Source organism: Pseudopodoces humilis, chromosome 15, assembly GCF_049639895.1.
Source record: "Pseudopodoces humilis isolate 2021_Gansu_Grassland_sample_001 chromosome 15, ASM4963989v1, whole genome shotgun sequence".
Classification (NCBI taxonomy): domain Eukaryota; kingdom Metazoa; phylum Chordata; class Aves; order Passeriformes; family Paridae; genus Pseudopodoces; species Pseudopodoces humilis.
In genome coordinates this window covers 16,948,285-17,007,855 of record NC_142214.1, presented here as the reverse complement: position 1 = coordinate 17,007,855, position 59,571 = coordinate 16,948,285, and the positions used below count along the sequence as shown (strand labels likewise).

Here is a 59,571-nt window from a genome sequence, read left to right as displayed (position 1 = left end):
GACTCTGTAGGCATTACAGAGCTAAGGGCAGACCTCATCTACCCCTGGATCCACTGTGATGCTCCCTTGCCCTTTGAACTATTCCAGTACACTTTTATGGGAATTAGGGCTCTGCTCTTTACCTCTGGTTCTTCCCCAGCTGCCACAGAAGCTAGGCACACATCTCACAGAGCACTGGGAGCCTCTGATCCTCCCACGACTGAACACCTCCTCCTCAGCCTTCTGCCCTTCCCAAACACCCTTTATTTTAATGTTTTCAGACTGTGAACTGGCAGGATGTTCCACCCCAGGCCTGGCTGCTGGCCGGGGCAAGGCTGGCTCCATCTCTGTGCTGCCCGGGGAGGCAGCAGGGGAGAGATATCAGGGAGAAAAACAATTAGCTCCTTGTTTTCATGACAAGGAGAGCAGGCTTTGGGTCCAGGGGCATCCTCAGCAAGGGGCAGGACCTCTCTGTTGCAGGACAGAACCTCTGGAAGCAGCTCCCAGAACAAAGTCCCCATAGCCCAGCCCAGGGAGCTGCCAGGATCCTGTTAACACACAATAAATTTCCACCTGTCGGGGCAGAGCTGTCCCTGTAGCTGACACCCAGGGCCTGCTCACAAGCAAGGGTCTTGCTGTGGGTTCTGGCCTCCTTCCCAAAGCTCAGGGAATCCCATCTCCCTGCTGTGCTAGGGTGACCAGAGTCCCACGGGGCTGATTTCTGCCTGGGATTCTGCAGCTGAAAACAGGTACGTTTTACCTCACAGGTCACAGGCAGAGGCAGCTAATCCACCCAGCTTCAGTGCTGAGTAAAATCCTTATGAGGAATAAAAGGGAATAAGCAGCACAAACCACAGTGCAAAGGCAGCCCTGTCCTGTGTGAGGAGACAAGTTTACCCTCAGCTGTCCCTGAGTGCAGCTGCCCTTTCCCATGGAAGATCTTTGCAAAGCAGAGGCTGCCCAGGAAATGCAGGACTAAAGCTCCCAGCTCAGTGATGGGATGAAGAGAGCCACAGTGCCTTCAGCAGTGTGAGCTGAGGGGAAACAACACTGCTCTTCCCTGGCCCCTTGCACCGCTGCCTGCTCCTGCTCACCCCCTGTGCAATGCTGAGACCAAGGGTAGGACAGGCTGGGTCCCCCCCAAGCCTTGCCAGGGCTGCTGGCTGCAGCCCCAGGACTTCATGGGGCACAGCACAGTGCTGGCACAGTGGACACTGAGAGCTCTGGGAGGAGAAGGCTTTGCCAAACAATCCTTATCTCTGAAGATGCCTTTCTGACCACCTCCAGTAAGTGTTTATATCCACTACACAACTTAATCCCTCCAAACTACTCTGGCAGCAACTCCTGGCACAGGCATCCTTGAGAGAGCTTTGAAAGATGCAGAAGAGAAGTGCCAGATTTCAAACCCAGCTACTCTGATACCAGCTTATCTAAGGAAAATTAGTAGCTGCAGTTTGCCAAGCTACATCCATTTAGGAAATGCTCCATCACAGAACTACTTTGTGTGCTATTTCCTCACACTGGGGAAAACAAATCAGCTCAAGAAATGTGAAAAGACCCATGTATTGCTGTAAGGAGCATATATTTTTATCTTGTTGCTGATGTCAGACAGAGGGAGGTGAGAATATGAAGCCTGCTAACTGTTCACAGGCTGTTGAATGCTTCCGTAGGCTCACAGATCTCTGCTGATGGATGCTTGCATCAAAGCTGGCCTTTCCTCACCACCTCCTCGTTCAGCAAAGCCCATTCCTCTCACTAACGCCTGAGTGTCTGTTTTCTGTACATCACCGTGCTGGGCTTGGCTGGGCAGACTTAATTTCCTTGACAGCAGCTGCTGTGGGGCTGGGTTTGGCTCTGTGCAGGAAACAGGGCTGGTAACACAGCGATGTTTGAGTTATCACTGAGCAGGGATTACACACAGCCAGGGCCTTTCCTGCTCCTCACCCTCACCACTGAGGAGCTCGGGGGGCACAAGGAGCTGGGGGACACGGCCAGGACAGCTGGTCCCAGCTGACCACAGGGGTACCCCAGAGCGTGTGGCATCACCCTCAGCACATAAAGCTGGGGGAGAAGGGAAGACATTCTGAGTTTGTCTTCCCAAGTCACTGTTACATGTCATAGAGCCCTGCCTTCCTGGAACTCCTGCTTGCCATGGGTGGCACTGGATTAATTCCTTGCTTAGCTTTGCTTGCATACACGACTTTTGCTTTAGTTATTAAACTGCCTTTATCTAAACCCACAGGTTTTCTCACTTTTACTTTTCCAATTCTCTCCCCCATCCCACTGGTGGGGAGGGAGAGAGCAGCTGCGTGGGGCTGAGTTGCCGGCTGGGGTTAAACCATGATAATCACTCAAACATGTTCTCCTTTCCCTGGATGGCAAGAATAAACCAGGAGACAGCTTTAGCCCAAGGGCTCGACACATGCCATGAAAAGCTCTCGGGATATCTGTGAATAATCTTCTGAAAAATAAGGTCAAGTAAATTAGGGATAAAGTTCAGATCATAGAGCTACTTAAATGGGCGGGAATAAAAAAAGATGCAAAGAGGAGGAGCAGCAGCAGCTAAGATTACACATATGTGCCGTGAAGAACATTGAGATCAAGTCTGAAGGAGGTGTGGACATTTCCTGCTTTAGAAGCAGCTTTGGAGAAGAAAATAAAGGTCTGTGTTTTCACCCGCCCAGGGTAGATGCTTCAAGGGATGATTGGCTTTTGGGACAAAACTTCCTAGAATGGTCAGAAGCATGGATGCTCCCAAGATCATTGGCTATCTTGCTATTTTGTACTTCAGAAACCATATTTCATGCAACCATAAAAACTAGTGCAAGCATCTCAAACACTGGTAAAGTATAACTTTGGCTCATTGCAATATCCTGGTACAGATTCAATGTCCTGAACAACTCTATTGAAAATTGAATGTGATTGGGGTGTAGGCCTGGGGTTTGAGGACCAGCTGGAGACATGTCAGAAGCAAAACACCAAACATGAATGAAGGTAAGAAAAGCTGCTTTCAAACCATGAATGGAGGGAGATAAGGGAGATACCTTCAATCTCAAGTGTTCCCACCTGCAGCACTGACCTGAAAACACAGTAAACGGCACAATCTGAAAATGTCAAGAGAGGTCAAAGAAACAGCTCTGAAATCTTGAAAGATGAGCTGGAAACAAAACAGGATTCAACCAAGCAGGATATCAGGAATGGTATCAGACACAGGTCCTACAGACAGCAAAAAAACCCACAGCTGTACAGACATGTCCTTTCTGCCGCCAATATCAACAGAGAAAGTCCTTTCTGTGGTAAGATGTAAGTGTAGCCCTGGGGGAAATGACGTGGCACAATCCTCACCATGCAGGATGGGGCACTGTCTGTCCACATCGATGTGTTGCTCAACGCTGACTCTCAGGCAACACACGCAGCACATGTTTGGTGATATCACCTGAGCACTGGTTTCTGTCACATGGTGTCATGCCTTTCCAGGTAAAATGAAGTGTTTGAGTCAAAGGAGTGATGCTGTGCTGGCCACCCAGGCACCCTCTCCTCCATACCCTTGGCCTGGGTGAGAGAGTGCACTTCAGGAGGGACAGGGAATATGTGACTGTAAGGGTGGCATCTCCTCAGCTCTTTGGAGCCCATCATTTTATGGTATAAAGGAGGAAATCAGGTTTGATTCAAGATGCTTCTGCACTGGAAATAAGCACAGGCTTGAACAGCGTTGAACTACTTGCACTCATCCTTATTTTCTTCCCATGAGCCGTACACTGCAGGCAGCACAGGGAGTTGCAGCATCTTTTGGGTGCAACTGCTCCCCTTTGTCACATCTGGCTGCTCCCAAACTCCTCATCTTCCTCCAAACTCCCCATCATCCTCGACATTTCCCAGGTTTAAAGCCCAGTCACGCTGCTGGCTAAAGAAGAGTCTAAGAAAACAAGCCTGAACAAGTGAAGCTGCCAGGCAGGACAGCATCAGCTGAAGGAGCTCAGCCAGGCTAACCCGGAGCCTCGCAGCAGATCTGACGGCCCCACCGCCCCGCCGGCTGTTCCCATGGCTACACCCCAGGATAAATTGAGTTCAAGGAACCTCGTGTTGCTACATTATTTAACAAACAGTCACGCTCAAGAGGAAAACACAGGCAGGGACCCAGTTTAGCAGCTGCGTGGGCTGATCAGACCGATGGGTGCCCGAGTGCCTCATGGCATGGAAGGGCCCAAAGCTCAGCACCACAGCCGAGCCAGACAGGGCGTGAGCCACAAGGAGAGTCCAGCATGGCCACAGAAGAGCCATGCTGGTCCTGCAAGGTCCATGCTGTTTGTCCACAAACACAACCAGACCTTGCACCTGACAGAGCCCTGCATACCTGACCCATTTTCCTGACTTCAGGAAAGGAAAGGCCTTCCTACAAGTCTGTGCTCTGGCCCAGGCCTCAAATGCAGCACTGGGCAAAGAGGACAGGAATGTGGGCACAAAGAAAAGCATGGGAGGAAGAAAGAGTTGTGGAGGAGTTACAGAGGTGTTGGGAGAGATGAACAGGGTTAGAGGGCAAAGGTGTGGATGGAGCTTGGAGGTGCTGCAGAGAGCTTATATTTGGAAAAAGTGGTTCAGCATGGCAGCAGTGAGGAGAAGCAAGAGGGGTCTGGGGAGGAGCTGAGGCAGGGAAAACAGGAGCAACAGGAGGTGTTTGGCTGGACTGTTCTCACCACACGGTGTTTTCAGTGCTGGTGTAACCCGGTGCCTTTCCCCTTCCCCAAAATCCTGCAAGGAGGAGCAGAAGGTGACCCAGATCGGTCTGTGATTCACCAACCAGCTGCAGAGGGCCACGATTCTGTGATTCTGTGAGATGCCAAGGTCCACCGGGCTGTTCCCAGGACCCTTCCCTGGGCAGGCACTGGGGACACGTGTGGGACACAGCCAGGCCAGCAGTGCCACCATGTGGGAGCAGGTCACCTCCTTCTGCCAGGACACGGGCAGCAAGGGATCCTGGAGCATCAAAGAGAGCAGTTGGAAACACAAACACACATACATGTATAAATAAACTCAACTCTCACCCTCCCCCCATCCCGAAACTTAAAAAGAATGAGAGACTTATCCTGAGAAATTTACTCAGCCAGAAACCTGCTCCTTGCTGGAAACCAAAAGATTGTGTTTTTTCTCAAGTGTTTTTCAGTAATGCCCAGAAAAATAACTCTCTTTTACTGGGCACTGAAGTGAGACTGACAGGGCTGTAATTACCAGGGTCTTCCTTCTTTCCCGTCTTGAAAACTAGGACTTTGGCCAGCTTCCAGTCTGCAGGGACCTCTCCAGGCTCCCAAGACTTGAAAAATAATGGAGAGAGACGCTGTGATGACAGGCCCAGCATTTTCAGTACCCTGGGACAAACCCCATCATGCCCCATAGATTTATGTGCATCCAGCTGGAGCAGCAAGCCTCAAACAAGTTCAGTTTTGGCTGGAATCTTATCCTGCCCCTAATCACAGTCCTCCAACACAGAGCTCTGGGGGTCCCAGGGCCCATCACTGATGTTAATGACAGAGGTGAAGAAGGCATTAAACATCTCTGCTTTGTCTATGTCCCTATCTGTGAGGTGTCTGACCTCATCAAGTGCAGACCGATGTTATCTCTGATCCTCCTTTTGCTGTTAATATGTTTTAACAAGTCCTTTTTGCTGTGCTTCACAGTGCTGGCAAGCTTGAACACCAATCAAGCTCTGACCACATTAATTTTCTCTCTGCAATGGTAAACAGCAGCTCCCTAATTTTCCTGTGTAACCTGTCCTTGCTTCCAATGTCCATACGCTGGGCCTTGTGTTCCTCCCAAACATGAGTTCCTGCGACAATGACCTGTCTTTTTTTTTTCTCCACAGGAGTGATTTTGATATGGAATGCAGGTCAACTTGACCTTGTTGATACCTCCAGCCTCGATGGAGCATAGTCCTCAGCACTGGTTCTACTTGCAGAGCCTGGTATCTCTGACCCAAGGGCACCTGAGAAGGTGGGGTAGTCCCAGAAGAGTGCACAGAGAAATGCAGTGTAACCCTTGTGTGCAGCACAGACCAGTAGGAACAGCTGATTCCAAGGGAAGGCACCAGCACAGTCAGGAGTTACATGGAAACTGTGTTAGGAGTTCTCTCTAGGCACCACTGTTCATTTGTGTTGGTGTCCTGAAGCACAAGGTAAAAATCCGGTATGTAGGAGTTTAAAACAGAAATGTAACTATCATTTTTCTACTGCACAGGTGTTTTCACTGAACTGCTGAACACATTCCTACGTCTCCATCCTCAGACAATTCTGATAACTTTGACATTGCTTCCTTCTCTGTTGAAAAGAGCCTTTATTATCTAGTTTCTAGGTTATAAAAACTTATTTCTTGGCCTCCACAGCCAGCTGATTTCCTTTCTACTTAGTGATAAAGGCTATCTTATCTGGCTTTATGGAATGCTGAACTTCAACAGCTAACAGCCATTGAGCCATATGAACTGGTTGCACCCTGGAATTTGTTGATCAGAGAAAAGAATTTTCCTTCAGTAATATCCAGATAATTGTCCAAACTCTAGCAGTTCTTTCCACTTAGCATCTGAGCTGAAATTAAGTAAAGAATTAAACCTTCTTGTTCTGCAACACGTCAGGAGCTCTCAACAAGAAATTTATTTTTCTATTAGCAGTGTTACCATTAGAATGTAAGTCAATCAACACATTTAACTAAAACCCACCCAGTTCCCCAGAAATGATCTAATTTAAATGGGCAGATTCCTCTGGAATGAAAGGATGTTGTTTTAAACAGGAAAAAAGAGGTCAGGCAGTGATCAAAGAAAGCAGACATTGAAAAAAGTTCCTAATTTAATATTGCCTGTTTCAATGAGACCTGTATTGACAGGTACGTGTCCCTTGTCCCACACCCTCGGTCTGGTGCCCCGAGTCCCGCACCGTCCCGCTATCCCCTGTCCCGGTGTCCCTGTCCCGGTGTCCCTGTCCCGGTGTCCCCTGTCCCGGTGTCCCTGTCCCGGTGTCCCCTGTCCCGGTGTCCCCTGTCCCGCACCCCTGTCCCGGTGTCCCCTGTCCCGCACCCCTGTCCCGGTGTCCCCTGTCCCGGTGCCCCTGTCCCGGTGTCCCCTGTCCCGGTGTCCCTGTCCCGGTGTCCCTGTCCCGGTGTCCCCTGTCCCGCACCCCTGTCCCGGTGCCCCTGTCCCGGTGCCCCTGTCCCGGTGTCCCTGTCCCGGTGTCCCCTGTCCCGCACCCCTGTCCCGGTGTCCCCTGTCCCGCACCCCTGTCCCGGTGTCCCTGTCCCGGTGTCCCCTGTCCCGCACCCCTGTCCCGGTGTCCCCTGTCCCGGTGCCCCTGTCCCGGTGTCCCCTGTCCCGGTGTCCCCTGTCCCGGTGCCCCTGTCCCGGTGCCCCTGTCCCGGTGTCCCCTGTCCCGGTGTCCCCTGTCCCTCACCCCTGTCCCGGTGTCCCCTGTCCCGGTGTCCCCTGTCCCGCACCCCTGTCCCGGTGCCCCTGTCCCGGTGTCCCCTGTCCCGGTGCCCCTGTGCCGGTGTCCCCTGTCCCGCCCCGCGGCCGCGTCCCCCGTCCCCACAGCAACGCGGGCACGCCCCGCCCCTCGAGCACCAACAGCCAATCGCAGCCGAGAGCCCGCGAGTGGCGGCCGCACTGACCAATGGGTGCCGAGGGCGGGAAGGCGCGGGGCCGGGCGGGGCCCGGTGACGCCATCGCGCCGCGCGCGGTCGCGGGGCCGCCGCCGCGCCTGCCGGAGCTCGGCCCGCGCCGCCGCCGCCGCCGCGCCATGAGCCAGTTCAGCTTCGGGGCGGCCGCGCCCGGCGGCGCCCCCACCCGGGGCGCGCCCAGCCCCCCCGCCACCACCGCGGCCACCAGCGGCTTCTCCTTCTCCGCGCCCGCGCCCGCCGCCGTCTCCACCGCCTTCAGCTTCGGCGGCGCGGCGCCGGCGGCGGGCGGCAGCCAGCCCGCCGGGCTCTTCTCCTCCACCAGGCCGGGCGCGCCCGTGCAGTCCTCCGGCTTCAGCTTCGGCTCGGCCGCCGCGGCCCCCGCGGCCCCGGCAGCCGCCGCCTTCCCGCTGGGGTGAGAGCCGGGCCCGGGCGGGGCGCGGGTAGCGGCGGCGAGCGAGGGAGGGAAGGAGGGAAGGAGCGGGGGCTGTCGGTGCTGGGCCCGGGCTCCGCGGGCCATTCTGCAGGGAACGAGCCTTGGCTCTTGGGCCCGGCACTTCCCAGCGCCCTGCAGCGATCGCCGCGTTGGGCAAGGGCTCAGCGAGCCCTGGGACCTGGCCTGGCTGGTGTTTTCATGGGGCAGCTCCTACACGTGCTGGGAAGCAGATGTTCCACGTTTCCGTCTGCAGCTGGGCTCGAGACGCGTGCACAAAGAAACGCTAAAGCTCCGCCGCCGAATATAAAACGTCTTGTTCTCTCTGACCCGAATCTGGAGTGCTCGGAAGGTTTTCTCGGCACTTTGGCAGGGATTTGTCGTTAAGGAAAGGCTGCGAGTTCTGGAGTGGTTCTGCAGAGCTGCCGCTGTCAAAGCGTGCCAGATGGCAGCTGTGGGAAGGGAGCTCAAATGGGGACGAGCCGGAAAAAAGCAGCCTTGTGTAGAGAGAACAAAAAAGGCTGATTGTGAGCTGAGAGAAGGAGCAGCTTCACGTATGCTGCCATAAAATGTCCTGTGATGCCTGGGTGGCTGGAGGTAATGGAGGGAGAGTCAGTAGAAAGAGGAGGGATGGCAGGTGACAGCAGCTGGATGGAGTCTGTTGTCAGAATTGGGACACAATTCTGGCCTGGCCGGGTGTGCATCTCTTTGAAAGGAGGTTTCTGCTGTCAGCAAATGGTCAGGGAGAAGACAAGCTGTGTGTACGTGAGTGGACGTGTGCCTCAAGCAGATTGGCTTCTTTTCTTTTTTCCCTAGGGCAAACACCCCAAAAGTGAACTTTGGAGCCAGCACTGTCACTTCAGCTCCTGGAATCACGGGGGGCTTTTCTTTTAGTGCCCCTGTTGCAACCAGCACACCCTCGAGTCAGGCAGCAGCCCCGTCCGGCTTTTCCTTTGGCTCTGCTGGCACCAGCAGCACCAGCACGGCTCCGTCTGGGACGACAGGAGGCTTCACCTTCTCCAGTGGCACCACGACTCAGGCGGGAACAGCCGGCTTCAGCATCGGCACCGCGGCTCCGCAGGCAACGTCCGCGGGGCTGACCTTTGGCACGGCCCCTGCGGCTGCTGCCACCACCAGCACGGCCACCCTGGGAGCGGCCACCCCGTCAGCAGCGCCCTTCAGCCTCGGGGGGCAGCCCACAGGTGGGGGAGCAGGCTGGGGGGGCAGCTGGGGGCTGGGAGCCTTTGGCATGGGGATATCTGAGGGTGGAGTGGAGCTCTGCAGCCTCTGCCTTCTGCTGGGGCACAGTGGAGCCAGGGGCTGGAGCCAGAGCTGTTTCTGATAGGCCTGTCCAGGGTCTGCAGTGGCGGGGAGCAATTGCTCTTCAGCCTGGAGGAAGAAAATACATCTTTTCCTTTTGCTCCTGCTTCCAGGTCTAACCTTTGGGGCACTGCCTTCAACAGCAGCCACCAGCACAACCACGGCAACGCTGACCACAAGTACCAGCCAGGTACCCACCCTGTCCTTTGGAACCAAGCTTGGAGGTAGGAAGCTGTTCTGGAAAACAATTCCTCAAGGCTTTGGGAAATCCTCCTGGCAGTATTTGACTATTGGAAGTAGACAAATGCACTGGGGTGTGGGAAGGGGCCAGAAGCATTTGTTCCTGTGCGTTTGCCCTGGCAGGGGTGATCTGTGGCAGCTCCTAGAGCCACTGGACAGTGTGTCCTGTGTTTCTGATTGTGTCCCACATGCCAGATTCTGTTCTGTGCTTGTTTGGGCAGCACAGTGGAAGGGAGGCACAGTCTTGAAGGGCACAATGTGAAAGACAGTGAGTGGAGGGAGAATAGGAGGAAAAAGAGGAATGCTGACATTGCCAAGAACCAGGTGTGGCTGGGCAGTTTGTGTCAGCCTCCCAGCAGGGTTGTTGTGCGGTGGGTGGGAGCTCAGTGTGCTCTGCCTGTGCACATGGAGCTGTTTGTCTCTGCAGTCACATCCACAGCTGCCACCACGGCCTCCACCCCCAGCACCACCACCTCAGTGCTGGGCTCCACGGGGACCTCGTTGTTTGCATCGGTGGCCAGTTCTTCAGCCCCAGCCTCCTCCTCCTCCTCCACCACGGGCCTCTCACGTGAGTCTCTCCGGGCAGGTTTGTCCCTGGGGCACTAAAGGAGCCGGTGGCTGCTGCTCCCTGTGGCTGCTGGAGCTGCTGCTGCTGCAGTGGGAGGGGGGAGCAGGCTGGGCACAACTTGGCCAAGGGGCCCTGCATTTCATGCCTTATGCAACCTGTTACTGGTGTCTTCTCTTTGCAGTTGGTGCCACTTCCACGGGGACAGCCAGCCTGGGGACACTGGGCTTTGGGTTGAAAGTTCCTGGAACAACAGCTGCCACAACAAGCACTGCCACTGGTAGGAAGGAGATGCTGAAAGTGGCTGAAGAGAAGGGAGCCTGAGCAGTAGGAGAGTAGCAGCAGAGCAGTTCTGATTTGTAAAGCCCTCAAGTAACTAAAAATGACACAGTCTGTGATCCTTTTCCATCTCTTTGTGAAAAACCTAGAAGTTCTCTCATCTGCTGCAAAGGTGCAGGGGAGGAACTGGCTGTGCTGGTAGTTCTTGGTTCTACCAGGAGAACTGAGGGGATTGACAAGGGTGTGGGCAAGGGATGTTTTCCTTCCCTCCTTGACAGAGCTGGGATTTGCTGTTGCTCCCTTCAGAGGGATCTACTGCAGCTCCTACAGCCATGGGCAGTGTACCCTGGAGCTGTTCTCTGTTTGTGAGGTACCAGGTGTGTCCTCTCCTGTTGCTTGACTTGAATCTCTTCTTCCAGGGACTACTTCTGCTTCTGGCTTTCCTTTGAATCTGAAGCCATTGACTACGACTGGTGCCATTGGAGCTGTGACCTCCACAGCTGCCATAACCACAACCACCACAACCAGGTGCGTGTTTTGTTACCACTGACCGTTTGCTGCCTGTTCATGCTGGCATCTGGAGGAGGAAGGGGAAATAAATGAGTGTTGTGGTGTTTCTCTTTCCTGACCTTGCTCCCTCTCAGTGCCCCCCCAGTGATGACTTATGCCCAGCTGGAGAGTTTGATAAACAAGTGGAGCCTGGAACTGGAAGACCAAGAGAAGCACTTCCTCCATCAAGCTACACAGGTCAATGCCTGGGACCGGATGCTGATAGAGAATGGGGAGAAGGTGAGGTGACCTCCAGTGGAACCTCGTTCTGCTTGCTCGGGTCCTTAAAGGTCTCTGTTATAGATGCAACAAGCCATCGAGGGGGACTTTCTGCTTGTGAAAGAAATAGGTGTGAGCTCCACCCGAGTGCTGTTCACAGTCTCTCTGTGTGTCTGTTCTGGCCTTTAGGCCTTGGGGCTTGGAAATGTGTTCTGTGACTTTGCTCTGTGATACCGAGTTCTCTCAGGGGGATCATTCCAAGCTGAACCTGCCTTATTCCATCTTTGGCCTGTAAATCTTTATGTAACCGTCTCTTGTTTCCAGTAGAACCTGCATGGTGCTGCTTTCTCCCTCGCACCTCTCTTCTTTGGGAAGCTGACTTCTTGGTGTTCAGGCTGGTAATGAAGTGTCTTCTGTTTCCAGATCACTTCGTTACACAGAGAAGTGGAGAAGGTGAAGGTTGATCAGAAGAGGTAGGAGACTCTGAGCGCTTGAAATGATTGAATTTCTTCTCTGCGCTGTCCTGCCTGCTTGGGTGACAGCTCTGCAATGTGTGCAACATGAAAGGGAAGCAGTTGGCATTTTCTCTTTGCAGACTGGATCAGGAGCTCGACTTCATTCTGTCCCAGCAGAAAGAGCTGGAGGACTTGCTGACCCCTCTGGAGGAGTCTGTGAAGGAGCAGAGCGGCACCATCTACCTGCAGCACGCCGATGAGGAACGGGAGAGGACGTGAGGCACAAATCTGCTGGGGATGGGGGATGAGCTCTGTCCTGTGGTCATAGCAGTCAGCAGGAGATAGAGTTGGGATGGGTGTCAGGATTGAACCATGAGTGCCTGCTGACAGATATTTAATCCTGTTTTACTCATGGCAACATAGATTTTACTCATAGTCTTCCACACTCTTGTTTGTCTGTCCCTATTTGTCAATCAAGGGAGACAGGCCTTGGGAGTCCCTTCCTGTGGGTGATGGAGCTTCTCTGGCTGCTGTTCCCAGGTCTCTGCCAGCCTTGGCTGCAGATGTGGAAGCTCATTCTCATTGCCCATAGTTGGTGTGACTGCAAGCAGGTCTTCAAAGCTCTCTTCAAACATTCTGATCTTGCTTCCTGTGTGCTCTGCAGCTACAAACTGGCTGAAAACATCGATGCTCAGCTGAAGCGCATGGCACAAGATCTGAAGGACATCACAGAGCACTTGAACACAACAAGAGGCCCAGCAGACACGAGTGACCCGGTAATTGCAAGCTTATATTTTTATTTTTTATAATTTTTATTGTATTGATCTTGATGCTCCTTATGGCTGTACTCAGCAGCTTTTTTTTCAGTAAAAAATTCCCTTTGGTATTGGAGATTGAGCTTTTCTGCATTCATTTTTAATTTTGCCACTCCATGCCTAAGGTGATGAATGTTCTGCTGGTTCCTAGGTCTACATTAAAATAAGCCAAAGCCACAGACACATCAGCTGAACTGTGCAGGTTTTTTGCTGGTATGGAGAAGCAAAGTAACAGGGTTGCTGCACACACTTCCCTGGCAAAGTGGCTGCTGCCTTAGGGAAGCTGTGCAAGGAGAAACTTGCCTTTGATTCCTCTTGGTGTTTATGCATTCTCACAACTGACTTGCACCTTCTCTCTCTGCTCAGCTTCAGCAGATCTGTAAAATTTTGAATGCACACATGGATTCCCTGCAGTGGATTGACCAGAACTCAGGTGAGATTTATCCTGCAGCCTTTTGGGAATGTGAATGGAAAGCAGGAGCATGTTTGTGGGTGTTGTTCATCCCTGAATTCCTGAAGGTGCCTGAAGAATCTTCCTCTTCACCTTCAGTGGCACGGTCCCCTCTGGTCTTGAATTCTCCTGATGTGCCTGATTAGACGCCTCTGATGAGAAGTTTCTCCTGGCATCTGCTGGTGTTTTACCAAAAAAGCCCCACTTAAATGCTTTTCTTTCTCCTGCAAGCAAAACTCTGCAGCGTTGTGTTCTGGTCTGTGACATTAATCCCTTGTTTCTCCCACAGCTGTGCTGCAGAGAAAGGTGGAAGAGGTGACAAAAGTCTGTGAGAGTCGCCGCAAGGAGCAGGAGCGCAGCTTTCGGATCGCATTTGATTGAAACGCTCCCAAGTGCAAAGGATGAACATAAAGCCTCCACAGAAAACAACAGAGGTGTTAGAGGTCTGAAATCATGACCTGGTTTTGTTTCTTTTCTTGCAATAAAATGTGTTGTTTGTTCCAAATACAGTCTTTGTTGTGTTGATCTGGAGAATTTAAGACAGTGCCTGAAGTCTCTGGGGAAGTGTGGCCTCTGTGCTTCATCTGCCTGCAGGCTGGTGAGATGCACAAATGCTGCTTTGGAGGGCTCATGGCAGTGTGTGGACACAGTCCTGCAGCAGCAGGGTGCAGCACACTGGACTCTAGAAGACTTGTGGACTATAAGCAACAATAAACACACACTAAGGAAATACCACAATAAGTGCATTTATTTACCTGGCCTCTTCCCTCCCTCCTTGCCACAACAGTGTACAGGCACTGCCTGTCTCTCAAGAAGAGCCCAGGCCCCTGCTCTCTCTTCCCCACTCTGAGATTACTGGACCTGCACATTGGCTCCCACCTGTCCTTCACTGTCCCACGTTCAACCACAGATTTCCTGCAGCTCACTGACATCCACAAGGCTGCTGGTTCTCCATCCCTCAGGTGGCAGGAGCGTTCTCTGCAGCAGAGGAGCTGGGGATGGCAGAGTCAGCCTCCACCAAATGCTTCCTGCTTTTCCCAAAAGCAATCACCAGCGGCTTCCCCTGCAGCTTGTAGCCGTTCAGCAGCTGCAGGGCGCTCTGGGCTGACTCCATGTCTGCAATGAGAGGGCACAGTGGGCACAGGGCACCCAGCAGGTGCTGGCACAGAGTGTTCCTATGGGTGCTCCCATCTGATGGCCACTCAGCCTGCTCTGGTGCAGCGAGGGGATCCTGCAGCCACACTGACATGCTGAATGAACACTGCACGTTGCAGACCACATTGCTTCTGCCCTGGAAGATGCATGCCCGAGATTAAGTTTCCACCAAGCTCTTAGTCTATGTCCCTGAGAACCTTATTTGCTGAAAAGTGGACACCCCAGCTGCTGCTTGGCACCCAAGGAGAGGTTTATGCTGAGGACTAAACCCTGACAAACATCACTGAGCAACCTTTCCAGCCCAGGGAAAGGACCATGGCACGATAGGAAGAGAAGGGAGTGAATTCCCCTGCTTCTCCTTGAAAGGCAGGCTTGCCAGCAGCACAGTGCCCTGCAGGAGGATGTGACACCTTTGGGAGTCAGGGAAGAACTGAGAGGCACGAGGCAGCAACTCACCAGGGAAGGTGATGAAGGCCTGATCCCTCATCCGGCCGCTCAGGAGGCGGAACTGGATCAGTGGGCTGTCCTCTTTCTGGAACCGAGCAAACAAGGCCACCAGGTCCTTCACTGTCACTCGGGGAGCCAGGTTCTTCAAATACAGCACCTGTAACAGAGACAGAGGGTCAGCCAGCCTTTGCCATGCAAAGACACTCCTCAGCCTGGTCCCAAGTCTGTTCTGCTCCACAGTGTGAATTAGTTCAAGCCTCACACCCACATGCTAATGGTGGCATTTAAAGGACAGGTGGGTGTACAGAGAAAGGCAGCTCTGAACTCAAGACATCACCCTGCTTACCTGCATAAAGCACTGACAGGTTCATTTTATTATAAAACAGTTCCGTTTATTCAGTTTATTTATAAACTAAATAATCTCCAGCTACCAGATAGGCACAGTTTGAGTAAGGTGGCAGCAGACCTCAGCCAGAGCACATCTTGACAGGTGACCTGCTGGAGCCAGGGAGGGCTGTGCTCACAAGTACAACTCTTTGCCAGGATGGTGACCTCCCAGCAGAGTCCAAGGTACCTTTTCCCCCCAGAGCAGAGGCTGCTCTCCCCCAGGCCTGGAGGATCAGCCGAGCAACTTCAAAGCAACAGCAAAGACGAGCCTTTGCCTACTGCCACAGCTTCAGGGCATCCTGCTGAGCAAGGATAAACCCTGGTTCGTCTCAGCTTACCTTGCTGGGCTCCCCTGGATGGTAGGATGAGAACCTGGGTATGTTCCGGAGTTCTTCCTCTGAGAGGCGGTTCTTGAGGATCTCCTCTTCTGGGACAAACTTGACTGGCTCTTTAATAACCACAGGCCTTGGAGGGGACTGGTGGGGCTTTGTTGCAGAAACACTGGGACTTGCTGCCTGTTCTGCTTGCTCCTCCTGGTCTGGAAGTGATGACTCCTCAGTTATAGCCCTCTGCAGGGTTGGGGAAGGGGACAAGCAGGGGTCACTTGTAGCAGACTGGACTTTTTCTGGGCACTTCTTGCTCAGCAGCTCTTGGTAAACACTCTCCAGATGAACCATGGGGTCCTTTTCATCTGTTGCCCTCTTCTGAGTGTCATCTAATTCATAACAGAGAAACGTGGTAACTATTACCAATAACCTGGAAAACACACAGACTGCAAGACACAGAAGAGAGAAACCCTGTTTCACCCCAGCCTCTGTGGCCAGGCCCTGCAGGTTGTTTAAAACAAGAGCAACTCCAGCAAGTGCTGGTTCCCCAGCTCAGGATGAACCTGCAGAGAGCAGCAGCTCCACCTGTGCTATATCAGAGCTTTTCTTCAGAGATGCTCTCAATTGCTTATCTGCAACCACATTTCAGCACTTTCTAGGGACTCCTTCACCACATCTTCCTCCTCCTTCATGTACATGCAGGATGGGCCATGCTGCCTGCCTGTACCACTATGGGGTTGCTCTCAAGGACATCAGATTAAGCTCCTGGGTTTAAAGAAGGTCCATGACACGGACTGATCAATGATCTCTTTTAATTCTCTTTAATGGAAAGGAGGACAAATGTGAGAGCAGCATCTCCCAGCCTTCGACTGGATCCAATTCCACTTCAGGGATTAGGCTTTCACAACCCATTCCTCCTCTTACCTGCTCTATGCCTTTGCTTCCTTCACCCCCTGCAGTTTCCTCAGGGAAGGAACAATCTCCAGTGCCACACAGGCACTTTGTGTAACCCAGACCTCGAGGCTCTACCAAAGCATCACCCCAGCTCCTCTCCCACACCCCAAGCTGCTCTGCACCACATGCAACACATCAAGGAGATCCACGCTCTCCAGAAATGGACTTTAAAAGCCTCTATATTAAACCCTTCACAGAACCAACTCTCTGCCTGCTGCTGTAAGAGAGGAAAATATCTCCTCCCACACAGTACCAAAGCAGAACCACATCTTCAGGGACAGAAGGCCAGACAGGAATGTGTTGGGCTCCCACACAGGCTGGCTCTGTGTGCCAGAGCCCAGGCAAGAAGAGCCCTGAGCCCACGAACCTTCGTGGTAGAGGGCCCGGAGGAAGGAGTGTCGGTCTGTTCCCTGGAAAAGGGCGTTCTCGATCTCCATCTCCCGCCGGCTCAGCTGCTTGCTGCCTGCAAACCTCTGCGGCAGCGCCAGGATGCGCTGCCGCTCCTGCAGCTTCTCCTGGATGGCATGGAGCCGCTCCTGCGTGGCCTCCGGGGCTGCCCCCAGCCCACAGCCCTGGAAAACAAGCACGGCTTGGCTCAGCAATGGCACGGGCCTCCTCCTCAGAGGGAGTCACAGCCCCAGCCCTGCAAGTCGGTGCAATTGGGAGCCATCCCCCAGGGCACCAAGTCACTGCAAGGGTACGCAGCAAGCTCGGTTCTTGAGGGAAGTGGAGAAACAGCTCCTTTCTCATCAGCTGTCTGTGCTGCCTTCCTCTCCCTGGCCTGTCTCCCTCTGTCCCTCTGACAGCTACAGCCATTTTCCACAGCCACCTTCAGAGACTGCACAACCATCCTCTGGCAATTCTCTCCCCACACCTACAGCATCCCCGAGCTCAAGTTTCCACCAAGCTCTTAGTCTATCACCCTGAGAACCTTATTTGCTGAAAAGTGGACCCCCCAGCTGCTGCTTGGCACCCGAGGGGAGGTTTATGCTGAGGACTAAACCCTGACAAACACTACTGAGAAACCTTCCAGAAACCACACAGGAACTGCAGCACAGCCCTCACAGCTCAGCTGCCAGGAGGGAGCATCCCTGGGTTAAACAAACCTCACTACACGGGCCACTCCATGCTGCCAAAGCACAGAGGCACACCCCAGCTGCTGAAAGGGCACTTCTGCCCCCCCATCCACCTCGATCAGAAGACAAAGAACACGCTTTTATGGGGCTATGGGTGGATTTTCTGTTCTCAAATTCAGTTTGAGAATTACTGTGGCAGATCCTTCTGCCTTGGGCAAGAAACCAGGCTTTCTCCCTGCACTGAGCACAACCTAACAGTTTCCCATGGTACCTCTGCCCCACATCTGCACAGCTCCTTCATTCACCATTTCACAGCTTCCCTGAGGCACAAAAGGCTGTTTATATGGAAAAGCAATTCCCAGAAATCATTTGTTGTACTTTGTTTTCAAAAAAAGCTGCCACTTAGCAACTGAAAATAACAGAAATCTGCACTCAGTACTTCACCAAGAGCTCCCCAGGCCATCTGAAGTTCTCCCTGTCTCAGCTGACATTATTCATCACCCATGGTGGAATCGTTCACTCAGGCCCTCCACCTCCAAAGCTGCACATCTGACTTAGGCCTTCTCCCTAAATATTCTTCTCTCAGAACCTGTAGAAGATATACCCTGATGTTACCATTTTTTTCTGTCAGAGTAGTGTTTTACATACAAATCATTTTTTCTGAACATCCCAGAATTCATTTCATACTAAATATAACAGCTGGTACTGATGACATTGATTTTCATTCTTAAATTAACACCACCCCTCTCTACACCAAGCTTTAATCAGGCCAAGCAGGGCTGGATTTGCATTTAAACACCAAAGCAAGTAATGATTTCAGCTGAAAAGGAGGCAAACCCCAGATTATCACAGACAATTCTCTCCTGCACACAGCTATCACTCAGGAAGACAAGAGGCAGAGGGAAGCCAAGGATCAGCCCAAGTCCTGTTCTGCATTTTCTAATTTGGCAAATTAAAAAGCAGGACACTCCAGTGCACCTGACATGGCACAACCACAAAAACCTCTTGTCTCTGGAGTGTGAAAAAGAAAGGGTGAAGGTGGGGAAAGGGGAAAAACCTGCTGGAAGAGCACCCAGGGAGGAGCCACCACACACTCTGCCTGACAGCTCTGCACTATTTCCACATGGCTATCCCAGGGCTCCTGAAGAGTACACTCCCTACAAACAGCCGTCTCATATCAGGATACTCAAAAGAGGATGTTGAGGTGCTTTGAAATATTTTCTCCTTTTTCTCTTCTGGCATATAAATCCTTCGTACACAGGTATAAACAGGTGACACGGTTTGTTTGAGATCAAGGCAGATGCAGGAATACACTCATGTCCTGCTGTGTTCCAAAGGACCCACTCCTGTCTCCAGCACATCTTTGAACACTGACCATTCCACCAAAGAAAAGAGGCCAGCAGAAATGTAGGATCATGCTGGGCTAAAGGGATACAAGGAGTGGCCATTCTTTACCAATGGCTTACAAAGGACTGGAATTATCTACCAGAGTGCCACAGGATCAGAGGAACCTGACCTGGTTAGAGAAGCATGCCCACCTTCCTTGCTGAAGCCTGGTTCTTCCAGAGCAGAATCTCCGAGTCGGAGAGCCCCAGTTCCCGGAGAGAGGAGGTTTCTTTGTCACTCTCCTGCAGGGCCTGGAACTGCGACAGGGTCAAAGCCCCCGCAGCCTCTTCCCCAAAAGGTTTGTAAAAAGCTGCAGGGGCAAAGCATCTCCGCTTTGACTTGCACCTGTGAGCCAAAGCAACACAACAGCACAAACAGCTCAGCACTGAGGAACTGGGGGACAGGAAGGGGCTGGTCTCTCTCAAACCACACCTAGGCCAGATCAGGACTTACTGCTCGATGGAGACAGAGGTGTCAAGTTGGTGGTGAAGGAGGCTTTTCAGCTGCCTCTCTCCTTCTGTCTCCAAGTCTTCCAGGAGAAGCTCATCACTGGACAGGCTGCTGTTCACCCTGGGGCACACAACCACAGCACAGGCACGGTCAGTAAGGCAACACTGCTCAAAACACATCCTTGCTACAGCCTCGCCACCTCTTGGGCTGTTTTTACGGGATTTATAAAACAAGAAACCAAAACTGCGTGACCAAAGCTCCCTTTAACGTCACTAGAAAAGTCAACAGATTTGGGGCTACTCTGAAAACAACCCAAGAAGTCTTCGGGTGTTTTTGTATTGGTGGGGGGGTTGTTTATTTACTTTAAAATCACATGCAATCATTTTTTATTGACCGAAATCATCCTGCATCATCATCTAGACAGACACTGCCAGTTTCAAATGAGTCAGGGAAGGAAGAAAGAAATGAAACCGCGACGCTGAAGAGAAACTGCGAATTTCCACAGCGCTCTTCCCTTTCCGGGGTCACCAGCTCCGGAGCAGACAGACCACAAATCCACCCGGACCCGGACCCGGACCCGGACCCGGACCCGGACCCGGACCCGGACCCGGACCCGGTCCCGGACCCGGACCCGGACCCGGACCCGGGCCGTGCCGCACTCCCGCTCCGGGCCCGGAGCCGCTCCGGGCCGCCCGCAAAGGGGGCTGGGGGTGGCACCGGGCCCGGGCCGTGACCGGCGGAGGGGCCGGGCCTGTGAGGGCAGTCTGGGGACCCCAGGGACCCGCGGATCCCCCGCTCACCGGCGCATGGCCCCGTCGCTCCGCACTCCAAGCCCCGGCAGCGCCCGCGGTGCGCCGGGAGCCGCCCCCGGAAGAAGCGGGAGGGGAGCGGCCCGGAGCCGTGGGGAGAGCGGCCCGGAGCCGGGGGGAGAGCGGCCCGGAGCCGGGGGTGGGCGGGCCCGGGGCGGGGGGGAGAGCGGCCCTGACGGGGGGAGAGCGGCCCGGACGGGGGGAGGCGGGCCCGGAGCCGGGGGGAGAGCGGCCCGGAGCCGGGGGGAGAGCGGCCCGGAGCCGGGGAGAGCGGCCCTGACCGGGGAGAGCGGCCCGGAGCCGTGGGGAGAGCGGCCCGGAGCCGGGGGGAGAGCGGCCCTGACCGGGGGAGAGCGGCCCGGAGCCGGAGGGGAGAGCGGCCCTTGAGGTGCTGCACTTAGCGCAGCCTTGGCAAGCAAGCATACCAAGCATCCCCCAAAGACACTCGCTCCCCTCTGCAGCTAAAGAGAGACAAGAAGAGGTCTCTCGTCAAATGACGGGCAAAACAGGCTCAATTTAAGAGATATAAATTTATTACTAACTAAAGCAGAGCAGGATAATGGGAAGTAAAATCACCCCTGAGAAACACCTTCCCACACCCGTCCCTCCTGCCCCAGCAGCGCCGGGAATGGGGTTGTGCTCAGTTGCCGTGCTTTTCCCGATGCTCAGGGACACCGCGGGGTCCCTCCCACGGGGGACAGTTCTCTCTGAACTTCTCTGATCTGAGTCCATCTCACCAGCACCAGCTCTCTGCAAACCGCTGCAGCGTGAGCCCATTGCACAGGCAACAGCCCCCCTCCAAGTGCTGCAGTGTGGGGCACTCTGCCACGCCCTCCTTCAAGGACAGAATGCTCCAGCCTGGGAGCAGGGCACCTCTAGGGCTCACAGCCTCCTCTCAGGCGTGCCCCTGCTCTGGCACGGGCACCTCCATGGGCTGCAGGTGGATCTCTGCATCCCCGTGGTCCTCAGTGGGCCGCAGGGCACACCTGCTTCAGCATGGTTCTCACCACAGGCTGCAGAGGAATTTCAGCCCCAGCACCTGGAACAGCTCTTTGCCCTCCCTCCTTGTCCAATGACCTTGTTTCTCACCAGGTTTTCACCCTGCACTTCTCTGGCCGCAATTACAACTGTGCCATAATTATTTTTTTTTCTTTCTTCTTAAAACTGTTCCACAGAAGCATTGTCACCTTTCCTAATTGGCCCTGCCTTGGGCAGTGATTTGTCCATCTTCTGGTGTCTGCTTCTGCTGGACATGGTGGAAGCTTCTGGCAGCTTCTCACAGAAAGCACACCTCCAGCCACCCCCACTACCCAAACAAGGCCATTCAAAACCATGCAGAGCCCTCTAAGGCAGCACTTCTGTTACCTCACCAGTCTGCAGGCACAGCTAAAGCACAAAGCACACACACTTCCTGCACAAACTTCATCCAGTTTCTTATGGGAGCAGGTAAAACCCAGGCCAACACCACAAAGACTGGCTTTGAACAAACAACACATTTTATTGTAAGAAAAGAAACAAAGCTGGGTTATCATTTCAGTCCTCAGTTCCCAAACACCTCTGTTTTCTGTGGAGGCTTTATGTTCATCCTTTGCACTTGGGAGCGTTTCAATCAAATGCGATCCGAAAGCTGCGCTCCTGCTCCTTGCGGCGACTCTCACAGACTTTTGTCACCTCTTCCACCTTTCTCTGCAGCACAGCTGTGGGAGAAACAAGGGATTAATGTCACAGACCAGAACACAACCCTGCACACTTTTGCCTGTAGAAAGAAAAGTATTTTCTCATTGACAGTCACTCAGATTCAACAGTGGACAAAGCAGGAGAAAAACTCAACCCCAAAGCATTACCAATAAGAGAACTTCTTCATTATTTAATGAACAGGGCGAAAAATGGGTCTCCTTTCTAAAAATTTAAAGGAAACAGATAGCTATTTTCACACACATTCTGTAAAGAATTCAGGTGGCACAGGAGGTGTACAAGATTTCTGGAAAAAGGCATGTTTGGAATGTGGAGCTTAGCGTAAGTGTTCTGAAAGAAAACACCTACTTAGACTCTGACCTAAGCCAATAATTCTATGTGAGCATGGAGAACAGTAGGCCTGCTTTCACACAAGAAGTTGTGAGCATTTCACTGCACTGTAGCCAGGCAGTGCACTCTGGGGCAGCTGAGAGGAGAGCTGCTTTATTCTGCCGTGCCCCCGTGTGGCTGCTTCCAGTTAAAATCCAAATGGCACAAAATTCCAGAACGCTTCACCAGGAGGCACTCCCAGGGAGAAAAGTTCCTTCTTTCTGTCCTGTTTTAGTATGACTCCACTGTCAAGTGTCCACTCCTGAGTGCATCTCCTGCTCTGCACTGGATCTCCAGCTATTAAGGCTGTGAAATTCCCACATTATTCCTCTAGTTCCCCCACCTGCAGATCAATGCAGGCTGCTCCATCTTACCTGATGTGCCTTCCCGTTTCCAGAGTGGGTAGGGTGATACCACTGAACACACACACTTCCCCTCACCAACCTTCCTGTGTAACAGGCAAACCCCACACTCTCTTAGAAGCTGAACTATAATGTCAGTTTGACAGAATGAGTAATAAGGTTTTCAAGCTCTCTGCTATGCACTGATGCATTTAAGGAAGGCTTTTTTTGGTAAAACATATCCGTTGCCAGGAGAAACTTCTCATCAGAGGCCTCCAATCAGGCACATCAGGAGAATTCAAGACCAGAGGGGACCGTGCCACTGAAGGTGAAGAGGAAGATTCTTCAGGCACCTTCAGGAATTCAGGGATGAACAACACCCACAAACATGCTCCTGCTTTCCATTCACATTCCCAAAAGGCTGCAGGATAAATCTCACCTGAGTTCTGGTCAATCCACTGCAGGGAATCCATGTGTGCATTCAAAATTTTACAGATCTGCTGAAGCTGAGCAGAGAGAGAAGGTGCAAGTCAGTTGTGAGAATGCATAAACACCAAGAGGAATCAAAGGCAAGTTTCTCCTTGCACAGCTTCCCTAAGGCAGCAGCCACTTTGCCAGGGAAGTGTGTGCAGCAACCCGGTTACTTTGCTTCTCCATACCAGCAAAAAACCTGCACAGTTCAGCTGATGTGTCTGTGGCTTTGGCTTATTTTAATGTAGACCTAGGAACCAGCAGAACATTCATCACCTTAGGCATGGAGTGGCAAAATTAAAAATGAATGTGGAAAAGCTCAGTCTCCAATACCAAAGGGAATTTTTTACTGAATAAAAGCTTCTCAGTAAAGCCATAAGGAGCATCAAATCAATTTAATAGATATCAGAAGGAGCTGATTATTCAGATCTTGTTTTAGGAGGATATAAAAACAGTATAAAGTATGAGTGGAGTACATGGGGACAAATGAAAAGTTACAATTATTTCAATATCCTTTGCCTCTTCAGCAATATAAAATAGCTTGCATTTACCGGGTCACTCGTGTCTGCTGGGCCTCCTGATGTGTTCAAGTGATCAATGATGTCCTTCAGATCTTGTGCCATGCGCTTCAGCTGAGCATCGATGTTTTCAGCCAGTTTGTAGCTGCAGAGCACACAGGAAGCAAGATCAGAATGTTTGAAGAGAGCTTTGAAGACCTGCTTGCAGTCACACCAACTATGGGCAATGAGAATGAGCTTCCACATCTGCAGCCAAGGCTGGCAGAGACCTGGGAACAGCAGCCAGAGAAGCTCCATCACCCACAGGAAGGGACTCCCAAGGCCTGTCTCCCTTGATTGACAAATAGGGACAGACAAACAAGAGTGTGGAAGACTATGAGTAAAATCTATGTTGCCATGAGTAAAACAGGATTAAATATCTGTCAGCAGGCACTCATGGTTCAATCCTGACACCCATCCCAACTCTATCTCCTGCTGACTGCTATGACCACAGGACAGAGCTCATCCCCCATCCCCAGCAGATTTGTGCCTCACGTCCTCTCCCGTTCCTCATCGGCGTGCTGCAGGTAGATGGTGCCGCTCTGCTCCTTCACAGACTCCTCCAGAGGGGTCAGCAAGTCCTCCAGCTCTTTCTGCTGGGACAGAATGAAGTCGAGCTCCTGATCCAGTCTGCAAAGAGAAAATGCCAACTGCTTCCCTTTCATGTTGCACACATTGCAGAGCTGTCACCCAAGCAGGCAGGACAGCGCAGAGAAGAAATTCAATCATTTCAAGCGCTCAGAGTCTCCTACCTCTTCTGATCAACCTTCACCTTCTCCACTTCTCTGTGTAACGAAGTGATCTGGAAACAGAAGACACTTCATTACCAGCCTGAACACCAAGAAGTCAGCTTCCCAAAGAAGAGAGGTGCGAGGGAGAAAGCAGCACCATGCAAGTTCTACTGGAAACAAGAGACGGTTACATAAAGATTTACAGGCCAAAGATGGAATAAGGCAGGTTCAGCTTGGAATGATCCCCCTGAGAGAACTCGGTATCACAGAGCAAAGTCACAGAACACATTTCCAAGCCCCAAGGCCTAAAGGCCAGAACAGACACACAGAGAGACTGTGAACAGCACTCGGGTGGAGCTCACACCTATTTCTTTCACAAGCAGAAAGTCCCCCTCGATGGCTTGTTGCATCTATAACAGAGACCTTTAAGGACCCGAGCAAGCAGAACGAGGTTCCACTGGAGGTCACCTCACCTTCTCCCCATTCTCTATCAGCATCCGGTCCCAGGCATTGACCTGTGTAGCTTGATGGAGGAAGTGCTTCTCTTGGTCTTCCAGTTCCAGGCTCCACTTGTTTATCAAACTCTCCAGCTGGGCATAAGTCATCACTGGGGGGGCACTGAGAGGGAGCAAGGTCAGGAAAGAGAAACACCACAACACTCATTTATTTCCCCTTCCTCCTCCAGATGCCAGCATGAACAGGCAGCAAACGGTCAGTGGTAACAAAACACGCACCTGGTTGTGGTGGTTGTGGTTATGGCAGCTGTGGAGGTCACAGCTCCAATGGCACCAGTCGTAGTCAATGGCTTCAGATTCAAAGGAAAGCCAGAAGCAGAAGTAGTCCCTGGAAGAAGAGATTCAAGTCAAGCAACAGGAGAGGACACACCTGGTACCTCACAAACAGAGAACAGCTCCAGGGTACACTGCCCATGGCTGTAGGAGCTGCAGTAGATCCCTCTGAAGGGAGCAACAGCAAATCCCAGCTCTGTCAAGGAGGGAATGAAAACATCCCTTGCCCACACCCTTGTCAATCCCCTCAGTTCTCCTGCTAGAACCAAGAACTACCAGCACAGCCAGTTCCTCCCCTGCGCCTTTGCAGCAGATGAGAGAACTTCTAGGTTTTTCACAAAGAGATGGAAAAGGATCACAGACTGTGTCATTTTTAGTTACTTGAGGGCTTTACAAATCAGAACTGCTCTGCTGCTACTCTCCTACTGCTCAGGCTCCCTTCTCTTCAGCCACTTTCAGCATCTCCTTCCTACCAGTGGCAGTGCTTGTTGTGGCAGCTGTTGTTCCAGGAACTTTCAACCCAAAGCCCAGTGTCCCCAGGCTGGCTGTCCCCGTGGAAGTGGCACCAACTGTAAAGAGAAGACACCAGTAACAGGTTGCATAAGGCATGAAATGCAGGGCCCCTTGGCCAAGTTGCGCCCAGCCTGCTCCCCCCTCCCACTGCAGCAGCAGCAGCTCCAGCAGCCACAGGGAGCAGCAGCCACCGGCTCCTTTAGTGCCCCAGGGACAAACCTGCCCGGAGAGACTCACGTGAGAGGCCCGTGGTGGAGGAGGAGGAGGAGGCTGGGGCTGAAGAACTGGCCACCGATGCAAACAACGAGGTCCCCGTGGAGCCCAGCACTGAGGTGGTGGTGCTGGGGGTGGAGGCCGTGGTGGCAGCTGTGGATGTGACTGCAGAGACAAACAGCTCCATGTGCACAGGCAGAGCACACTGAGCTCCCACCCACCGCACAACAACCCTGCTGGGAGGCTGACACAAACTGCCCAGCCACACCTGGTTCTTGGCAATGTCAGCATTCCTCTTTTTCCTCCTATTCTCCCTCCACTCACTGTCTTTCACATTGTGCCCTTCAAGACTCTGCCTCCCTTCCACTGTGCTGCCCAAACAAGCACAGAACAGAATCTGGCATGTGGGACACAATCAGAAACACAGGACACACTGTCCAGTGGCTCTAGGAGCTGCCACAGATCACCCCTGCCAGGGCAAACGCACAGGAACAAATGCTTCTGGCCCCTTCCCACACCCCAGTGCATTTGTCTACTTCCAATAGTCAAATACTGCCAGGAGGATTTCCCAAAGCCTTGAGGAATTGTTTTCCAGAACAGCTTCCTACCTCCAAGCTTGGTTCCAAAGGACAGGGTGGGTACCTGGCTGGTACTTGTGGTCAGCGTTGCCGTGGTTGTGCTGGTGGCTGCTGTTGAAGGCAGTGCCCCAAAGGTTAGACCTGGAAGCAGGAGCAAAAGGAAAAGATGTATTTTCTTCCTCCAGGCTGAAGAGCAATTGCTCCCCGCCACTGCAGACCCTGGACAGGCCTATCAGAAACAGCTCTGGCTCCAGCCCCTGGCTCCACTGTGCCCCAGCAGAAGGCAGAGGCTGCAGAGCTCCACTCCACCCTCAGATATCCCCATGCCAAAGGCTCCCAGCCCCCAGCTGCCCCCCCAGCCTGCTCCCCCACCTGTGGGCTGCCCCCCGAGGCTGAAGGGCGCTGCTGACGGGGTGGCCGCTCCCAGGGTGGCCGTGCTGGTGGTGGCAGCAGCCGCAGGGGCCGTGCCAAAGGTCAGCCCCGCGGACGTTGCCTGCGGAGCCGCGGTGCCGATGCTGAAGCCGGCTGTTCCCGCCTGAGTCGTGGTGCCACTGGAGAAGGTGAAGCCTCCTGTCGTCCCAGACGGAGCCGTGCTGGTGCTGCTGGTGCCAGCAGAGCCAAAGGAAAAGCCGGACGGGGCTGCTGCCTGACTCGAGGGTGTGCTGGTTGCAACAGGGGCACTAAAAGAAAAGCCCCCCGTGATTCCAGGAGCTGAAGTGACAGTGCTGGCTCCAAAGTTCACTTTTGGGGTGTTTGCCCTAGGGAAAAAAGAAAAGAAGCCAATCTGCTTGAGGCACACGTCCACTCACGTACACACAGCTTGTCTTCTCCCTGACCATTTGCTGACAGCAGAAACCTCCTTTCAAAGAGATGCACACCCGGCCAGGCCAGAATTGTGTCCCAATTCTGACAACAGACTCCATCCAGCTGCTGTCACCTGCCATCCCTCTTTCTACTGACTCTCCCTCCATTACCTCCAGCCACCCAGGCATCACAGGACATTTTATGGCAGCATACGTGAAGCTGCTCCTTCTCTCAGCTCACAATCAGCCTTTTTTGTTCTCTCTACACAAGGCTGCTTTTTTCCTGCTCGTCCCCATTTGAGCTCCCTTCCCACAGCTGCCATCTGGCACGCTTTGACAGCGGCAGCTCTGCAGATCCACTCCAGAACTCGCAGCCTTTCCTTAACGACAAATCCCTGCCAAAGTGCCGAGAAAACCTTCCGAGCACTCCAGATTCGGGTCAGAGAGAACAAGACGTTTTATATTCGGCGGCGGAGCTTTAGCGTTTCTTTGTGCACGCGTCTCGAGCCCAGCTGCAGACGGAAACGTGGAACATCTGCTTCCCAGCACGTGTAGGAGCTGCCCCATGAAAACACCAGCCAGGCCAGGTCCCAGGGCTCGCTGAGCCCTTGCCCAACGCGGCGATCGCTGCAGGGCGCTGGGAAGTGCCGGGCCCAAGAGCCAAGGCTCGTTCCCTGCAGAATGGCCCGCGGAGCCCGGGCCCAGCACCGACAGCCCCCGCTCCTTCCCTCCTTCCCTCCCTCGCTCGCTGCCGCTGCCCGCGCCCCGCCCGGGCCCGGCTCTCACCCCAGCGGGAAGGCGGCGGCTGCCGGGGCCGCGGGGGCCGCGGCGGCCGAGCCGAAGCTGAAGCCGGAGGACTGCACGGCCGCGCCCGGCCTGCTGAAGGAGAAGAGCCCGGGGGGCTGGCTGCCCCCCGCCGCCGGCGCCCCGCCGCCGAAGCTGAAGGCGGTGGAGACGGCGGCGGGCGCGGGCGCGGAGGAGGGGGAGCCGCTGGTGGCCGCGGGGGTGGCGGCGGCGCGGGGCGCGCCCGGGAGGAAGGCGCCGCCGGGCGCGCCCGCCCCGAAGCTGAACTGGCTCATGGCGCGGCGGCGGCGGCGGCGCGGGCCGAGCTCCGGCAGGCGCGGCGGCGGCTCCGCGACCGCGCGCGGCGCGATGGCGTCACCGGGCCCCGCCCGGCCCCGCGCCTTCCCGCCCTCGGCACCCATTGGTCAGTGCGGCCGCCACTCGCGGGCTCTCGGCTGCGATTGGCTGTTGGTGCTCGAGGGGCGGGGCGTGTCCGCGTTGCTGTGGGGACGGGGGACGCGGCCGCGGGGCGGGACAGGGGACACCGGCACAGGGGTGTGGGACAGGGGACACCGGGACAGGGGTGAGGGACAGGGGACACCGGGACAGGGGACACCGGGACAGGGGCACCGGGACAGGGGCACCGGGACAGGGGCACCGGGACAGGGGACACCGGGACAGGGGACACCGGGACAGGGGCACCGGGACAGGGGTGCGGGACAGGGGACACCGGGACAGGGACACCGGGACAGGGGTGCGGGACAGGGGACACCGGGACAGGGGTGCGGGACGGGGGACACCGGGACAGGGACACCGGGACAGGGGCACCGGGACAGGGGTGCGGGACAGGGGACACCGGCACAGGGGACACCGGCACAGGGGACACCGGCACAGGGGACACCGGGACAGGGGCACCGGGACAGGGGACACCGGCACAGGGGACACCGGCACAGGGGACACCGGGCCGGAGGTGCGGCGTTGGAGCCGCCCGACAGCGGGGACGCGGTGACGAGGATTTGTCAGTGCCGTTCCCTTCTCCCCCACCTGCGCCTGGAGCTGGGCCGGTCCGAGGGCCGGCGGGTGGGCAGAGGACTTTAGGGAGAGTTCTGCCAGGTCCCTCGTAAGGCTCGAGCTGTGCTTGCTACAAAAGGCGGCTGAGCAATCGGTCCACAGTCTGGGCACAGAGGGAAAAGGCTGGGTATTATTCCCTCGGGATGACGGGGCCCGAGGGAGCAGCAGCTCGAGCTCTCGCAGGGGAAGTTTAGGTTGGATATCCGGGAAGATTCTTCTCTCAGATGGTGGTCGGGCACTGGAACAGGATGCCAGGGAAGTGGTCACAGCCCCAAGGCTGACAGTGTAAAGAGCATTTGGACAACGCTCCCAGGCACATGGTGGGACTCGGGCTGTCCTGCACAGGGCCAGGATTTGGACTCTCCGATCCTGATGGGTCCATCCCAGCTCAGCATATTCTTTGATTTTATGTTCCATTTTCCATGTTTTGTCATCACACGTACAGGAACTTGGCTAAACTTTTCCTTCCCAAACACACAGCAGGAAAATTGTGCTTTACAGGCTGTTCCAAGCACATTTGGTTCCTGCTTCATGTGTCACTTGTTTTTTTCCGTATAGGTGAGCAGTGGGTATGGATATGGACAGCGTGTTCTCAGGCTCTTCTCTGCAGAGCCTTGCCAAACTGCTCCGTGATGCTCCAGAAGAGGATGATGACAATGATGATGATGATGATGTGGTGAGCCTTTCATAAGAGTTGCTGCTTTTTTACATATTGTACCATAGCCTTATGCTGTTAATTAAGGAGAAGCAAATCTCTTTTTCTCCAGAGTGAGTAGAAACAGGATGAAAATCTTAGAAAGTTTTGGACTGACTGAAACAGCTCGAGGATACTTTCTGAGTAACAAGCTCTTGAGGGAGATAATGAGCAAGATGCCCCAGGAAAACAAGAAAACATTGTGAGCACAACATAGGAGAGAGGTTTAGTTTTTCAGCCTGAAGGAAATGAGAACGTGGAGTTGAAAGAGCTTTAGATACTTTAGCCTTCCCCCTACATTTCCCTGAGCTCTGCTGGAGATGAAGGCAATTGCAGCCAGACATGAGGGGGAAAATTTTCTTCTCAACTTCTGATTAAGGACCAAAATATCCAGAGGCAACTGAGTGTATTAATTGTATATGTCAGGCATTGAAAACTGTAGAGATAATTGATCACTGAAGTACAGTAGGTATTTTGGTGGTTGTAAAATAGGGAAAGTTGAACAGTCATTCTAAGGTGTATAATCTGAATGAATAATGAGAGAAATATCCAAATGTATTCTTTTATATCAATTCCTCTCAGCAGCAGATGAAAATCCCAGTGTTTGGAGAACATGCATTATTCCTGCAACATGCAACACCTGCTTTTATCTAGGCCTGCCTGTGTGCTGGGAAGAAATATTGCCAGGAGCCCCACAGCTGCCAACAATGTAGAAGGCCTCTGTGAAAGCTCAAAACTTTGCCAAGTCTCTCAGGATTTTGAAAAGATCATATTATGAATAAAAAAAACCAGATAACAGAAATGGCAAATGCCTGAGTGTTCCTCCAAATCAACAAAGGGCTGGCCAGCCCCAGTAGTGGCACTGCGAGTAATATTTGGGATAAAAGGTGTGCCTATCCCTTGAAGTTTTCTTTCAGTGGGTTATAGATGTGGTCCTTCACACTCCAACTATCCTCCAGCTGTTTAATGCCTGCCTTTTAAACCCTGCATTATTGCTGTACATCTCTGCAGTAAACATCCTGATTTTAAAAATAATTTGTTTACATCTTATTAATAAAATGAATGACACTTCAGAGACAGAAATGGAAAATTGCCATGAGGGATGTCAATTAAGTCTGAGTAAATCTGGGTAAATTGAAATCTTTATTTTGATTTAATTTAATGCTCTGTGCATATGAGGCACTTTTATTGAACCGAGGAATCTTCATATATAGAGAAATTCCTCACATTGGCCTATTAGCACTAAATTGATTCATAATTAGAGGAAAATGTTGTTGCCTCATGATCTCTACTGTAAAAGGAATCCAAATGCTGTGATGGGGCTTTCATGTAGCACCCTTGGTTTCCTGTAATATTTTCATGGCAGGCAAAGCATGGAAATTCTGCCAAAATGCCATGGAAACCAAAACTCACAAAGCACATCTGTCTGTCTTACTGGGCTTCTGTGAGTCCTGTTTAAACCCTGTGTGTCAAGGTCACTTTCTGCTTTGTGAGAGTGAAGAAAAGAGAATATTCAGTGGTTCAGTCATGAAACTGTGGGATAATGTTTCTTCAATTCTATTGGGGATTTGTTTGACCTTAGATAATGTGTTGTATTTACTGACATTATGGTTGTAACCGAGCTTGGCTCTATAAAAATTGATTTAAGATGTTCTTGCCTTTCTCTGCAGCCACGCTGTTCTGTTGGTTCCATGACTCCTGGGAGTGTTGGACCAGTAAAGAAAGAAACCACCAGTAAGGAGGAGTATTTTTGTGTTTTGGCATTCAGTCTCATGTCAGCAGACTGCAGCAGCTGTAGTAAGATACCACTGCAATAAAAGAGTGGCACTGACCTTTGAGATGGGCAAAGCATGACATTTCTCACAATCACACTGTAAAATTATTCCTTTCCTGAAAGCTTAACTCTTAAAACATGCAAAGAGAAGCAGAAAGGGTAATGCCAGAGCAGCCTCCAGTGGAGATGAGAACAGCTGAGTGTACAGCCAGGGGCTGCAGGGATCATAACTGAGTAGCACAAGCTCCATATAAGTATTCAGGAAAGACAGAAAGACAGTTTTGGTAAAGACTTGGCAAGGTTAATGTTAAGTTTTTTGGAGCTGATGCTGTCACATGATTGAGCAGTTTAGTTAAGAGCCCTAAGAAAGGCCAACAAGGGCCAGGGTGAGTTTTGCAGGAAAAGAACTATGGCAAATATAATAGCTTATTTTTACTCGGGATTCCAGCAATAACCAGAGATTCTACTCTAAAAAACTTCAAGTTTCACATTTACCAGCTTGCTAAAATAATATTTTTCCATGCAGGACAGACATAAACCATATTATTCTGCCAATAAACTTTCATATGTCTTAAGCACCTTGTCTGGACTGTGCCAAATGGGAAGAACTGGATTTCTATGTGAGGAGGTGGTCCTCTTGTGAATGACTCTGCTCACTGAAAATCTCATGTCAGGGGGCTTCTGGAAGATTAGTATTTCATCTCTCTACACTTTACTGATTTTGAAGTGCTAGATATTATATGCCAGAAAGGAGGATTTCCAGGAAATAAAGGTTGGGTAAAGGAGATTTAAGAAAGGAAAACATTCTTCGTCTGTAAATCCTCATTCATAAGATAGTGAGGTGAAGAAGACTGTAATCATTACTTAGAATGCTTTTAATGCAAAGACTTTTCTAAAGCCTAGAAATACTTTTCTAGGCTTTAGAAATGGCTTTTCTTCTTTATTTTTTTAATTCTTGAAAAATATTCTAAGCTTTCAGCAAGCTTTGAGGAACAGAGACATTTCGAAATGTGTCACTGTGATTTTTCTCCTCACTTACAGGTACTTTTCAAGTGAAATCTGAAAACAAGAAAACGATTTGGAATACAGAGGAGGTCCCAGAAGGATCTGAATTTGATGATACCTGGGACCCTAGAGAAAAGCCAGAGTAAGAGAGCTGAGACTGCCTGTGTGGGCTTTACATAGCATTAATGGAAGTGAGAGTTAAACAGCATCTACAGCCAGCTGAAAGGCTTGTGTCGTGCAAGAAGAAAGGAAAGATATCAGTGTTGCATCTAAAGCAACATGTGAGGAATGGTTTTAACCTCTCTCTTGAAATCTTCTGATCTCAGAACAGAAACATAGTGTTGGTTTTTCCCATCATAAGTTTATGTGCAGTGTCAGTTACTTGTATAAAGTGGGATTAGAAGGGGAAGTAGGTCAGAAAAACGATTTATTAACTTTAAAATATGCCATTTGTGTGAAATACCTGCTTTTTCCTGCTGCAACTGAGATGCATCCATTTCTCCATACTCATAAATTCATAAAGTACTCCAATGTATATTTGCATTTCAAAGATTTAAGCTCTTTAGAGACAAATAGTACTGCAGGAAGAAAAGCTGTGTGCAGGCAATTTTGAGCTCTTAAATCTTGTCATTCAATCTTAGTCTGTCAAAGCACAACTTAAAACCAGAGCCTTTTCTCTTGCTCATAGAAAAACAGTAGCAAAAATATTCTTGAAATCAGGCATGTAAATTGTAGTTTGTAGAGGTCAGAAAGCCCTGAGGGACAGTCCATAAAAGCAGCTTTTGCATTTCCAATCAATGTTTCAATGCCATGTCCTGAAGTGTTAAATACTGCAGCAGATGGACTGTAGCCCATGAAGCTGCACATTGTGCACCAGAATCTTCACTTTTTCCTGCAGGTAAGTCAGGACATGAGGTTTTCAATTTCCCAATTAAACACAGGACTGTAGCCCACCTGAACAGGGATTCAGCCTTTCTGAAAATGAGATTTTCAATTTCCCAGTTAAACACAGGACTGAGACCCACCTGAACGGGGACTCAGCCTTTCTGAAAATTATTTGGATTTCACCCTCACGCACAATTGTCCTTGAAATGGCCACCTGTCAGGTACAGGACACACTCTCTCTCTATTGTGGGCACAAAGAAGATTTTCTCGTGCCGTCCTTTGACCCTTCCCCTCTGCAGTGCTTCTCCAGCCTCAAGCAGTTGTGCCCCATGTTGCACAGATGAAGAGAGAGTACAAGTCTTTCTAATAGTTCATCAAATGAAGCAAAGAAAACGTCCTAAAAGGAAAACAGATGGCTACAGAGGTGCATCCAGAGCTATTAGACACATTTGTCATTGACTTAGGAATTATTACATATGCAGATGCACACTGGAGATATGAAAGACTTTCTAATAGCTTAGACAAGTGATCCACCCCAGTAATTTTGCTGAACTTAGTAGGAGTAGCATATGTTATAAATACAAATTCAGTTTTCATTTCCTCGTTCATTAATTACCAAGAGCAAGGGAATACGTGATGCTACATTTTGTAGATGTGAAGGAGAAGAAAATAAATGTTGGCTGAATGCAAAACTACTATAATCTGGCTTAGAGCATTATGCTTAGGCTGCAAGAATATCCTAAAGGACAGAGCAGAGCACATGTAATAGACATCCCCCTTTTCAGATCCATTCCCCAGGGGTTTGTGGTGTTTGACTGGTTGATAAGCATCGTGTCCACTTAGGGAGCATTTCCTGCTCCTGCAAAGGCTGGTTAGGGAAGCAGAGGCAGCATGGTGAATGCTTTGGGAGATGGAGTGGATGATCTCCACCTGTCTTCCAGCTGTCTCGGTAATGGCTCTGAACAGAAACCCAGTGCAGATGGATTGGAGCCTTGAAGGGAGCCTGCAGGAGGGAGGAGAGACAGTGTGAGGAGGATTTTCAGTCCTCTGAGAATCACAGTCTCCTTTAATCTCCTGCCCCTGCTCCAGTATTACGAGGCAATGACTTCTCTTTGGCAGGTATGAGATTTCATTCAAGCAGCATGTGGGAACAGAGGATGTCTTCTTTGGGATGACTGGGAAAGACCCCTCCACTGCCTGCTGTGAAGATATAGTGGTGAGCTGAGCCTGGAGCTCTGATCCCTCCTTTGTGCTCTTTCTCTGCCCTTTTCCATCTTCCCTGCTTTTTGAGGGACAGAATGTAAACACCAAGCTCTACTGCTGCCTTTGACCTCCTGTAGCATTTTCTTGTGATTCTCCACAAGAAGATTGTGGAGATTGCACACAAGAAGATTCCATTTGTAGATTTGTACTTGCTAACCTGAGGAACTCTTGTATCTCCTCAAGGACCAAGTGAATCTGTGCAAATGCATATGCCCCGTATAAACTTCTAGGGAATAAAATGTAGCTCTAAGGTGAAGTTTCATCTTGGACACAGTTTTGGTGAGGAGAGGGACTGGGAAGAAGATTTTTTTCATCTTCCTGCATTTTTTACAAGGTGTGTGGGCTAGCAGAATGTTACAATGCTGACAGCTTTAAGGTTCCAGCTATCAGATCCTGCCTCATCATTATATAGTCAAAGACCTCCCTGGTTTCTGAGCTCCAGGACAGGTAGAACTGCTGTGTTATCTTTCTAGCAGAAGCAAACTGTCCCTGCAATACACAAAGCCTGAGGCTTTTGCTGGATGTTGAACACCTGTCAAGCACATTAGCAGCTCAGGATCTGGAAGAGAATAGGATATCAATACACATCACTAAGCTATTGAAAGCAGTCATTATCACTGTCGTATTTTCTCTGATACAAATTGCCTACTCAAAACGTTGCTCTTTGATACTACCATTGAAATATTCACGAAAATGAGTTATTTTATGGCTTTTAGGGCAACATATGTAATCACAGCTTTACCTTTGCCCATCATTTCAGATTAAAATCAAGCTGCCAGAGACGAAGTACTCAGACATCACATTAGACATCCAGGACAAGGTTCTTGACCTTCGAACTCCCAAAAAGTAAGTGTAGCACAATTGATAGAAGTACAGTTAATATCCTGTTTGAAATGGGGTTTAGCCAAGCTTTTAACTGCAGTCTGTGTGGAAAGCAAAGCTGAAGACTGTACTATTAATTGCTCATGAAAAATAAATATTCATGAGCATAGTCCATTCATAGGTGTATAATCTGCTGGCTTTGAATCTGTGACATTGTCCAGTAAAAAGCTTTAGGACAGATTTTGGCTATTTAAAGAACAAGGCTTCAAGGGCTCAAAACATCTGGAAAAAAGCTGCCCAAGGTCTTGAAAGACTTAGTCCAGTATTTCTAAGCACTAATTTGTACAAATGTATATGACTGAAGATGGTAAAAAAGTGCAGATGAATTTTCAGTAGCTGAAAGCCAAATTATGGACATATCCAAGCACAGGTGCAGAGATGGAAATGTTACAAGGTTTCCTAAAGAGATTTCCTTTGATTTTTTTTTTTTTTTATAGGGCTATTTCAAGCCTACAAAGATAATCAACTGACTGATACACTCTTGGATTTCTCAGTCTTCCTCCATCTCTCCCTCAGTGTGCTATTCCCCTGCCTGAGATTTCCAGATAATTCCCATGTCTGTTTTGCTCAAAGTCCTCCTTCACAAAGATTGCTTTCATAAGGAACCTTAATCCTCCCTGGGCTGACTTGCTGCACTGAATGGGATGTGGGCAGATCTATATGTGAATGGCCTTCTGCAGATAAATTCGAGGTGCAGGCTGTGGATTAAGGCCTAAATAAGTCCCCAGTAGACTAACTATAGAAAAGCCATTTTTCTCTGCCAAAACCAGGCAGAGTCAGTTACCCTGTGCTTGGTTTGCACCCAAGGATGCAACAGGAGTGGAAGAAGGTTTGGGAATGTTAGTTTTGAAACTGGAAAATTGGGAGGAATAATTGTTCAGCTAATGACTTGCCGAACCTGTGGGCAGTAAAAGAAGTAGCTTAATGCAATGCTGCAGATGTAGGAAAACCTCAGCATCCTTTTCTTTTTGCAATTCTATCTTTTTGGTGACTCAGATCTGCCATTATATCCTCAGTACCCAGCTGTCTCTAGTCACAAGCATAGCAAATAAAAAGTTCACCATAAATCTGATGGTTGCTTGGGTACAGCTTGAACCAGTGCTGCTTTCACAAATACAAGTGCAAGTCTTCTCAGTATGAAGGAAACAATCAAGATGTCCAGTTCTACATACTGAAAAACTTTGTTCTCCCACAGATGGGTAGGAAAACTCAAAGCAACTGCTTCCAGCTCTGTAGTTCTGGGGCTGCTTCTAAGCCAAGCAGCTTTTATGTGATGGAAATAATTCAGGGTCAGTCTTGCTGTGTGTGGGGTATTGCAGGAACCCCACAACCTGTGACAATAAGGAGATCTATTGGAATAACATTCCCTGGCATACTGACTGAGGAATTGCAGGAGTAACTTGCAATGACATCTCAACTGCTCACCTGATCTGAGGCACTGACATTCTCTGTGTCCTCTTTTACAGGAAGCTGCTGCTGCACCTCCCCTACCCTGTGAACAGCAAGGAGGGTAGAGCTCGTTTTCTCTCTGAAGAGGAGATCTTGGAAGTCACCTTGAGAGTATCAAGGAAGTTTGATTTCATAAATTTTTCTGATGGATAGAGAGATGGATAGAGAAAGTTTGCAAAAAAGTAATGTTCTAGTTTGAAGTCTTTTGGAAACCCAGCTTGTTCTGAAATAGTAGATTTTTTCCCTTGAACAGTCCAGGGGAATGTCTCTGGAGAAATGAGTCAGGAGGAACACAGTACCCACAGGTTCTAACAGCTGATGCTGTCTGGCTCTTACACTGCCCTGGTTAACTTTGTGCTTCCTTCAGTCTGACACAGACCCTGTGAATCAGAAAGTGGGAGATTTCAGTTCTGTAAGCCAGAGAAAGCCTTTTGTGTGGCTGTGGCTGAGAAGTAGCACAGTGAGCCTCTGGACAATGAGTCTGTTGCTTTGGTACCATTTCAAGACTTGCAGTGTCCTTGAAATGTGCTAATGTCCTTGCTTGGTCTCCAGTGCTGGGAGTGGGGCCAGTTCAGAATCTTCTCTTGCCTATTTCTTGGTGAGAAGATCAAAGTTCTTCTCTTCCTCCACATCTGAGGCTCTTTTATACTGGCAGAACAAGTTAACCAGCTATAGTTGGATTGCTGAACATCTCAGCTCTTTTGAACAGTTTTTTGACAATTTATGGTTCAGTGTTGTCTATTCATCTGCTGTCCCTCCATCTATTTTTCTGATCTTTCTTGATTAATAAAATAAGAGGTTCTAAGGAACAGTTCCAATTATCTTTGAGTCTGCCTTCTCTATATCATGTGAAAGTTGAGATAAGAGGAATTTTGCATAACAAAGCTTCTCTCAGAGGGCTGAAATGCTGCAAAATCTGTTCTTCGGCCTTCAGGTCCATCCAGAGATGGGTAACCAAGGTGTTTCTTTCAGTAGCTGCTGGGCAAATATATTCATTTAACATTGTTAGTCCTGCAGGAAATACTTGCTCAGTGATCAAAGTGGAGAGGACAAGCAGGCCCTCGCATGTTAAACGTATACTCAACCAAAAGCCTGTGTGTACTTTCAGAGCAAAATGGCTTGAGTCCTGCATTCTTCTGGGGTGGAAATAGAAGAAAATAATTGACCAGCTAGGCTGCAGACAGCACCCATGCAGCTAAATTTGGCAGGCTGTAATGAGAAGATGGCTACTCCATGATGGATTGCAGATGCTGACAGTGAGTTTCAAGGTGTGGTCACAGTACATTTGTAATATACTGTGTTATAACTCCAGGACAAATTAGGCTGATGTCTGGACATTTCAACCACTTCCCTGAAAAGTGAACCATTGCTTGGGTCAAAACAATCCTAATCAACTTCTGCTTTAGCCTTAATGCACTGGAAAGCAGATACTTCAATTATGATTCATCACAAGCTATGAAATGTGCTGGTGACACTCAGGGGCTACTCCAATTGGTATCTGCTTAAGTTTCCATAAATTAGATCTGAATGTCTCTTATTCCAAAGCTGTGGTTGAGCAGGACAATGTAGATGCATGAGAAAAGGCTGACATCATTCCTCCTGACTCAGTTTTTCCCTCCTGTGCTTGCCAAACAAGCTGATTCTTGGGAAAAGGTTGTCTTTGTGGTCCCTAGACAATATGCTGCTTAATTTTTGCATTTCTTATACATGTTACAAGAAAAGTGTAAGGTATTTATATCCATGTGGAGGTAACATTTGTCCAAATTAATTCAGTATATCCACAGCTCTTCTGAGCCCTATGCCAGTGCTCTATCCACAAGGTTATATTGCCTTTTTAATTGGCAGTAGTAATTTACTAAGCCTAAATCATCAAGTTCTGCTTAATTTAATGTCAGTGTTTGATACTGAAAACAGTGATGAGTCTGGCTCATTGTGCCTCTCCCCAGTGTTTTAGTTTCCTCTGGAAATGAGCATATGCCACACTGGTATCCGTATCATAATTTATCTCCAAATATTTTTGAACCTGAGGGCATTTTATCAGCATTCAGGAGACAAAAATCTGAGGTAAGTATGTTCTGTACAAAAGCCAGCTACAGAATAGGAAAGGGAAGTACAAATTTCTATTGCTTAAGGGGGAGGCTGCAATGTGATTTCTTGCACCTGCTGGCCACTCACTCTGTGCATCCACCTCCAGGCTCCTGTAGGTCATCAGTCAGGGGGACCTGGCAGGTTGGTGACACTGGATAGGAAAAGGTTGATATCCTGGCCAGGGGGAGGCTGAAATCACAGAGTGAGGATAGAAGAACACAGGGAATAAACTCATAAGCAACCAGACTTTGTGTGTTCCACTCAGGAGAAGCTCTACTGCCCTTTTCACTAAAGTGGGGACACTGCTTTGGGGGTGGGAAGTTTGCTGGGCAGGATTCACTGCCTGAAAGCACCATCATCACCTGGAGAGCCTCTCACATTCTCACTTTTTCCTATCAAGGACACAGAGGCTGCCCTAGGCAAAATTTTGAGGTTTGGGGTTTGGATTTTTTCCATATATCCTCCCAAAAGGAAGCTGGTTGAAACGACTCGTGGGTTGTCAAAATTCCCAGGGATCTGGAGGCTACTGCCAGCTACAAGAGCTGGCTTTTTTGCACAAGCTTGAGGGCAGCTTTGCACTGTCAGAAATCCTCCAGGAGATGAACCCCCTTTGCTTCTGAACATCAACGCTGCTGCCGAAGTGCCACTCCAGCACCTGCAAGCATCTTAATTAATCAAAATTATAAGCCCAGTTAAACAACCCAGCCATTAAGCCCCAGCCATTAAGCATCATCAAGCTTTATTTGGTTCCCATAAGAAGCAGCTTGATTAAATGTATTGCAGTTAAGTAGAGGGTACTGGAGATGTGGAACTGAGATAGAGGCTTGTTTGCAGTAGTATCCCAATAAACTGCAGGTTCTCATCTCACCTTGTCACACATTCTGTCCTCCAGTTGTGGTTGCAGAGCCACCATCCCCATTTTGACTTGTTCCTGCCTTCTCTCAGAACTATGGTGGTGTGCTAAAATGCACAGCCCAGCTCACTCTCTGAATTTCACCTCTCTTCAAATTCCCCTTTGTCCACTTACTGTCCTGGGGCCAAGACACTTGCTTCATTCTGTAGCTTGAGGAAGAGAAAAGCCAGGTGAGTTGCTCCTATAAACACCTGACAAAGTACAAGAATTTAAATGATTCCCTTTAACCTGTAGGCTCTCATTCTCATCTTTCTCCAGGTCTGCTGTTGATATCATCATACACCCCATCTATTTGTCTTAAAAGACAACTTCATTTTTCTGCTGTTCAGTTTAAAGTCTGTATCCAAACTTTGTGTACTTCTTGCACTGTGTGAAACACTGCTTTATCAGTATATCCTTCCCTCCAGACAAAGTTTATCTAAAATGACTAAGCTGTACCTACGTGTACAGACAGATCTGTCTCCCTCATGCTGGAGCAGCTCCTTTTCAACCTGCTGGTGTTGGTGTAGACTTTTACCCTCTGTCTGCAGCACCTGCAGCAACAATTCCTCCTTGTTCTCTGGGATCCCCTTCAGGAGCTGCTGCCACAGACAGTCATTGTTGTCTGCCCGTGGTCCTGGCTCCAGGGAAGGTGCCTGGAATATGCTGGGGGCTGGTTTATTTTTTTCCTGTGATCTTCACTAACAGGAGGTGATTTGTCTCTTGGTGTCTCTCTTTGTGTCTCTCTTCATTCTGTTTTCTCCTTCAGGCAGAATTCACTTTCAGATTGTGATGAATTCATCAGAGGATGGTGAACAGCATCCCTGTTTTTCCCTTTCCCTCACGATTGTTTGTTCTGTGCTCTTTTCAGGGGACTCTGATGTCTCCTTTCCTAAGTGCTTTATCTCCCTGGATTGTTGTCACATTAGGACATTTCTCACCAGAGCCTCCTGACAGGTTGCAGTTGACAAATCTGACCCTTGTTGGACGTGCCTAACGTGGGTGAAGTGTGAGATTCATTTCCCCTCACTCAGATCAGTGCTGGCTGAAAAGCTCTGTCCTTCCTTGATGTGTGTCCTGTCTGTGAGGGTGGGAAGGGGACACAAGCACGAGCACCAGGGACAAACCTGGATCACAGCACAAAAGCAGCAGATGCTGCAGGCTGTGTGAGGAGTGCTGACAGAACTGACAGGCCTCATGAGGCCTTGCTTCAAATGTAGCCAGTACCACACGTGGAATCTGGTTGTGAAGAAATTAACCAAGTCAGAAAAAGCCAGAATCATTCAGAATTTCAGCCTTCCCCAAGGCCTGAAAAGTTTCTCTCTGCTTCCTGATGTGCGTCCCCACATCCCAGATGAATACTTAAAGAAGTTTCTGAAATCCACTCCAGGGCAACAGTGACACAGGCAACACAGGAATGCCTTTGGTTTTGGAGTACTTCTCTCGATCCGTATGAATCTTTGATCATTTGGGACTTTCTCATCTCAAGGCCTCCCTTTCATCTTTTTTCTCTGCCTTCACACACTCATTTCTGAAGAGAAGATCATAGGAAGTTGCCAGAACGATAGCAGATACTGTCCACCTACAGTCCTTAGAGACCATCTCTCTGTAATTGGGTGTCTCCTTTGTGGCTCCCAGCAGCCTGAAAATTCACTTCTGATGCTGATCAATATTTTCTTTAACCATGCCATTTTAACTTGATGGTATCACAACCCAGCAAACATTGCCAAGAGTGCTGTGTGGTATTTACTGAAGCAATTCTCTGATTCTATTTGGCAACCTGTCTCCTGCAGCTGCCGAGCAGAGAGAAAAAGAGCCACACACCCCTTCTGGAAAACTCTTGTCATGTTGGACAGCTGTGAAAAAAGGAACAGGATAGGAATGGAGATGAACATAGCTGATTTTGTTAAGTCATCAGGTGATGTGGGCAAGGCAGACATTTACCAAACAGTGGTAGATTAGGAACTGTACAAATGTAAGCACCAATACTTGAGTTTAATGACATGGTGAGCTCCGGGTGGGCTCCACCCCTCACAGGGGCCCAGGTAATGAGAGTTTATATCAGTCCTGGGGGTTTCTGTGACTGGGAACCCTGGTGATGGGATCTCCTGACTCAGATTCCTGTAGCTGTGTCCCCAGGCTGCTCTTGGGGGGCACTGTGGCAAGCTGGCAAGTTTATAGAGGGGAATGAGGGAGTGACTTCACCTGGGAGAGTCAGCTACACCTTTTCTCACCTGAGCTGAGCCCAAGGGAGCCAGAGGGCTCCATCCAGGAAGAGTTAGGTGACAAGGAGCAGCTCTGTGAGAAACTAGGTGAGCAGGGGCTGTGTTTAAGGCAAAATAAATGGTGGGTGTGGAGTGAGACTCTGGAAGTGATGAAGTGAACTGCGCAAAAGCAGGAGAAGAAAGACATTATCAAAGTTTCTTCAAAACCACTGTGTTGAAAGGGAAGTTCAGAGCAGACAGCCACCCTGAGCTTAGGGCTGATGAGATACCTTTTTTAGAATGTCACCAGCACTGAAAATCCTGTGCTGAAAAAAGCTGTGGGAAGGGGACTGTGCCTGGAATAGCTATGAGGTTCCCAAGAGGGCCGGAGCGCTTGGGTCATGGAGATTTATTGGGCTGGGAACCTTGTCTCACTCTGGGGGTCAGACTAAGCTGGCCCATTGCAATTACTTTTATCAACAGCAGATGAAAGGGGAATTGGTGTTGGGAGTTCATGAACCCTCTCAAATGCTCCCAACAGCCCGAGTCTCTGTGTTGTCCTTGCAGCACCTATTTCTTTCTGGGCAAGCAGAGTCAGTGTGTGCAGTGCCTGGGTGACAGATTGCTGTGCCCTGACCTGGAACAGGGGATGTCACATCTAGTTTTAGGCCTACATGCATATGCATGCTTGCCTCCATCCTTTTGCCTATTTAGAGCAGTCTGTGTTTATTAAAAAAAACAAAACAAAAAACCAAAACAACCCTAAAAAAACCAAAAAAAAAGCCCACCCACAGAAATAAATACCACAGTCTTTTGCTCTAAATCAAATCTAAATTACCAGTAGGTAAATAGATAAATGAGGGCATTAGAATTGTTCTTATTCTGGAGCCAGGCACTATCTTCAGACCAGGGGTAGGGCATCCCTTGGATGAAGAGAAAAGTTTCACAAAGATTCTGCAAGGTTGTCTTGAACCAGTGCTTGGAAAAGAGAGCTGAAGGTGATTAACTGCTTGCTGTGATACAGATGCTGAATGAAGAGAATGGCTGAAATAATAGAAAACCCCATTTCTGCTCTCTTGCATCACGAGTTCCCAAGTTTATGCTCAGTGAGTTTATTTAAATTGGACCACTGCTTCTATTTGAAACTAATATTTTTGTTTTCTTGAATAAAATGTGTTTTCCAATGTTGTTGCCCCTCCCCAAACCACAGCCAAGCAGCATCTCAGCCTACTTTCTTAAATCAAGAGAATTGTTTATGTCCTTGGGAGCTGGCATAATAACATCTGAAGGAAGCCATGAGACACAACAGGAATTCATTTGTAAGTTAATGAAAGCTGTGCAGTGCAGCATAAGGATGATCAGGGCAGGTCTTGGGCAGCATTTGTCAAGCTAAATTCCTTTCTGTTGAAATTGCTCTCCTTGGAAGAATCATGGACCAGCTTAAAAACCACTTCTGTACAAATTTGTTATACAGAATTCCTTGCTATAAAGATGTGTGACAGAACAGGGTACAGGACAGAAACAGGAGAAAGGTGATATGGATCAAAAAAGAAAGAGAAAATTGCTTAAATGCCCTAGCAGAGAGGGGGGAAAAAGTACCACTTGGGTAGTGTGGCAAATTTTCCATGGAATTTGTCTCTTGGAACAGAATGCTTTGGTACTCACTGGAGGGGACTGAACTGGAGATGGGATTGATGCCAAACACCTGATAAAACCGAAGCACACAGAGCCTGAACCCCTCTGAAGAAACCCCGAAAGAGCTGGGAACGAGTTTGTGTACAAGAACCTAACCAGAAGACGAGCTGCTGTAGCGAGCAAGGTCAACCCTCCCCCTTGATTTGGAACTGCTTTTGTGGTGGGAAAATGAGGTCCTACAGTAAATATGGATTTGAATGCTAAAGCTCTGCCTCAGTGCAGAGAGCAGGTGGACAGAGCAGGCCGGTGGTGGAATATCACAGCATCTCTTGGGCTATGAGTCAGACCAGACTCATCACCATCATGCGGCTTTCCCGTCACAAGGACGTGTTTGTCCCCTCTCGGACTTGCATTGCCCTCAAGGAAAAGCAGCCACAGCTCAGTTCTGTGCCTTGCTCTGCCACAGATCTGCAGCAGGACGCTGTGCCCAAAAGAACAGACCTGCTTCTGTTTCCTCTTCTGCAAAGCCAAGAGGCAGTGTGGCAATGGAGATGCCCATGGCCAAGTGCCCTCCTGAGGAAAGGGCTGGAAGAGAAGCTGGGGGTGTCACCAGACCTCTCCCACATGGAGATGGTCCTGTGCTTTTCCTGCCTGGGATGAGCGAAACAGAGTCAATTTTGCATGTGTGAACAGCCTGTCTCAAATGAGAGCAAGGAGCTGAGTTACCAAAGCCTATTTTCTATGGATGTGTCCTGCAGTGCACACAGGAGGATCTAACGTGGCCCTCAGCGATCAGAGCTCTGCTGCAGAGCAGGATGTGCCTGTCATCCACATGGATCGAGATGCCTGAATCAGCACACTCGTTTCCCCAACAGTGGGAGCATCAGTAGGTTTATTTTCCATCTAGATGCCTGTTGACATGCATGGTGTAAACCCATCATTCCAGCTAACACTGACAGAGGCGGAGAGGTCTCATAGTAATTAACCACCAAGCTCAGATGTTGCTGAGAGTGGGAGGGCAGAGGAGCTGCAAACAGCATACTAGCATCAGCTGCCTCTTTCTTACAAAAATAAAATCTGCCAAACAAGTTTAAATTGCTTAGAAAGCTCTGGGAGTTGGAAATTTTAAATAAAAAATAAGAATAAAAAAAGAAAGAAACCCTGCAATTGCTCTGGGGAAGGAAAAGAGAGGCAGATCTGTGGTACTCTTAACAGAGCTGCCAAGAGCCCAGGTCAGAGTAGCTAGAGGAGATAGACATCACACTTGCAGTGATTTCTCAGACTGGAAGGGGTTAACCAAGCTGTTAACTTTTCCATTCCCAGCACCTCAGGCTAGAAGATAAAGTTGAGTTCCCAGGAAAGACCCCATCTCCAAATATTGGCAAGCTGTGAGCTACAGCCGGTGTTTGGCTGAGACTAATCCTTGAATTATGAAATGCCTGTGTTCCCCAAGGCTGATCATCAGTCTGAGCCTCAAAGATCCACTCTCAGCACCTGGAGCCCTGTACTCACAGGTAAATGGAGGCAGTGGCTTTTCCATTTGCTGCAATGCTGCTTCTGCTTTTTAGGGGAAGAAGAGTTGGTGGATAGTGGGTCAGGCACTTTGGGCACTCCTCAGAACTGGGCTGAGGAGTGGGGGTGTCATTTACCTGACCCAGAGCCCCCTCCCTGCTCTCTGTTCTGTGCAATCTCAGCATGCAGCTACACCCGGCACAAGTGAGGCAGCCCAAAATCACCCGTTTATTTTCCTGTCTCTGCTTTATCTTACTGAGATCTCGTCTGCTGCCTCCTGGCCTGACGCTCAGCAGGCTGGTTCGGGTTGCCAAGGGAAGCAGACATTCCTCCCCAGGTCTCAGCTCACCACTTGCTGCTGCTGTCTGAACTCGATTAAGATAAGGGGCTCTGTGGGCAGGGACACGGCTGCCCTCTTGCTGATGCAAAGCCAAGCGGGCTGGGAGCTTTCAATAAGAAGTAATTAATGGCAAAGCAGACTCCTGCAATCCTGCCGTCTCTTCTATTTCTGTTACTTGGGCTTTTAAAGGCAACGGGATCACAGTGGTTTGACTTCCTTCTCTAGCCAAAAAAAGGAAGCACACTTAATCTGGTGACCTCACATCCATCTTCTGCCCTTTATTAGCACCATCTGTCTCCTTCTGCCTGCTGAAAGGCGACTGTGCCTATCCCCATGGCTGGGACAATACAAATATTGCTCAATTCCAGCAGTGCTCCAAATGCAATTACTCAATTGCAGTGTTAATTGAATTATTTGAATTTAATTATTCCATTAGGACTTATGTCAGTACAGTCTAAGCTGTTTGCTTTCTCTCTGGGCTAGCATCACAATGCAGCCCCTGGCCACACAGGGCAGGACTGGTTTTACTCTCTCAGACCTAGTCAGGCTGAGGAAAGTCTGGCACTGCTCAGAAATGCTGCTCTCAAGTTCAAGGAGAGGTGTCAAGGCTGCAGGACCTTCTTCCCTCCAGTCAAAGCAAAATACTTGTAAGCAGAGAACAGGGACTGTTTGTGCAGAAATAATTTTGTGCAAAGAGTTAGTGATAAAAATACTTGTGAGGGTTTTGTAAGTGAAGGAATCAGTCCTAAAAGACGCTTGGCAGAAATCAGAAGGAGCAGTTGCACAACATGAGCCTGTAATAGGGACAATATATAGTCAGTGAGACAATTGCTAAGGGCTGCTTACAGTCCACACAGAGGGGCTGAGATGGGGCTGCAGTGTGAAGTTCTCCAGTTCTTGTGGTAAATTCACCTGGGCAAACAGAAAAACTACTTGGAGTTTATTTCTGATTCCTATCCCAATATCCTGCCACTATCACCAAATCACAGAATTGTTAGGGTGGGAAAGGACCTCTGGAGATTATCTAATCCAACCCATCATTGGGTTTTCCTCACTCTTAACATCATCCAGAGCCCTGACTCGTGGTGTACACTATCATTAAAGAGGGTACTCAAATCTTTCCCTCCCTTCAGCCACAGGAGCTGCCCTGGCTGATGCAGCATCAGTTTACAGCTGCGACAGGAGCACTGGAAATAGCCCTGCCTATCTCAGAAGGAGCTTTTCACCCACAGCTCTTCTCCTGTGAGCAGAGCTCAGGCTGTAGTGCCTCTGCTCTGCAGCAGCCCAGAGCTCTGACTGCCACAGCCAGCCCTGAGCTTTGCACCTGATGTCTGTGTGCTGTGCTTTGGAAATTCTTCACTTGCCTGAAAGCTGCTGCCCTTGCAGCTCTGGGAGCAGAAGTTCCTGAGATTTGCAGGTGCAGGTATCACCCTCCCAAGAGACAGCAGCGTGCAAGGCAAGGATCTCCGAGGTGGGGACATCTCTGGGGTCGTGGGGCTTCTTGGGGCCATGTATCAGCTGGTCCTTTTCTTGATGGGAGCCCCTATGGAACCCTGTGGGGTTGAAGTTTGCTGGGACAGTGCTTCCCCAATCCCTGGTGACTGGTGATCCCAGGGAATCCATCCTTTTGGCTCTTTGCCCCACCACACCCCTCCCTCACACTCCCCTGTGCTGCATGGTTTTGTTGACCCAGTGGGGCACCAGAGAGGCAGTAGAGGTCAGAATCAGGGTGTGAAATTGCAATTTTGTGGTAGCCTCAGGTAAAATGCTCTGCCCCTGCAACCAGAAGTATCAAGGGATCATGATTAATCAAAGATATAAGGGGGATTAGGTGGTACACACAGTTGAGCTTTGAATATTTTTTTGCAAATATGGACTTTATCTGCCATGTGCCCCATTACAGAGACACTGGCACTTTGATCCTGGCTGATGTGGAAAAGTTTGAAGGTGGCAGGACCTGTTGTGGCTGTCATTTCTCAGTCCCACCTTGCAAACATCTCTCCCCTTCTGAAGGAGAGGTGATTTTCTTTACAGGGTGCCAGATCTCACCCAGCTTTGGTGAACACTGCCTCCATCAGACCCTCCTGGTGAGCCATGTGAGGCTGGAATACTTGGCATGGATGTACCAGGAGTCCTGCCCTCCTGATGGATGCCTGATTCATGACTCTGAATTTACCCTCAAAAAACTTGAGAGGTTATGCCAAGAGAAAAGGATGAGCCTCTCTGGGGCAGAGTGGTGGCTAAACATCCTACAGAATAATGGCAGAGAAATGTGAAAATAGCTCCTAAAAAGCCTCAGAGGCTGAGTGATCCTCAGGGCTGCTCCCAATGTCCCGGGTGCCACATCTCGCTGGTGCAGCTGCAGAGCTCTGTTTGCTGCTCAGGGCGCATTCAGCCCATTGTGTGGCACTGGTGGTTTGAATTTCCCAGGTTCTTTGCTGTGTTAATTCCTACATTCTCCAGTAAAACACCCAGGGCTCTGTCAATCCTTTCCTCTCCATGCCCATGTGTGCCTTTCTGCATCTCCAACTGCAGCACCATCCCAGTCTGAGAGGCGACACCCCATCAGTGTTATCATCAAAGCCCTGCATTTCCCAACTGAACACGGAACTGGATTCCCATGCCTGCGGTATCTCAGCATCTCTCCCCTCTGTACCTGCCCTGTTTCCCTGTCTGCTCTCTGGGATGTCTCTTTATTTCACTTCTGGCAGATCTCAGGTCTTTGAAGCTCAGTTTTGCAAAGTTGCTTCAGTGCCAGCAGAGGTACCAAGGCACTGACTGGGGCTTTTCACAGGCGCCCACGGCAGCCTCCTGCTGAGGCTTCCTGGCTATTCCCCTGCCAAAATGGAGTGGATGTATGGGAAAAGCAGTAGCCTGGCACTAAGAAGCCTTCATCCTTTACCCTGCTGTGCCCCAGGCTCTGTGGGGAATCCTGACAGGCTCCTGTTTGAAGCAGGAGGGAGCTGGGGGGGCTCTGAGCATCACCAGGGCCAGTGCAGCAGCAGCCCTGCCTGGGACAGGGGGGGTGTGCATGTGCAGGAGCCACCCCCTGTCCCCTGCCAGCTCTGCTGCCCCTGCTGGGGTGGGTTTGCCATAAATCCATCCCTGTTTATGTCACAGGCAGCCAGAGCCAAGCCCGGGGGGCATTGGAAAGCAGCCTCTGGATTTGTAGTTTTGTTCTTTTGACTCTAACACCTCATTTAATATTTCACAGCCCCGGTAATGCATTCCTGTGCCAGAGACAAAGGCTGGCTGGAGGTTCAGCCACTGACATTTACATTATTAGGTTGGGGCTCCAGAGCTTGTGCTCAGCGAGGTGAGCAGGGTTCTTCCTGTGCTCCTAGCTGGAAATACAGGGTTGGCGAAAACCTTCTGGCACTTGACTTTTAGTGCTGATCCAGCTGATGGTTATGGATTGTGGATAAGAATCGGGATTTTGCTTTTGGAAACTTTATCCCAAGTTTTCTTTGAATCCGAAGTCTGGACTAGGGTGAAGCCATCAAGAAGAGTGTTGGGCCCACACAACCCCGAGTCAGAAACTGTTTCCAGTTCTCCTGTTCTGAACAGCTTCCAGACCCTCTAAATACACAGGTTTAAATAATTGCCCTTCAGTCTGGAAATATTGGCTCCTCTCTTGTATCAAATAACACCTAATGTCATTGTTGCTGAAGGCAACTAGGATGAAATTGCCTGCCTTATTTTTCCCAGTGTGTTGGCTTTATGCATTTGGCAGCATTTGGAGTCAAATCAATCTTGCTTTCCTTTCCTGGACAGGTACTTAGTTTTGCTGATGTCAGGGTACAGCTTTAGTGCAGAGAAGGGAGAGGAGGCAAACCATGGCTCAGGACACAGGGGATTGAGTTGCAAAGTCCCACAGGCTCAAGGAAGCTTGAGGTTAGTGCATTAAATCATAGAATGGTTTGGGTTGGAAGGGATCTTAAAGACCATCTCACTCCACCCCCCTGCCATGAGCAGAGACACCTTCCACTATCCCAGGTTGCTCCAAGCCCCATCCAACCCGGCCTTGGACATTTCCAGGGATGAGGCAGCCCCAGGTCTTCTGGGCACCCTGTGCCAGGGCCTCACCCTCATTGTAAACCACTTTTTCCTTATGTCCAATCTAAACCCGCCCTCTATCAGTTTAAAGCCATTCCTCCTTTCCTATCACTCAATTCACTTGTAAAAGTCCCTCTCCAGCTCTCTTGGAGCTCCTTTAGATACTGGAAGGATATTCTCCAGATTGAAGAGGTTGTCCAGGCTGAACAATCCTCATTTTCTCAGCCTGCCTCTACAGAACAGGTGCTACAACCCGAGTTTCCCTGGCCCAGTGCTGCTACCTTTGTAGAAAAGGGCTGGCAGAGGTCTGGAGAGCTCAGTTTTGTGAGTGCTGATGTCCCACATGCTTGGGGATCGTACCTGCTGCAACCCTGGTGTTCCTTGGCCTGCACCAGAAGCAAAGCTGCCTTTCAAATAAAGGCCATTGGATGTTCTGGAGAGGAGTTTCAAGGGACAGCCCTCCTCACTAAAGTACATCAGGACCTGTGTGGACTCCTGACCAGTGGACAGAGCGGCAAATCAGCTTTCAGAGGAGCTCAGGAGGACACGCTCTACTTGTGTCAGGCCTTGGGACCCTGGCAGGGGAACACATGGACAGCATGCCCTGAGTTGTGGGTGCCTAACTGGTTCACAGAGCCAGACCTTCCCTTCCCTTCCCTTCCCTTCCCTTCCCTTCCCTTCCCTTCCCTTCCCTTCCCTTCCCTTCCCTTCCCTTCCCTTCCCTTCCCTTCCCTTCCCTTCCCTTCCCTTCCCTTCCCTTCCCTTCCCTTCCCTTCCCTTCCCTTCCCTTCCCTTCCCTTCCCTTCCCTTCCCTTCCCTTCCCTTCCCTTCCCTTCCCTTCCATCACTGTTGATTCCTTTCATGCTCTTCAAGAGGCCTCCTGCTGCCTTAAATCTCTTTTTTCACCTCATTCCAATACTGCAGTCCACTCCAGGCCCTGGTAAGGCTGAGCATGGTTCAGATCACAGCTCTCCCTCTCTGTGCAGGGGCTGGGGATCACCCTAGTGACTGCCTTCATCTTGACCCATGAGTGGTTTTTTAATCTGATTTTCTCCTCCCACCCCCATCCCATTCCCTCTCCTGCTGAGGAGGGGAGGGATAGAGCAGCTGGGTGGGCACCTGGCATCCAACCAAGGTCAGTTCACCACAGGAGTGCAATCTTCATTCCCTGCTTTATTTGTGCTGTGACTGCTTTGGGCTACAGTTACCTTTAATTACTGGCTCTGCTGAGGCTGGTTGAGTCGTTTCCAGTGAATGGTTTGGAGGTCCTTGCTCCCAAACAATGAAACCACTTACCATCACTTATCTTTTAATCAGAGTTTATATTTAGCTGGTGCCTTCCATTCAGGCTGCTTCTCCACACCTGCACAGAGAAAAGCCCTGCAATCCTGCTGCTCACAGGGAGATTGGAATGCTCTCCCCAGCCCCACTGCTGCAGCTGAGTTGGGATGTGATACCCAGGAGGACATCAGGCCCCATACTGCTCGCCTTGATGTTGAGCTCAGTTTTGGCAACTCCTTCACTTTGTCCATCATTATAAAGTGAAAAAGTCTCATTAAAGCTCACACAGCCATCACACAGAGGAGAGAGCAGCTGAGAGTTCCCTGACTGTGTGAGGAGCTCTGCTTCTCTTCCATGGGGGGTGGAAGCAGAGCTCAGGGAGGGGACAAAGTGTCTGCTCTGGATCCCAAAGGGCTCGAGACTTCCGAACATGAGTGCCATAAACCAGGAGATGGGATGGTTTGTCCTGAAATAACTTGGGTCTAATGCAAGCTGAAGGGAACTGGGAGCAGCCTCAGCATTCCCCAGCCTGTTGTTTCCCTTTACACGCAGCTCCAGGAAAAGGAACTGCTGCAAGAAGTTCCTTCAGCCAGCACTGGCTCCACCAGCAAGAGCTGTGCTCTCAGCAGCACTGCAGAAACTGGGGCAGTGGGCAGGGAAATTGTCCTTCCCACTCATCCCACCCCACTGGTCACAGCTTTGGGACAAAGCTGGGGGGACTGGAGGACACAAGATCCAGCACCATCGGATCCTCTGGATGCAGAGTGACCCTCATCCAGCAGCCTTCCCCACTGCCCAGCCCAGCTGTGTGGTGTCTCCTTGGAGCTGGGGGAGACTGAAGCCCTGTCCCCCCGTTTCCCAGGCAGGAGGAGTGTTTGGGGCTGTGGCTGTGTGCTCAGAGGATGAGCCGTGCTGGCTGCCTGACCCTGCTCCACGCAGGACGAGATGCCAAGGAGAGGGCAAAGAGCCCCCATCCAATTATTGTGCTATATTTGCACATGAGAGAAGGGGAGTGAGCAAGAGCCATGCTGCTGCTGGGAACTTGATCACTTTAGGTGAATTGAGAGACAGGGCACTCCAATTAAGGCTTTTTTCCCCTTTTTGCACACAATTCCTCCCTTTTCTTCTGCCTGCCTGGGAGGCTGGACTACCTGCAGTGCTTCCCGTGGCAGGAGGTGGCTGTGAGAGAGTCGGGTTGTGCATCCCTGGGAGGAAGAGGAGGGTGCAGGGACAGTCAGGCAGCATCAGGGGACAGGCTGTCCCACCAAGGGGTTTGTGATAACGCCCTCCTGGCACTGGAGATGAAATGAAATGCACCATCCTCTTGACGGTGTTTCAAAATGCCATTAAGGGATAGAGCATGCTCCAGCCCGGGTGCTGGCAGCAGGCAGGGGAGTGAAATCATTGATTTGCTTCTCCCTGTGATCCAAAAGGGTTTCGATGTCAGGCCATCCATTGTGGTGGCTGGAATGCTAACACAATCCGTCGGAGCTGCAGCCCCGCGAATGGGTGACTGTACTAATGGCTAATCCGGGGTGATGGATGGGCTGGGGGAGATGCTGCTGCTGAGTAAGGAGGAGGCAGCAAGAGGAGAGTGAGGCAGCAACAGGCTGGGACTCAGCAGGCACTTTCCCAGCCAGTGTGGGAGCTGGAAAGGGGAGGCAGTGAGCAGGCAGCTTGCGCAAGTATCCACATCCTGCCCCCTCTGCTCAGGGTGCTCACACAAGGGGTAACATCTGAATTTAGCCACTTGATTTTGGCCAGGTCTGGACTAGAGTAACAAAGAGATGGCAAGCTCTCTCTCTGTCCTCTCTGCAGTCCTTTTTAAAACGCAGATCTATTTCTTTATTTTGAATTTAAAGCGCTCTGGGGTTGCCAGCACCTTCAGGCAAATGAAAAAGCCGAATGCAAAAGAGAGCGCAGTAAGAAATAATAAGATTAGCAATCCCAGGGAGGGCAGTTGTGCTAATTAGCAGCAGACAGGGGCTGATGTGTTCCCCAGCACACCAGCCCAAAGTTCCTGTGGCTCTGCTGACTGGTCCTGCCTCCCCAGGCAGAAGCACATCTCTGTTTTGGGAGCATCGCTCCTGGCTCATGCTGGGCTGAGTAGGAGGAGAGGTGGTGGTTGTGGTCCCCCTGCCCTACTTGAAGACCTTGAAGGGGATGTCCACTGGGGAAGGTTTCACTGCATCCCACCCCCAAACCATGGCTTGTGCTTGAGGATTCAGTTTGTGGCCAAGCTGGTGGCTCACAGGAGGAAGACTGGGTCTTGTCAGAGCCCTGGTTCCATCTGCATAAAGGGGACCTGGCTGGGCTGTCCCAGCAGCACCTTTCCTCCCCAAAAACAGCTTCCACACCTGCATGCAAGGAACAGATTGCCTTTAAATGGTTGCAGCTCAAGGAACCTCTCTTGGTTATTGATCCCCTACTGATTACTCCAGCACTTGGTATTCAGCTTGTAAATAAGATTACAGGGTAAATTTAAAATGGAAGTGGAGGGATGATAAAATTCTGCTCATTTACAATAAACTCAAAGAACTCTCCCCCTTCTGCCCCCCCTCCACCTTTATTATGAAGTCCAATCAAATACCCTGGGGACAAGAAGGAAGAGAGAGTAGCGATTCAAAGGCAACATCAAAAGGCATCTCCATTTATTTTAGCGTGTCAACAGGCACAGAGAGATGCTCCCAGCCAAATGTGGCAGGTGCTCCAACAGCAGCAGCCCAGCCCCTTCCCTGCCATCCCCAGCCCAGGGCTCTGTGCTGGAAAGACAGGCCAAATCCCATCCATTTCCTTCAGATCTCAGATAAGTTTCTATTTTGATGGCAAGCACTTCAGGTGTTAGATGAGGAGTTCAATGCCATGGACTGTTCTCACTGCTCTCAGCCCATCTCTGCAAAGGAGAAAAAAACCCAAATGCTCTGTGGCTAAAAATAGGTATTCCTCTTCTTTCTCCATGCTGCTGCAGGGCTGTCCTTTGGGCTCCTGGCAGTGCCAGGTGCCCTGCATCTACCACAACAAGCAGAAGCAGACTGTGATTTAATGGAAGGATATTTAAGAGCTATGCTCACTGTAACCAGCCTTGGAAACATCAGTCTTGTGATATCCAGTAAGCCCCAGCTGCTGGAGTCATGGGAATTCATGAGGATTTTAAAATCTGGAAGAAGCCCAATCTCTTCCACTGCACAGCCATGGGAGGTTTCTTCCAGCTCCATCCTCTGAGGGAAAGCATCTCCCTGCTCTGAGCAGCAGCCAGGACATCTTCAGGGGGACCTTTGCAGGCACTACCCAAAAGGCAAGGCTTCTCTGCACCTTCTTTATGGATGCTACTGCTTCAAGCAAAGGGAAAAAAAAATCTCCTCAAGTTAATTTAGGACCTGACACCATCCAGCTTCAGGTGCTCCAGCAGCACAGCTCAGGAGGATGGGCTGTTCTGCCTTTCCCCTGTGGGGTCTTTAGGAGACTTGGGAACATTTTGTCTAAATTGTGCTTTTCTCCAGGAACTCTTGAAGCGATTCGCCCTCGGCAGGAATTGTGCCAAGTTATTATCCTTCATTGCCATGTCAGGAGAAGCTGTAGCCCCCATCCCCTGGGAATATTTTGGACTCCTTGGTGCTTAGAGCAGGTTGTGTCCTTGCTGCTGGTAGTGGGGCACCAGAATTCCACCCCCCAAGGATGTCACACTGAGTGCCAGCACCAACACCGAGGACAGAGTACTTTTGTGGCAGTGTTCCCTCAAGAATGAGGCTTTTAAATATAGCAGGATTGACTCAAAATCCCAGATTAATTCACTTTTAAATACCAGCTCTTGGACTCTCATCCTCTGCTTCTAGATGTGTATCCCCAAGTCTCAGTGGGTGTTTATGAGATCTTGAAATTTAATCCTCGAAGAATACATTAAAACTTCAATTCCTTGGGCAGTCCAGTAATTTTGGAGTCTGAGGGCTGGTGGAACAAACATACATTCCAAGACAACCAGAACCAGCAGCGTTTTGTGCTGGTGGGACTGTGCCATCAGAGGTGCTGATCCCCATGGGGCAGTGACAGCCTGCACAGCCTGAGGCATTTATAATGTAGATTGAATGAGTGTTTCCACAGCCTTTAAGCAGCCACTGAGTTCCCCCTTTTCCTGTGCTAAGAGAAGTCAAAATCCTCCACTTCCTTCAGGGTGAGTGGTTTCTGCTTGTGATCCACAGAGCCCAAGTGCCCATGGATTACTTACTGGGGTAAGGAAAAAGATAACGTGCATGAAGCCTCGAAGTGCAAGGGTAAATCTCCAGAGGGGATTGTGCCTCCTGGAGAAATTTCAGTGGCATCTACAAAGCCTTTCACATGCAGTTGCTGGCAGCCAAGGGATGGGGCAGCCCCTAAGCTGTGGAATCACTGGCGTGAAACTTCCAGATATTTGCAAGTCCAGCTGAAGGACCCCTCACCCTCTCTATGTTTTCAAGACCACAGCCTCACCCAGCTGCTGGGGAATCTTCAGATTTTCAGCAGAAAAAGCCCCCCCAGCACCCAAGGAACACCTATTCCACCCCACAACCTCACTGCTGCTGGGCTGGAATGGCTGGGGAGCAAAGCCTGCAGCCTCATTTCCCCAGCAAGAAGAGACCTCTCCAGCCTTCAAAGTGCCCACAAGAATTCACAGCCACGCTGAGAAAAAAAATTAAAAATAAAAAAATGCTGCCTCTTATCCAAAAAGGTGAAAAGGCAGGACAAAGTTAAAAGCAATGCCAAAAATTACTTCTGAGAATAGAAATATCCATGTGTAACCATGGCTTCCTCGCCACATGCAGGCCTGAAATGCAGGTGCCTACTGCTGGCCCTGCTGTGCTGGAGACACAGCCTGGGCAATGGCCCAGGAAAATGCTGCACCCCTGGCTGGGGATGATGCTGGGGACAGTGACATCCTCAGCCCAGGGTAGGGGTCCCTGTGCTGAAAGTGCTTGAGCAAGAGGCAGAAGTGTGGAAACCCCAAAACACTAATGACCCCTTGCCCCAGAGGTGCATGAAGGGCCTCTCCTGGCAGAGCCAGCCTCAGTGGAGGGGTGTAACCCCACCCTCAGCACAGCTAAACTCCTGCTGGGACAGGCCAAGGCCACTCTGCCCCCAGCACAACCTTTCCTTCAGCCTGTTGGGTGCCCTTTGATCCACACTGGAAGAGAGCACACAAGACTTGAGGCTCCCCGCACACCCCAGACCCACAATCCTGCTGCCACCAGCACTTCCACCCCCAGGCCCTCCACCGTGGAGGAATTTATCATGCAGGCAGGGAACTGGGGCATAAACATGTGCCAAGACTGAGAATGCCAGTATCTGAATGCCTTCGGTTCCTTCCTCCAAATAAATCACTGCGTGGCTGTAATTATCACACTTGCCCTGGGTACACACCGGCTTAATACGGAAAATGAGTGTGGAGGATTTATTACTGCTGATCCTTGATCTTTCATTTTTGATATTAAAACATGTTTAATTCATTGCAATCTAGATTAAAATAAGGGAGGCCATGGGCAGGCTCTGGTTTGCCTGGGGAGGGTTTGGTTGCTGCCGGTCCCAGGAGCAGGATGGTGCTGGCTCCTGCTCCCCTCCCTGCTGACTCTGTGTCAAGCCCTGGCTGAATCGTGTCTGCTTTCACCACCACACTTTCTCTGCATGTGGATTTATGAATGTTTAGACACCAAGACTAGGGAGACTGCTGTAAATGTGTTATTTTCACTGAAGGGACAGATTACAGCAGAGCTTATAACCCTGCTAGATGCAACAGAAGTGGTGGTTTCTGAGGTTTTACGCTTTCCTAAATAGATGGCCATCTCTGTCAGTATGAATCAGCTCTTGCTTTCAGAAAAGCTTTCCTTTTTTATTTTGTTACAAGAACCCTTGGCCTTCAGTGACTAGTTTGCATTGAATGTTCAACAATTGTGAAAGCATTTCTCACACAGCCTGGGTGCGTGCTGCAGAGCCCAAACCTTTTTTGCCTTATCTTGCAGTACAGCTTCTGCAGGGTGATGCCACCTTGGCCACTCACACAGGGCCTTGGTCTTGGGGTCTCCAAGGCATTTTCAGGACAGGGGAGGGAGCAGAGAGGGTCCAGGGATAAGAAGATGGAGCAGATGCAGGTCCAAGGAGCTTTTGGTTCACCCTAAGCAGGGCAGTGCAGGCCAGGGAAAAGGATGAGTATGGGGAGAGGCAAAATCCAGGACAGCCTGGGCAGGAGGGCTCCCTGGTGGCACTGGTGACATCCCGGGCAGCCCAGCTCCTTGCACACACAGCTCCCACGGTGACACCAGGCCGGGCACCAGGTGTGACCCTGCAGCCCAGGGAGAGGAGAAGGAGGAGGAGGAGGAGGAGGAGGAGGAGGAGGAGGAGGAGGAGGAGGAGGAGGAGGAGGAGGAGGAGGAGGAGGAGGATGTCCCTCGGGCTGTGTGGTGTCCCTGACCTGGCCGCCTGGAGGGGGAATGAGGATCTGCACTCCCTGCTTTGCCAGGACATCTCCTGTGGCATCAGGACACCCCTTCCAGGGCAGCTGCACATCTCAGACACCCTCTGGAGCACCCATGGAATGCAAAGGCTGGGATCCATCCCTCTGATCACATCTGCCCACAACGTGTCTGCATTTTGGAGCACACGAGGAGGGGGAATCCTGGAGGAAACCAGCTGTATTAGCTGGCTGAGGGAGAAATCAGTCTCTGGCACCTCAGAGCATTTTATCTTCCTGGGCCCCCTCCACAAGTCTGCAAACCCCTCTCTCCTCCTGCCACCACTGATGCACATCTGATGGGAGAGGAGCTGGTCCAGCCACAGGCCTGGGAAGGGCAAGAAAGGAGAAGAGAAAAGCACAGAAAGGAAATGAAGGGAAATGGAAGAAAACCACACTGCTCACTCCAGCATCTCCTTCCCTCTCCACCCCAGCTCCAGCACTGAGCCCTGGCTTGTGTCTGATGGTGGGACAGAGGATGGGGGATGCACCCCAGAGGTGTCCCAGGAGGCACAATGAGTCCCAAACCTGCCCCAAGGGAATTCTTCTGCCTGGGCACTGTCTTGTCCCACCACAGGGACAGGGAAGGGAGGTGGCAGTGCTCCACATCACCATGGCAACCCACGGAGACGGCTCTGATGTTCGAATCCTGAATCTCCAGGAAGAGCTTTGGCACATCAATAACCCCAGCAGAGACAGACAGGGTTGGGCTGGGGGTCCCCTCCTGGGGGGCTGATGTCAGGGTGTCTCTGCCCTCTGAACACCAATTTGCTAATCCTCCCTGGAGCAGTTTTGTCCCCTGCCAAAACAGCTGAGCCAGAGGTGCTGCTTCTGACAGGGGCATCAGTGTTTCTCTGCATGGATATTTCCACCCTGACTCCTGTTGGGAAGTTTCTCTCCTGGTGGAACTCTCGTTGGAGCCTTGGTTAGTGCATGGCAAGTGAGAGACTGTGTCGAACAGAACTGATGAGGAGCTGGCATCCCCTGTGCTGATGGAGCTGCTGATTAGGGAAATGTTCTTGCATTTCTAACACTCTAGAGATTTGGTCCAAGATCCTCAGAGGAAATCAGCAGCTTTGAGATGCTCTTGCAAGACGGTGTTTCTGTCCCAGTGGGCAGCTCCAGTGGGATGTGTCCCTATCCTCCTGCTGTGGTGACACACAAGGGCCTCTTGCCACCTCCACTCTCATCAGCATGGCCCCACATGGGACCAGAGCAGGGATGGGAGACTGGGACTTCCCAGCTTTGCCCCTGCTGCAGTTCCATCCACATCTCCTGAAAAGAGAGGCTTTGATGAGTCCCATTTTAGGAGAAAGTCCAGGGGGCTGGGTGCAGGCAGTGCTGCCTGTCAAGTTTCCCACCCTCCTGGCATCAGCCTGGTGATGAGGTCCTGCCCAGTCAACATTCCCAGCCACAGAGAGCCACTCTGTCCCAGCATGTCTTTGAGACACAGTGCACACCCCAAGGCTTCCCAAGTGCCTGGCATGGACACAGTGCTGTGCCCAAGCCTTCCCCAGAGCAATGGCTGGTGATGATGTGATGAGTTTGTGCATGCTCAGCATGGGGCAGTGTCCCCATCTCTCCATCCCTGCTGGCATCTGCCAGCTGCCCTTCATTCCCAGCTGAACCATTTAACACGTGGATGCCATGTGCCATCACATCCCAGCACTTCAGCCCAGCACCCACCCTGCCCAGCCCCCTGTCAGACCCTCCCCTGGGGGTGCCAGCCAGACCCCTCACCACTCCTGCCTTCCCTTTGCCCAGCTCTGCTCCTGACCCCACTTCCAGCCTTCCCCCAGAGCCCACATTGATTTGGGGTTGATTTGTGCTGTGGCAGAAGAGCCATTAAGGCTCCTGTTAGCACAGAGGGAAGGATGCCTGCTGTGTGCCCATGGCCGTGTTAGGAAGCTGGATGAGGGCAGTAAATAAGGTTTCACTCTATTACAATGATTGGAAAGTCTTGAACGGGAGCAGCAGGCTGGCAGAGCTGCAGAGGAGGTGTCCTCCAAGGGGCAATTGTCAAACAGCAATCTGCCAGCTGTCCCCATTTATCTTTCTGTCTTGCCAGAGATGATATCAAGCTCCCTGTGCTGCCCAGGGTGGCCACAGGTGTCTCTGGGGCTGTCCTATGGGAGAGGACAAAGTGAAGGACTCCTTCAGCAGCAGGTCTGGCACTTTGCTGGGTTATGGGCAGCAAATCTGCTTCCAGGGGATCGTGGAGGAACGTAAAACATGGGAAGGGTCTGACCTGCCACAGGTGGCACGGAGCCAGAGCTGC

General features: G+C 50.7%; 4 protein-coding genes across 5 annotated transcripts; 2 read left to right on the top strand and 2 right to left on the bottom strand.

Moving 5' to 3' along the window:
• Positions 1-7,751: 7,751 nt before the first annotated feature.
• Positions 7,752-13,460, top strand: LOC106628391 (nuclear pore glycoprotein p62). The gene is made up of 12 exons (XM_088062625.1): positions 7,752-8,044; positions 8,879-9,264; positions 9,496-9,606; positions 10,050-10,190; positions 10,372-10,467; positions 10,886-10,994; positions 11,111-11,255; positions 11,658-11,707; positions 11,830-11,964; positions 12,354-12,465; positions 12,871-12,937; positions 13,245-13,460. Exons 1-12 carry the CDS (start codon positions 7,752-7,754, stop codon positions 13,334-13,336), a joined length of 1,737 nt encoding a protein of 578 aa, XP_087918751.1. The 3' UTR covers positions 13,337-13,460.
• Positions 13,461-13,685: 225 nt separating this feature from the next.
• On the bottom strand, positions 13,686-20,007 carry RBM41 (RNA binding motif protein 41). 2 transcript variants are annotated; one of them, XM_014256441.2, is made up of 7 exons: positions 19,937-20,007; positions 19,140-19,256; positions 18,839-19,031; positions 16,592-16,796; positions 15,283-15,659; positions 14,567-14,714; positions 13,686-14,071 (listed from the first exon to the last, which is right to left on the bottom strand). In XM_014256441.2, exons 1-7 carry the CDS (start codon positions 19,942-19,944, stop codon positions 13,914-13,916), a joined length of 1,206 nt encoding a protein of 401 aa, XP_014111916.2. In that variant the 5' UTR covers positions 19,945-20,007; the 3' UTR covers positions 13,686-13,913. The 2 variants fall into 2 exon arrangements, with proteins under 2 accessions (XP_014111916.2, XP_005527475.2); XM_005527418.3 differs by lacking the exon at positions 19,937-20,007 and having other exon boundaries at positions 19,140-19,485.
• A 1,416-nt stretch (positions 20,008-21,423) lies between these two features.
• LOC148183097 (nuclear pore glycoprotein p62-like) lies at positions 21,424-28,083 on the bottom strand. The gene is made up of 12 exons (XM_088062626.1): positions 27,791-28,083; positions 26,574-26,959; positions 26,232-26,342; positions 25,648-25,788; positions 25,371-25,466; positions 24,844-24,952; positions 24,583-24,727; positions 24,131-24,180; positions 23,874-24,008; positions 23,373-23,484; positions 22,790-22,856; positions 21,424-21,642 (listed from the first exon to the last, which is right to left on the bottom strand). Exons 1-12 carry the CDS (start codon positions 28,081-28,083, stop codon positions 21,551-21,553), a joined length of 1,737 nt encoding a protein of 578 aa, XP_087918752.1. The 3' UTR covers positions 21,424-21,550.
• Positions 28,084-29,422: 1,339 nt separating this feature from the next.
• DNAAF6 (dynein axonemal assembly factor 6) lies at positions 29,423-36,963 on the top strand. The gene is made up of 6 exons (XM_088062748.1): positions 29,423-29,534; positions 31,223-31,286; positions 32,368-32,473; positions 34,336-34,432; positions 35,240-35,325; positions 36,828-36,963. Exons 1-6 carry the CDS (start codon positions 29,430-29,432, stop codon positions 36,961-36,963), a joined length of 594 nt encoding a protein of 197 aa, XP_087918874.1. The 5' UTR covers positions 29,423-29,429.
• The last annotated feature ends 22,608 nt before the right edge of the window (positions 36,964-59,571 follow it).

Excerpts from the sequence above, each read along its gene's own strand:
- LOC106628391 (XM_088062625.1), top strand. The coding sequence starts at position 7,752 with ATGAGCCAGTTCAGCTTCGGGGCGGCCGCGCCCGGCGGCGCCCCCACC. Across the intron at positions 11,965-12,353 it reads GATGAGGAACGGGAGAGGAC|CTACAAACTGGCTGAAAACA; the intron begins GTGAGGCACAAA and ends TGTGCTCTGCAG. Across the intron at positions 12,938-13,244 it reads GTGGATTGACCAGAACTCAG|CTGTGCTGCAGAGAAAGGTG; the intron begins GTGAGATTTATC and ends TTTCTCCCACAG.
- RBM41 (XM_005527418.3), bottom strand. The coding sequence starts at position 19,315 with ATGTGTTTTGAGCAGTGTTGCCTTACTGACCGTGCCTGTGCTGTGGTT. Across the intron at positions 19,032-19,139 it reads ACCTCTGTCTCCATCGAGCA|GTGCAAGTCAAAGCGGAGAT; the intron begins GTAAGTCCTGAT and ends TTTGGCTCACAG. Across the intron at positions 14,072-14,566 it reads GGCCTTCATCACCTTCCCTG|ACATGGAGTCAGCCCAGAGC; the intron begins GTGAGTTGCTGC and ends CTCTCATTGCAG.
- LOC148183097 (XM_088062626.1), bottom strand. The coding sequence starts at position 28,083 with ATGAGCCAGTTCAGCTTCGGGGCGGGCGCGCCCGGCGGCGCCTTCCTC. Across the intron at positions 26,343-26,573 it reads CCTCGGGGGGCAGCCCACAG|GTCTAACCTTTGGGGCACTG; the intron begins GTGGGGGAGCAG and ends TCCTGCTTCCAG. Across the intron at positions 24,728-24,843 it reads ACCACAACCACCACAACCAG|TGCCCCCCCAGTGATGACTT; the intron begins GTGCGTGTTTTG and ends GCTCCCTCTCAG.
- DNAAF6 (XM_088062748.1), top strand. The coding sequence starts at position 29,430 with ATGGATATGGACAGCGTGTTCTCAGGCTCTTCTCTGCAGAGCCTTGCC. Across the intron at positions 29,535-31,222 it reads ATGATGATGATGATGATGTG|CCACGCTGTTCTGTTGGTTC; the intron begins GTGAGCCTTTCA and ends CTTTCTCTGCAG. Across the intron at positions 34,433-35,239 it reads CCTGCTGTGAAGATATAGTG|ATTAAAATCAAGCTGCCAGA; the intron begins GTGAGCTGAGCC and ends CCATCATTTCAG.